The sequence below is a fragment of the Pogoniulus pusillus genome, chromosome 15 (assembly GCF_015220805.1).
Source record: "Pogoniulus pusillus isolate bPogPus1 chromosome 15, bPogPus1.pri, whole genome shotgun sequence".
In the NCBI taxonomy this organism is placed as follows: Eukaryota; Metazoa; Chordata; class Aves; order Piciformes; family Lybiidae; genus Pogoniulus; species Pogoniulus pusillus.
The window spans coordinates 8,670,138-8,740,160 of NC_087278.1; the positions used below are offsets into that span (position 1 = coordinate 8,670,138).

General features: G+C 50.1%; 2 protein-coding genes across 3 annotated transcripts; both read right to left on the reverse strand.

Annotated features, from left to right (window-relative positions):
- Positions 1 to 4,213: 4,213 nt before the first annotated feature.
- MGAT3 (beta-1,4-mannosyl-glycoprotein 4-beta-N-acetylglucosaminyltransferase) lies at positions 4,214 to 27,393 on the reverse strand. 2 transcript variants are annotated; one of them, XM_064155226.1, is made up of 2 exons: positions 27,161 to 27,393; positions 4,214 to 10,639 (listed from the first exon to the last, which is right to left on the reverse strand). In XM_064155226.1, the coding sequence occupies exon 2, from the start codon at positions 10,636 to 10,638 to the stop codon at positions 9,130 to 9,132; it is 1,509 nt and encodes a 502-aa protein (XP_064011296.1). In that variant the 5' UTR covers position 10,639; positions 27,161 to 27,393; the 3' UTR covers positions 4,214 to 9,129. The 2 variants fall into 2 exon arrangements, with proteins under 2 accessions (XP_064011296.1, XP_064011295.1); XM_064155225.1 differs by lacking the exon at positions 27,161 to 27,393 and adding an exon at positions 11,713 to 12,569.
- A 23,651-nt stretch (positions 27,394 to 51,044) lies between these two features.
- On the reverse strand, positions 51,045 to 60,203 carry TAB1 (TGF-beta activated kinase 1 (MAP3K7) binding protein 1). Its single transcript, XM_064155227.1, has 11 exons — positions 60,101 to 60,203; positions 59,116 to 59,252; positions 58,801 to 58,954; positions 58,089 to 58,175; positions 57,090 to 57,228; positions 56,516 to 56,629; positions 54,061 to 54,172; positions 53,808 to 53,952; positions 53,199 to 53,421; positions 52,759 to 52,915; positions 51,045 to 51,733 (listed from the first exon to the last, which is right to left on the reverse strand). Exons 1-11 carry the CDS (start codon positions 60,131 to 60,133, stop codon positions 51,526 to 51,528), a joined length of 1,509 nt encoding a protein of 502 aa, XP_064011297.1. The 5' UTR covers positions 60,134 to 60,203; the 3' UTR covers positions 51,045 to 51,525.
- Positions 60,204 to 70,023: the final 9,820 nt, after the last annotated feature.

Consider the following 70,023-nt stretch of genomic DNA (forward strand, 5'->3'; position numbering starts at 1 on the left):
TTTTCTTTAATTCAGGATCCTGGAGAAGTCATTTTAGATCTTTACTCAGCATGGCTTAGTTGCTCTTCTTCTCAGTACTCCTTATTTTTAGAAAGGTGATGTGTGGTTCCTGAATTAAACCATTACTGGGCTGGACTTCAGCCAAGAGGATCCATGCTTCAAGCTCTAAGGCACAGGAAGCATAACAGCAAAACAATTGGGTTTTATTTTGTGTTTTATTTGGCAGGGTGAGGAGAGATATGGCCTTGAAAGATTTGTGTTCTTACATAGCTATAATGTCTTTCAAAAGGTGGTGAGGGCTATTTTCCTATCACTGTGCTTGAAACAAACCAAAACAAAATAAAACAAGAAACACTGGAAATGTCAATTTTTCCTTAGTTCCAAGTAGAAGTTTGTGTTTGGGATAGTTGATGATGCTTACAGGATCATCCTGAATGCAGACGAAGGTGCCAGTCTCCTTCTGCTGGTGCCCCATGACAGAAGAAGGAGCAGTGCGTACAAGCTAAAACACAGGAGGCTCCACCTCAACACGAGGAGCCACTTCTTTATGGTGGGGGTGGTAGAGAATTGGAACAGTGTGCCCAGAGAGGTTGGAGAGGCTCCTCTGGAGACTTCAAAACCCACCTGGATGCATTCCTGTTCTGCCTGCCCTAGGTGATCCTGCTTTGGCAGGGGGCTTAGATTCAATATCTGAAGATCCCTTCCAACCCCAAACAAAGCAGCCAGGAAGAAAGGAGCCTGGGGGTACTGGTAGATAGTAGGCTGAAGATGAGCCAGCAGTGTGCCCAGGTGGCCAAGAGAGCCAATGGCATCCTGGCCTGCATCAAGAACAGTGTGGCCAGTAGGACAAGGGAGGTTATTCTGCCCCTGTCCTGAACACTGGTCAGGCCACACCTTGAGTACTGTGTCCAGTTCTGGGCTCCTCAATTCAGGAGAGATGTTGAGGTGCTGGAATGTGTCCAGAGAAGGGCAACAAAGCTGGTGAGGGGCCTGGGACACAAACCCTGTGAGGAGAGGCTGAGGGAGCTGGGGTTGTTTAGCCTAGAGAAGAGGAGGCTTAGGGGTGACCTCATTGCTGTCTACAACTACCTGAAGGGACATTGTAGCCAGGTAGAGGTTGGCCTCTTCTCCTAGGCAACCACCAATAGAACAAGGGGACACAGTCTCCAGTTGTGCCGGGGAAAGTATAGGCTGGATGTTAGGAGGAAGTTCTTCACAGAGAGAGTGATTGGCATTGGAATGGGCTGCCCAGGGAGGTGGTGGAGGCACTGTCCCTGGAGGTGCTGAAGAAAAGACTGCATGAGGCACTTAGTGCCATAGTCTAGTTGACTGGATAGGGCTGGGGGATAGGTTGGCCTGGATGATCTTGGAGGTCTCTTCCAACCTGGTTGATTCTATGAGTCTGTGAGCCCAAAATGGACTGATCTCTTACTCTGCTTCTGCTGTGCCTATCCCTGCTGACCCCACAAAGGCAAAGCCTGTAGCAGCCTGGCCCCAAGCCAGACTCCTCTCCCAAGCATCAGTAGGTTATATCCTAGCTCCTGTCAGCCTCTCTCACTTCAGTGACCTTTCTCTGTATGGGAATGTTGTGCATGGCTTCCTCCAACGCTGTTTTGCAGCAACACAGCAAAGTCCTGCAAAGCTCGCTTGACACAGCTGGGGCAGGACTGTGCTTGTGAGCCACGGAAACACGTGCGGCTGCCAGGAGCAGGACCATGCCTCCCTTCTGCCGCGGCTGCAGCCAGCTCCTCTCCGTCTCGGCGCTCTGGAAAGGAGGGCACCCAATGCCTGCAGCGCAGGGCAGCCAATGCCTGCAGCTCAGGGCACCCAGCGCCTGCAGCTCAGGGCACCCAATGCCTGCAGCTCAGGGCACCCAATGCCTGCAGCGCAGGGCACCCCAATGCCTGCAGCGCAGGGCAGCCAATGCCTGCAGCGCAGGGCAGCCAATGCCTGCAGCTCAGGGCACCCAGCGCCTGCAGCTCAGGGCACCCAATGCCTGCAGCTCAGGACACCCAATGCCTGCAGCGCAGGGCACCCCAATGCCTGCAGCGCAGGGCACCCAATGCCTGCAGCTCAGGACACCCAGCGCCTGCAGCTCAGGGCACCCAATGCCTGCAGCTCAGGGCACCCAATGCCTGCAGCTCAGGGCACCCAATGCCTGCAGCTCAGGGCACTCAATGCCTGCAGCTCAGGACACCCAATGCCTGCAGCTCAGGGCACCCAATGCCTGCAGCGCAGGGCACGTGGGCGTGGAGCCGTTGCTGGTGATGCTCTCCGGAGCTGAGGTGACTTTGTCCCCGGCTGCTGCTCGGCCTGCCTGCCAGCCAGCTGAACCGCTAAAGCAGCAGGGGGTTTGAAAAGATAATACACAATCGGACTAATAGTTACAAATGAACTGTCCCTGCTAGCCGGCGTGCGGAGCGGTGCCCTCCCGCAGGGAGCAAGTGTATCCAAGCAACAAAAACAAACAGCCAGCAAGCCAGGCTCTTGGTAGCCCCTGCCCAGCTTTTTAAAAGGTGCTGGGAGTTTATACTGAAGCTGCTTTGTTTCCAAGCGCCCTGCCTGTGGAAACAGCACATCCGTCCCCTGAGCGGCAAACCTACTACAGGAATTAACCAGAGCCAGAGCCTTCATGAGCCAAAGGGTCTGCCACAACCTTGGTGTTGCTTGCTGTCCATGACAACTGCTGGGCACCCCTGACATACAGTGAGAGCTTGGGAGGGACAGGTAGGTCATGCCAGAGCCCCTCCATGGTACATATCCCCATGGATGCTGAAGGGAATGCAAAATTGCACAGAACACAGGATTTGCTTGGTGCCAGTTGACTTGCACGCTTCTGGTTAAATATGCCACTTAGGGCTCTGTATCCATACCCAGGATGCATGCTGCATGTACCAAGATCTCTTCTGATGTCCCTCAGGACCCTCTGAGAGATGGTATTTAAGCCACACACCCCCTATGCTCTGCTGACCATCAGCACTGCTCCTGCAACCGAAGGTCTCCACCACAGCCTGGTTTGTGAAAGAGTCAAGCTCATAGAGGCACTTCAAGCTCCCACAGCTGAAGGTTGTGCTTTCCAGGGCAGAAAAGCCTGGGTTCTGGCAGTGCCTTGTTTTCAAACCTCACAAGAACCTGAAGAGATGCCATTTGCATGACTTAATTTAAATGTCAGTTAAAGGTTTCGTATTTGAGGCAGGGAAAAAATAAGATGGGAGAACCTTTGACCCAGTCAACTCTCATTTCTTACACTGTCTTGCTGAGCTGCCACTGGCACTAAGCTTATATACTTCTCTTTCCCACTTGAAAAATTGCAATTTCAGACATTCTGCCAATCAATCTTTTTTTAGATTATCCCATTTGGGGCACAAAAAAGACAGCAATTGCTAAGAACACTACAAATTCCTAATGGCAAATCTGAATTGTTAATGCTGAGTGGCATGTTTATTCCAGACCCTTGGCTCCAGAGACGGAAGCAGTGGGAAGGCATTAGCAATGGACAACACAAGTCTCTAGTTGGGTAGGAAGTCTTCCAAAAGGGGAGAACTGAAAACATCAGACTGATGCGGAAGAGATAATAAAGAAAATAACCTAGAAGTTGCTACCTTTAAACAGGACCAGGAATGAAGGTGAAGCACTTCAAAAAGTGAAAGAGCTGGAAGTGGCAGAGGAGCTTTTTAGAAGGCTTTTGCCAAGGGCACTGCTAACCTCAGATGCTTAGGAGGATTCAGAGCAGGACAGGGCTTTGATACAGCCACATTTTTATTGGGTCTTAAAATAAAGCTAGATCAAGGAGGTCATATTCTCTTGTGCACCATGCCAGAAGTCATCCACCAGAGACATTTCTGTAGTGGACAGGTTTAATTTGGGGCTCCAGGGTTTCCATGGCTTCACTTGCAAAGGAGAGAAGATGGTGACAAGCAGCAATGCTGGTTCTCACACCTACCAGCTCTTCTGAGAGCAGGTTGGTAGCCATCACTCCCCACTCCTGTGCCTTTATGTGCTTATACTTGCCTCACACACAGAAGGTTAGGTCTGACCTGGGCCTACACAAAGAGGAATCATTCCTGAAAGCAGCTGGGCTCCATCTCCCTCCTCAAGAACAGCATTCTGCCAAGGAGGAGAAGCAACTTCCCTCGCTCTGTTTTTCCGGTGGCTCCTGGGGCAGGCGCTCAGAAATCAAAGCTGACACACACACAGACACAACACAGCCTGCTTTCCTTTCAGACTTTGCAATTGTTTTTATTTTTAATCTCCTCCTTTTAAGCATCCCTTTAAGGGTGAAATGAAATCCAACCATTTACAGAGAAAATGATTTCAGAATGTACATTTGATTTACCCTTACAAAAAGTTCATTATTACTTGCTGTTTATAAATTACAGAGTGGAAAGGAGCTTTACAGACACTTCTTTTTTCTTCTTCTTTTTTTTTTTTTTGGCAAGTCCACTCATTCTTTTGCCAAAGCAGGGTGTTCCACAGCCACCCCAGGGGCAATGCAACCAGTAGGTCCAGGTGGACACCAGGTTCAGAAGTGCTGTCTGAACCACCTCCGGGATGATACTGCATCGTCATCCACACAGGAAGGGGGAAAAAAACAGTGGTTTAAATTCTTCATCTGAGTAATTCAGATCCCTCTTTAATCTGTTATCTGTAGTCCCCAAAGCTTTAAATGTCAGTGTATTGCATTAGAAGCATCCCTCTTTTCTTGGGGCTGGATCCAAGCCCCTCCTGCCACCCCCTTACCTCCAGCTCCTCCTCTTTTACTATAAGGAGCAGCAAGTTTGTCCAACGTCTCAGAAATCAGAAGAGATGTTTTTTTGCAGGGGTGGGAAGAACACAACAATGGAGGGATTTGGAACCTGTTCTCCCTTTTGCTTCCCTCCTTTCTCACCAAGGTTTGAGGTCAGTGAAACCAGGAGGAGCCATCCCTTGCCTTTTCACTACCAGTGTTCACTAATTAGACCAGGAGTGACCCTGGACATGTCTTCACAGTGCAGAGGCATAGCAGCCACAGAGATTGCTGGCAGGAGCTGGGAGACAAGGACAGTGCCTAGAGGACATTTGGGAGTCAAAAAGACACTACCATCCCACAAGGATACATCAAAAGGTGGGTGGAGGGCAACAAATACCCATTCTGCTCTGGTACTCTCCCTCCATCCTAAGTTGTACCTTACCTTGCCTGCCCCTGACACAGAAAGCAAGCTAGCCTGAGCTGCACACAGCAAGTGCCTCAGCAGGACACAAGCTTAGGAGGAAGAAACAGTGAGAGCAGGCTTGCACAAGTCCATATCCTTCATACCAACCACACAGGCACAAAACTACTTCATCTCTTCTGTCCATTATTTGGGTTCAGACTTGTCCCCATTTCCTTCAGAGGGGCAAAGACAGCCAACCTGCCCTGTTCCCACTGCTTTATTGAAGTCATCTACTGCAGGTCCACCAAAGACCATGCCTTCCCTTTACTTAGGGTGAAGGAGAAAGATGAGTTGCTCAGTGTAAAGCCATGCATGGACACACAATCCCTTTTTTAGGTGGGAAGCACAAGAAAAGGCAAGAACAGAGACAAAGAGAAGAACAAAGTTTGGGGATGCCACATACTGCTTCATCTACTACCTGGCTCTCCTCTGTACTGTTTCATTTGAAGGTGGAAACATTCTGAGGAAGAAAAAGAAGAGCTGAAGAGGGCTGTAGGGAAAGACTGGTGATGCTTTCTCTCCCTCCACTGGACAGCTCCCAGGAAGGTAGTATGTGGCTTCACAGCTAGAGACTGCAAGAACCAAGAGGCATCAGGCCCTGGTGGTTTCATCCCAGTTCCAGCCAGGGGCAGGATATGTTTCTTCAGTCCTTCCCTTCTCAAACATCAGGACCTGGTGCAGCCAAGATCAAGGTTCCTCAACTCTCACCTCAGACTTCAGCATTGAGAAATGAGGATCTGATACAAAACTGCCTCTTCCTTTGCCTGTCACCACGCTACACCTTCACAGACTTTTAAGGGGCTGGACAGAGGGAAATCCATCAGCTTGGGAAATCACTGTGCAAAGGTCAGCTTGCTAGTCCCCATCACCTCCAGGGACAAGCAGGAAGATTTTGAACACCAGGCACTCTGGCTCCCCAAGGATAATAAACACAGGGTTAGCCAGACAAATCAGACAGAAACATTGAGTGGTTTGGCCTTAAATCAGAAAATGTTTAAGTGATTCTTGAGAAAGAAAGCAAATACGTTTCATCTGTAGTCTCTGCTTCCCACCACAACAGAAGTCTGTCTGTTTTAAATTTGGTTTCCCAAGAAAGAGAAAGTTAAGGAAAAAGGCAGGGCCAGAGTCCTGCAGAACAGCCCCAGCGCTGAGAGACCTTTTCCTCCTGCATAAGGAGACAGAAAGGAGAGGCAATGAGGAAGAAGAGGTAGAGAATGATGGAACAAATAATGGAGGAGAAAGGAGACAAGGCAATGGGTTTTACTTCAGGAATAGGAGATCCAGATATCACAGCTGCTGGCTTATCTGAAACAACCAAAGGGACAAAGGCCACACCTCAGTGAAGAAAATGTGACTTGCAGCACACTAAAAATCCCTAAGGACTTGCAGGCATGGGAAGGGCTGGTAGCAGAGGAGAGGCTGATCTCACTGTGGAAGATAAGGAGGTGCAGCCCCAGCACGCAAGCACTCAACCCCTGCTTCACAGGGCTCTGGTGCTGCTAAAGCACCCACACAAAGACTGACTTGTATTTCTCTCCTGTCTCCAGCAAAACCTGGTGCTGGGGCTGTCTGTTATCACTAAGGTAAGGCAAAGCCAAAGGTCTGAGAGCAGATATCAGGCTCCCTTCCAAAAGCAAAAATGAGAAATGCTTTCTTCTTCCACACTCCTCTGCTACTGAATCCCCTAAGCTAGCAAACCTGCTCTCCTCCAACTGCCCCTGGGGAAAGCATGTTCTTGTGCTACTGCTCTCATCTGGCTCAACTCAGGCTCCTCTTTTCTTGGTCAGGTGCTCATTTCTCTAAAATCTCTCCTCACCCAAGACCTTCACACAGCTCTTTGGCACAAGGGCCAACTCCCTCCCTTGTTGCTGCACCAACAAGTCCAGGCTTAGAAGAGCCACAGCTCCCCTTTGGGAAGGGAGATTCTGCCTACCAAAGCTTTATCCTTGCACCTGTTTCCCAAGTGAGCTTTTCTACCTGTGGGGAAGAAACAGCAGAAGTGAGAACAGTGATTAAAAAAAAACAAAACCAACAAAAAAGATCCTTCAGTTCTTCTAAGCAGGCATTACAGCATGAGATGTGGAAGGGGCTAAGATGAAATTCATCTTAGTTTGATCAGAAAAGCAATGTTAATCTTGATGTTTTTTCATTTCTCTAGAGAGGGGAACAGGAGGGAAAAGAGAGATACAGAGATAGGAATGAGGCAGAAGGATGGAAATGGAGTAAGTTAACATCAGTGGAAGTTCTTCTGCCCTGGCACAGATGGTTTTTCCACTGCAAGGCTAACAGCAAGTTCATTATGTTTTCCACCCTCTGCCCACTGCAGCCCAAACTCTGGGGACCCCATCAAGCAACCTACTAAGGAAGAGTAGTAAGGATGGAGACATGGATCTGCCTCATCTGTGAGCTGAATCAATCTAATACAATGGCTACTCATCACTAGCAGACTCTGAGCAGATACTGGCACAGAAATGCTGCAGCTGGAGTCCAAAATATCCTCTCCTCTGCATGGTCTTGTCTGTAAGGCCCAGGCTGCACATGCTCTCTGGATTGCATGATGGCCCCAGAACAGTCTCTTAACCTCAAGAAATCTGTCCCTGGCCCATTTGTCTACAAGCTCCATTACGCCCTAAGAGCAATAGAGATGAATCCTGTGCCTTGATGGACTTTGTTTCCCCACAATACCCATTGCTGAGTCAGAGCCTTGCCCATCTCCTTTCCCTTTTGCCTCATAGCCAGAGGGAATAGCCAGCACATGAAAGCAGCAACCCTGCAACACCCACAGACTGCAGGGTTGCAGTGTCAGCCAGAGGCACACAACAGTCCTGTGAATTCCCTGTGAATTCCCTCCTATGATTTCCCAAAAAAAGTCATCCATGCTGAGGCAGAGATTGCAGCTTCTGGATCCCACCATTTGGGATTGGGAAAACACACGCTCCCAATCCCAACTACATCCCCTTCCCCCCCCAGTACTGGCAACAAATGCCCACGTGCATACCAAAACCATGCATGTTAGCACTCATGCACATAGGAAACCATGCACTTGTAAACATACACTCCCACCATCTGATTAAGTCCCCTGCAGCTTGTCCCAGCCCCAAAAGAAGCATGTACTGCAGGGAAGATGCTTCAGCTTCTGTGGGCCAAGGCAGTGCAGTGTTGTGGGGGCAGGGGTGAAAAAAGGAGTTAAAAAAAAAATCATATATATATATAAATAAATTAACTTTTTCCTCTGCTTCCAATTTGTCTGCTCCAGGATTGGTTGAGCATCAGGGCAAGATACATCCCAGGACAGATGCATTAAGCCTGCAGGAGGAGGGCCGAATCCTGGGGAGAGCATCTTGGAAGCAAAAGGATTTCCTTTGCCCAAAGTATTCTTTGAATATAGAGGTATTAAAAAAAAAGCAGCATACTGAGATGCTTTTGCACATTCACTCATCCAAAAACTGCCTGTGACACACATCTGCACATGTGACCACTCGCATCACTTTGTGCCTGCTGACTCACACACTCACTGAATAGCCCAGGCTCACATCTGTGCTTGCTCTGATCCACAAAGGACACCGTGGACAGGAGCAGCTGCCTTCTCTCTCCCTGGGACCCTCCCAGCCTCCTGCAGAGGAAAATCTGCCAGCTGGCTGCAGAGATTCTCTCCAGCAGCAGGAGGGGTCTGGGAGATGCAGGGAAGCGTGTATGCTACTGCTGGAGTAGGTACCCAACATCTCTCCTCTTCCTGCCCTTCACATGACTGAGGAATGTGTGTCCCCAGGGTAACCATGGGACAGAGGGAAGAAGAGAAGGAAAGGAGGGAGGGCAGAGACCCCAGAGGAATGGCACACCCCACCCAGAAATTAAACTAAAGAAGAGAACAGATGAAAACACTCAGCTCTTTCCCTTTGTTGAGAAGTTCCAGTTTCCTACACAAACCACAGCGGCCTCACCCAGTGCCCTCTGCTTTTTGGTAGGGGTTCTCCAACAAGTAGCGGAACCTCTGGTAGTTCTTGAGCAGGTACTTGGGAGCGTACATCTGCTCCTTGGGGTCAGCAGGGGGATACTCCTGCGTAGTGCCATCAAACCAGCCACCAGTCCGGATCAGCTCCCGGATGTAATTGAGGTCTCGTTTATCCTCATAGTCACCCCAGCGGGGGAAGTCTCCATTCTGGGCTGAAACCAGTTTGAAGTAGATCCCCTCTGGGGTGAAACACCAGGAGCAGTGCCAGCCAGCAAAGTGGAGGGGGCTGCCCAGTGACCACTGCACCAAGATGTGTCCTGTGCTGTTCTCGTACTGCCGAAAGCCAGGCATGGTGTAGTACTCGCGGCGCCGCAGACGGATCCCGTCGGTAGCGTAGACGGCCTGGAGCATCCCCATGGTGCAACCCGAGACCACCTCCAAGGTGCCTGGTTGCTTCCAGAAGAAGCCATAGAGCGACTTGCGCATGTGAAAGGCGAAGGGCTCTGTCCAACCATCGTAGAGCTTGAGGAAGAGCACACCGTCACGGGCCGGGATCTCATCAGCATCATCAATGATGAAGACGTCATCCGGGCGCAGGTTGCGGAGGCGAGAGACGCCATCCCGGGTGAGAAAGGTGCGCAGATAGTCGTCAGCAATCCAGCCATCCTGGCGGCCCCCAGGGGGGAAGTGGTCCAGGAAGACGTAGAGCAACTTGTGGCGGATGTAGTCGTAGGAGCCGTTGAGGAGCATCTCGCGGAACTTGAGGGGCCGCGGCTCTCCATAGGCAGTGAAGTTTGACTCGCACACCACAAAGGCGTCCACCACATCTCCCAGCTCATGGAAGCGGACATCCAGCAGGTCAAACTCGTGGTTGACATTGATAGCATTGATGACCCGCCGGGGGATCTCCCTTGGCACAAGGCGGTCCTTGGTGGGCAGGTTGGAGTACTGGACCACGGTGGGGACCCCACAGCTGGGGCCGTGCCAGCCCGGCAAGCACACACACTCCACCCACTTGCGCCGCTTGGTACCGCTGGCACTCAGTGGCTTGCGAGCCGGCCGCCCGGAGGCTGCACCATCTGCTCGTTCCTCTGGCCGCCCTCCCACGGGTGGCTTCTCCAACACCTTGGTACCTGGTTTAAAGCAAACGCCGCCAGCTTTGGTACGGACAAAATACTCTGTGGTGTCTTCTGGCAGCACAAACTCGACTTTGTGTAGCTCTTCGCTGGCTCTGCTGGGAGGCAGGGGCTGGAGCAAGGGGGAGTGGGAGTAAAGGGGTGTGCGGAGGAACTCTGCACCCCCTGGCTCAGGGCTGACCTGAGGTGTGACAGGGACATTGTTCCAGAAGAAGCTGGAGACGAGGTTGGGACTAAGTGAAGCCAGCTCCCGGGGGAAGGTGACATAGGAAAGGGCCTTGAGGAAGTGCAAGAAGGAGATGAGGCAGAGACCAGCCATGCAGAGAGTCAGAAAGAGCTTATGGCGTCTCATCTTCATCCTGTGGAAAAGCCAGGAAAAGGAAAGTCACATTTAGCAGTTACTGAGAAGTAAAGAGTTTACCACTGGTAGAAAGAAAGGTTGGGATAGCAGAAAGCTGGTCCAAATTTAGCATGCATCCTTCGAGAACTGAATCCAAGAACTACTCCACTCCCTGCCATCTTCAGTGGGTCTTTTGGCTAAGCTGCGTTACACCAAGCTGAACCTCCTCTACAGCAGTCAGTCTTATAAACTCAAAGACAGTAAGAGTACTGTTAACAGGGTGAAATGGTGGGAAATCCAGAGCGGGACTTCGTGAGCTGGTGAACTCACTGCACTTGGCTAATTTGCCCCATTTATTGATGGAAATAAAGCAAACAGAAGGCTCCTCAGGTCCTGCAGCACCAAAAGGTTGGGGGAAGATGGAGAGAGCAGAAAGCAGGATAGACAAACCAGAATAGGGGGTACATAGTTGAAACATGACTGGTGTAAGACAGACTGTTTTAGATGATCAAGGTCATTAGCCAGGCAAACGCTTACTCTTTTGTTTGCTCCATGCACACACCTTAAACTCCACCTTTGTTACAAGGAAATGTCCCAAGTTCACACCAGGATTCAAAAGAGAAGGAAACACAGGCCAAATTATTCTGTCACTTTTACTCTTCTCCGGTTCTCCTCTAAGTCCCCTCTATCTCCAAATGCTGGCCCTAGATAGCCATATTCTCTGAATCAGGTGCTGAGGGGTTTTTGCATCTGGATCCCAGTGGCTATCACAGTTGCCTGGTGATGTCTGCTGGTAGCGCTCTGCAATCGTGACTGCTTCAGGTCAGACCAGCAAGAGGCAAGCGGTGTGGACCCCTTCACCTCCTCCCTCCAAACCACATCAGCTTCCTACATCATCTTCCCTCCTTCAGCCCAGGCAGAGAACACAGAGCTGCTGTCAAGTGAAGAAGCGATTGAAGACTATAATCCAGAAAAAGGACACCAAGCCCAACCAAAACAAACAAAAAACCCCAAACAAACAAACAAAGACTAAAAGAAAAGACAAAAAAAGTCCAAACTAACCAAACCAACCCCAAACAAACCTAAGCTCACCTAGTGCTTTGCTGAGAAGGACAAAAGGTGCTCATCTTGTGCTGTCTAGGGAAGGGAAGGTTGGAGCAAAGCTGAGCAGGGGAACAAGGTCGCCTAAAAGTCCTTTGCAACGCAGATTGTTTTCTTCTCCCTTGAGCATGAAACCCTCCACGAAACAGCAGGCAAAGAGATAGAGCTCTGCTGCGAGGTCCCCACACGCAACACGCGCAATCCGCAATGCACCTCCTTGTGGTGGCTTTCTGCCCTGATGCCCTCCCCCTTCTAGGGCCAAAGTTCCTTAGAGGAATCACATACCCTATGCTATGACTTGTAAAACCTTCACCCAGTGTGCAGTGGTGCTGGTGACCTTTACAGGAAGCAGTCTCCCCTCCTGGGGGGCACAGTGGAGCTGCCCCAAGTCACTGGACTCATACTGGGGCTGTCCCACTCCTCCACCAACTTGTCTCAGTGTGAGAGCAGAGGGAAGAAGCACCCAAGTCAGTCCCACTGCTTCAGAGGACATTAAGTAAAATACAGCAAAGCAGGTTTACTGATTAACTTGGAGAGAATCTAATCCTAAAGTGAAAAGCCATAAAGCAGTTAGACAGATGGCAACTGCCCAAAGGAAAACGTATCTGGTGCTCTACAGATGGCTCTGACAGACTTTGATAGAGAGGTTGTCCGTGATTACACCTTACAGCTCAGCAACAAGCATTTCTGGATGCCTTGCTGTAATCTTTTTAGTGATAACCACCATCCTCTGATGCCAACCTCCGTGCTTAGGTGGCAGGGTGAGAAGTGCTACAGCAAATTTTGAAATGGGGAACTGAGAGCTTGAAGTTGGTGGAAAAGTTACAGCAAATAAATAATAATAATAATAATAATAATAAGATAGCTGGAGCCCATTTGTTAATGTTTAATATGGGTGTATATACTTTGACACAGGGCACACTCCTGGCTTTGTGCATGCCCAGGAGGCTGTCTTGTCAGACAAGCTGGGAAGGAGGAATTGTGGCTCTCCTCAGATGCCATAGCCAGGTCCTCACCTCCAACACCTACCTGCTGCAACTTGCAGCCTGACCTCATAACCGTAATCATGGCCCTTCTGGTGGGAGACCATCATTGTGGTTGTTCAGCCATGAAGGGGTTGGATGTTGTCCTGTTCAGAGGCATAAAGGACAATCTTGGAGCTTGCTGTCAATCTTTCCTCGAGGGGGAAAAAGAAGGGGCTGCAAAACCCCCCAAGTGTGTCTTTTTGTGTCCAGGGTATTAGTTTTTCCTTTTTCCTAAGGCTCCTTTAAGGTCTTGCTAAAGGAGCAAGATCACTTGCAAGGTAGAGGAGTATCCAGTGCCTTTTCCTTGCACATCACCAGTTTTTGCTCTCTTGAAGTACAAAGAACAAGAGGGCACAAGGAAGCTGAAAATACTAAGTTAGCAGCAACTGGCTGTCAGGAGGAAATGTCCCTTGTGGGTAAATGAGTACAGCTTTCTCCAGCCAGGTGTCTTGTACTTTCTCCAAGGCATTACTTCCAGACATCAGGGTCTTCTCCAAATGCTGAAGCCTGGGCAAGATGAACTGCTGGCTTGCTGCAGCAAGGCAATCCCAATGGCTGTCAGGCAATGCTGATTTCACTCCAGTTCCTACAGGGCATGCAAATGCAGAGCAGCCACTTTCCTCTGAACCTGCCCAGGACAGAGGGCCAGTGCTCATGGAATCACACAAAGCACATCTCCCTGTTCTTCCCAGATGGCTGTGATGCTCTGCATGTCATGGTAAATTCCCAAACAAAAGGTCCCAACTCTTGCCATACAAACTGCTTCACTTTCTGGGGTGGGGTGTGTCAGCATAGCAGGACGCATGCTTTTAGCAGCTAGAGCTTATTTTCCTTGATATTTGCATACATCAATATCGGTCAGGCTCTGCAGCTCTTCACCCACTGGCAAAACTCAGCCCGTGCACAGCTGCGTTGCCTCCCTGTTATTGCAGTGTGTGCCGGGGAGAGCTGGGCTGCTGTGCACAGCCCGCCCCTGCAGCTCTGCCAAAGCAAGCAGGCCCTGCACTACCCTCTGCTGTTCCACTGCTGACATGTCCCAGGAGGCAATTTTTGATGCTCAGTTGCCTTTGTTAGGGAACGGGAACATGAAACCATTTCCTATCCTCTTCAAAAAGCAGGCAAAGCAAAGCAAGTTGTGTTGCCTTCAGAACCTCTTCCCTGGGAACCACCTCCGTTCTCACATGCCAGGGACTCCTCTGCCGGGAAGCAGAGAGCACTCACACACTCTTGGGTGGGCTGAGATGCTGAAAACCATCACATATCTGCCTTCCCATGTCCTCCGAGCAGAACTGCAGTGCAAGATGGATCTGAGTGGTAGCTAATTGGAGACAAAGGCCAGCAGGGGAGGAAGATGTTATTACCCACTCTTCTGATCCAGAAGGTTTACATGTGATGGAAATGAGAAAGGAGGTACCAGTCAGGGAGACATCTCAGCTTGTCATAAAAGATCCCAGCTGCTGCATCACAAATCGGCCCTCAGTTATCAGGAACACAGAAAACAGCAAGAGAAGATATTTCCCTTTTGACAATTTTGAATGAGGAGAAGGGAAAAAATCCAACAAAACTCAACTTGATCTCAGGGAGAGTGAGAGTTGCTGTCAGGTTAAAAACAGCAGCAAGAAAAGCTTTAATGTCAAAGCAGAAGAAAAGCCAAGAGTGTGGACAGTCAGCTCCATTAAGACAAAGCTCTTTAGGGAACATGCAGTTATAAACCACTTCACCAACATTCAGTCTCAGCAAGACATGCTGAAAGCTTCTTTTTGTGAGGAATCCCTTTGATATTTCCTTGCTTGAAGTTATGTCTCTGCCATGCAGGGGAAGGGCTTTCAGAGAAGGTGGAAATCCAGGAGTGGCACACATGAGGCACCTGTTGCCATTTTACTTGTGTTTTTGTCAAGTGACCAGCTGATTTACACCACCCTGAAGTCATATCTTTGTTTTCCTAAGAGCCAGAGAGAAAGATATGCACCACCAAGAGCTGGCAGTTCACCAGTCCTCATGTTCTCTTCTGGAGAACACTGGCAAGAGGCCATGCAGCAGGCTGCTGGATGCATGGTACCCCACACTCCATCTTGTTAGGGCACAGGACTCACAGCTCCCTAGACCTCTTCCATGGTTACAGGGGGAAAGCTGCAATGGAGAGTAGAACTTTCTGGGTTTGCCTTATACAGAGATGCTCATCTCCTCTTCCTAACTTTATCCTGTAACACCCACACAGTAACATATTTTCCCATCACTCAAACACTTCAACACAAAGCAACAATTCAAATTAGAATAATTTTCACACAGCAGGTTAAAATCCACATGGCTTTCATCTTCCACTCCACAGGGAGGACCAAACTTTCTCTGCTCCAGCCAGAGACAAAGAAAGAGTCTTTGCACTTCTAAAGTATGAGGGCTACCTGCCAGAGGAATCACAGCCATCAGGGTCACAGCACCTCAACTCACTCCAGAAAATCTGAAGTTACTTCTGTCCTGCAAACATCCTCAGAAGTAAAGAGAAAGTGAAAATCTGTTCTTTGTCCACAACTGAAACGTGACTGGCTCAGGGGCAGCAGGACTGTGTTTCGTTTAAGGACAGGAGGAGAAGCTTCTGCTACAAAGCTGGCCAGCAGGGAAAGCAGAGAGAAGTGAAATTACCAGAAGACAGTTATGGCTCAGCACTTCTCTGCCATGAAGGATGCTGTGGTGTTCTCGGGGACTGCAAGCTAGAAGGACATCAGCAGGAAGTTCTGGCAGAGGCACATTACGAGGTGGTTTGAACACAACCAGGGTGGTATCGGCTTCCATTCAAGTTTCAAGGGCAGAAAACAGTATTCTTCTGTGACCTTCACTGAGAGCTGCTGCCCACAGTGCCAATGCAAAACATGATATGCATTTCCCTTGCAGCTTCAAGGCAAGTGACCACCAGGTGACACTGACCTGCACAGTTGCTCTTCAAGAAAGGTCATGCCAAGGGAGAGCCAGGCTCTGCCCTGAGAGCATTCCCTCCAACAGGGAGGTAAGCAGAGATATAATGTGAGCACTCCCAACAGGGTACCACCATGATGCCCATGTGTTTTTCAGAGCTGCTGACCACACACCATTAATGGGTGTCATGAAGCAGGAAGAAAATTTGATGTAGGATCAAAAAAAAAACACACACAAAAGAAAGGACAGATAAAGAGTGCAACTGCAAGAGGCTAAGGTGAGGCTGGGCAGGGAAGGGAGAGAGCACAGCTTAAAAACACAGCCCTTCCCCTTCCCAGTGAAGGCAGAAGCATGATGTACATGTCAGCCACAACCCTCCAGATTGTGTGCAAAGCTTTACTGGGCCCCAGAGGTCAAAAAAACACCCTCCAGGATGTTTCCTATGTGCTCTGTAAGAAACCAGAGTACTCCATGCCAATAACTATGATCTACTGCACACAGAAGCTAAGATGGATGCGATGCAATGCCTCCAGCTTTAAGTACTGTGGCTGCAGACTTCTGGTTCCTGGAAGCACAGTACCTTTTGACTCCATACTCCCCTTGGGCTTTCACTGCTTCAGCTGTTTTCAGTTGTCTCCTCCTGCTCTTTGGTGGACTAAGCCATGGTTATTTTAGATGCCACATCTCCAGCCACGGAGAGATAGCTGTACAGTCTGGGGCGAAGGAGCTCTTAACCCTCTGTGCAGAGCACACGGGATCAGAAAATAAAATGGTCTTTGTTGGCAGGATTTGGGCTCAAGACTCATCTCCCAGAAGTTAGCAGCATAGACCAGCATCTGAACACCTTCAGAGTCCATTATAAAACCCCTTCACTCAGAACAGATTGTTCTTACTGTAACTACCATAATACTAATAGCAGCATAATTATGTAATTCTCCAGCCCCCAGTTTAAAAGATCTGCTCAGAGAAGTCTAGAAAACTCTACTGAAATCCAGTAATGGCCTATGAGGCACCAATCTCATTTTACCCAAGAAGTGCTTGGACGTCATAAGGGTACAGTACTGCATGCTAAAGAAAGATTCCCGTGGAGGTGAGAATCCAGCCTGAAGTTATCAAATATTCTCAGTATCCTTTCGCTGCACTGGGCTGCCTTGTAGCTAATGTCCTCTCTCCAGCTAAGGCAAATCTCACCCTGGGAATTTGCATGGCTCCAGAGATGCCTCAAGCAAGCTCTGATCCTTCAGATGCTCTCAGAAACCAATTTTAATTTCTAAGCAGCAGTAGCCTCAGTACTCTTCCCACTAAAGGAGAAGCAAAACATCTGCTTACACAAAAAATACTGTGATGGTCCTGGAGGTTGCATCACCACTTGCCTCCAAAATCAGGAGTGTGTGGACATCAGAGGGTGAGCTAAGACATTGCTCATTGCACTCTGCAGTACACAGAAAGGATGCAAGGCTTTTCTCCCAGCCCAACACAGTACTGCTGCTGCTCACTGCTCCAAGTGCCAGTGGTTACAGCAGGGCAACATGGAGTTGGTGGTTCCTTTGCTTCTTGACTTTAGTGTCTTAAAAGGGAAGAAGTGCTCCATCATGAGACAAGGAATAAGAAAAAGGGACAAAACTACAAAGAAAGCATCTTACGTCCTCAGACAGGCTATGGAGTCAAAGAAGTACATAAAAACTCCCTCTGGTCTAAGTGTCTTGCAGAGAGGGACAGAACAAAACCACTTTCCCCAAGGATAAAAGAAAATCATGCTTTCAGAGACCTCAAGTGAGGCATGTAGTAACACAGGCTGTTGTTTAATAGGTTCTCTCCCCTCACTCACCACCTTCACAGCTCACCACCCCTCAGTTGTCAGTCGTATGAATTCAAGTTGTCAGTTGTATGAAAGTCTGCTTTGTAAAGCCAAATCAGCAGAAGATCTAACAGAGTTAAAAATAAGCCTCAAGAGAAGTGCCAGGCATGGAAACCAGCAGCTGACCAGCAGTTCACTTTTCACCAAAACTGTGCTATCTCATAGATACATCCTCAGACACATTAGAGGACTTAAAAAAGTGCTGTTCATCTAACCAGAACTCCAACGAGGCTCCCTAACTCCTCCCAACAGCATTAGGGAAGGAGCATATCACAAGGAGGGACTCAGAAAAAGCAGGAGGAAGTAAGTGCTTTCAAAGCAGCTCCTGGGAGGCAATCGATGCATGCCAAGCAAGCGGAGCACAGGGCACAGATCTTGAGAAGAGCACCAAGATGAGCAGTCAAGATTACCCTCAGGTCCATGGGTGAAGAGCACATGGCAGGCACATGCCAGCCTGTGCACAAACTGCATGCAATGGAAAGCATGAAGGTTCCTGGGGGCTGTGTAACAGCCCAAGCAACTTGTAGATGCAGGCTGAAGAGCCTAGAGGCAGGTAAAGTGGGTGCCCTGTAGGCTCAGAGAGGCAGTTAAAGAAGGAAGAAGGCAAGAAGAGCTTGGTACCATGGTGATGGGTAGAGTGCACAGACCCACGCAGGCAGGCAGAAACCACGTTGCCTCCAGCTATTTTTGAAGCGGGTGGCAGTTGTTTGTGCATCCCCAGGATAAAAGCTCTCCAAGATGGATCGAGGAGGGGAGTAATTAAACCCCAGGAAGACAATAAATAAAGAGAGGCCACAGAAGAGCAGCATCATCCTAGCGGCCATGGAGGAGAGCTGGCTCTTCATCCCCACCCTCCTTCCTCCCCCATCCATCACCAACCACTTGGGGTTTGGCAATGTGCTCACTTTCCCACAGTAGCCGATCTATTACTGCTTGGAAGAGCGTTCCCAGCCTCTTCCTTCCCCTCCTCCCAGGCCACAGGGGTCCCACTTGGCAGCCCCCAAATCCCCCTCTTTTCTGAATGCCTGGTGACCAGCCAATCCTGTGCAGAGAGCATTAACCCCTCTTCACCAGGAGCAGCCAGAGAAACCCGACTCCGTGCTGAGAGCCTTCTCAAGGGGGTCTCTCTCCCTCCTCCTCTCCTCACCACCCCCAGCATCCCCCTCCTTATTCTCTCACCTTTCCCCTTTTATTTCTCAAAAACTAACTCCAGTGCTGTGTAGCCTTCCCAGGAAGATGCAATGCTACAAACTCATGGGAATTTTTCTTGGGCCAAGAACAGACCCTTATTTATTTGTCTCTTCTTCCTTTGTTCTTCATTTCCTCTTTCAAGGCTTAGGCAAGACTTCCACAGTGCCGCCTGGATCCCCTGCTGCCACTTCACTTTGTTATTATTTTTGGAAAGAAAGTGCTTGATAGGAAGAGAACTCTTCAATGCCTTGCCCCAAGGCAGAAGTAAATCAGCTCAGACTCTCACCTCTGGGGTGGACAAAGGGCACAGGCTCAAGGGCTCTGAGGAACACCTCAGGCTCCAGCACAGAGACCTCCTGCTTCCGATTGCAGCATCACAGCCCCTCAGATTAAATCCACACAAATCAAATCTTCAGTAACAGCTCTGTGCTGGTAAGAGGCATATGGCACCACGGAAAGGGGCAGTTTCCCAGAATGAAATCAAAAGCCTCCTAATGCACTTAGCTCTGGGTCACATAAATCTCTCTTCTGCCTCCCACAGACGGCTGGATCTTGTTTACAGGCATTGCAGCAGGCCTGGGTCTCAACAGTATGTTTATTTCTGTGCAAACATTCCCTTTCACTAAAGCAAAGCAGCACCCTGGTCTCCAGATTAAACCAAAAGGAAAGGACTGGGAGCAGGTCTTTGGGGAAGCAGGGAGGGAGCTAGCCTTCACCAGTGAAATCAGATGCCATTCTGGACATCACATAGGTTTGGGGGCCATTTGTCTTCATGTTCCTCCCCTAGACTGCCTTATTTCTGGAGAGAGGAGAGAAGAAATTTTGACTTTAAGCAGCTGCTGAGATCCCTGATGAGGTAAGGCTATTCCATCAAAGCATAGGGTTTCGTTTCAGGCCAAAGATCCCACAACCAGGCCAGGGCCAGATGGGACAGCATATCTGGTGACTGCCCAGCCAACTCTTCCCCAAATGCAAGAGTCACAAATTGACACTGTGTGTGCAGGGAAAAAAAAACAGGGAAGCTGAATATTTCTGCTCTAGAGTAGAGAGAGCAGACTACTGCTACAACCACTTGATTACAGACCAAGTTCCTTTCCCTCTCCACCCTTACCCCTTCCTCTCTCCTTTCAGCTCTTTAGCAACACAAAGATTTATACCAAGCCATTTCTGAGAAGTCAGCTGCCACAGCCAGGTCAGAAAGGAAGGAGAGAAAGATGACAAGCACACCATGAAAACTGGTGGTGAACAAGAAGGATGTACAATGCAGAGGAGGGAGGAGCCACAGTCATGCCGAAGTCACCAGGATGAGCAGGGCAGGAGTGGATCAGCTCATCTGCATGGAACAGCAACCTGCCATAGCAAGGCAGAGGGCCAAAGGGCATTAAGGTCTTCCACAGCTGAGGTGGGAGCTCAGTCCACCCAGCATCTTCACAATATTCCTCTGCTGCAAAAGCCTGTGAAAAACTGCCCCAATCTCCCTCTGCCCTCAGGTGGTTGCTCTTCAGGGTTTAATCACTGAGAAATGATGGGAATTTCAGCTGCACAGTTTGCTGCTCAACCACCTGATCTTTCAAGTTTTCAGGACCTGATGATCTCTTGTAAAGTCCAATGGACCATGTCATGCTAAAGCTAAAAAACACTTTGGCAGGACAAGATGGGCCTTCAAAAGAAAAAAATGCTTGAGGCATCTGAACGTTTCAGAGAGCAGTCCTGATGATCCCTGCCCCAGATTCAGCACACAGCTCTGTAATTGAGTCAGAGACCAAATCCAAGCACGAGCTTTGCTGTCTCCAGCTTGACACCATCTCTTTACTGCAAAGACAAGGCTCCAAACTCAGGAGCTGCTTGCAGTCTAAAGCCATGGAGAGATGCTGTGCAGCACCACACACCTGAGTGATGCAGAGAACAGAACTGGATTTTCAGGGCACAGAAGATATGAGAACAAACATGGGCAGAAGGGAAACCCACAGTACTTTCTCATCACTAAGTGATAGACTCTGGATGCCTGACAAACTCCCCTTCCCTCCCCCCAGCACTCACGGAAAGCGAGAAGACTGTTCCAGAGCACAACTGCACTATAAATAATTCAAGACACTACTAAATTATGCAGAAGCAATCCCATCGTCACCCTGGCCAAGCTGAATGCAGGTGTGGTCGTACTTTGCTCCAAAAGTTGCTGCTAGATCAGGATTTTGAGGCCACAGAGGCTCTGTGCCAATAGCACACATCGAAGAGCAAAACAGCTACTTGCTATCAGTCAGGCTTGCACCAAAGTGCAGCATGATAAGAGGTATCTGGGGACACAGGGCTGATGGGGAAACAGCAACTCCTTCAACCCACCTCTTCTCCAGAGACCTCACATGGCCTCAGGTGAAAAAGCAGGAAATCATGTCCCCTTCAAGCGAGGCTGCTTGGTACATCTTGCCTCCATCGATCGTGGTTAGCAGGCAAAAGCTGCAGCTGGACAGCACTGGCACAACAAGGTGAGGAGGGGAGGAGAGCTGGGGCAGGTAGGAAGGAGAAAAAGGAACTGAAAACACTCCACAGGCAGTAAAGAAGGAACAGGTTTGCTAGCACAAATAATGTACAGGGAAGGCTGAGCCAAAAATCAGGGAGGACTGCTGTCTGATTTTCTGTCCCACTCCTTTGATTCTGAGAGATATTGCTCCCCTGAATACCAGGGCCACATGGGCTCTCCTCAGCAACGGGGTCATTAAACAGCAGCATGCAGCTCACACTGATCACTTCAGGCACCATTCTCCCCATTTACCCTGCCCTTTGCTCTGCCTCAGGGCCAAGCCTCATGCTACAAGCTCCACAAAACCAGACTTCCTCATACAGGGCAAGCACCATCAGCTCTCAACCCCTACACAGGCAAAGCCTTCTTCCAAAGCCCTACCTTGCCTGTCTCCTGCCACCTCCAAGATCTGTCAGCGACCAACATGTTCAGTCTGCACAAGCCTCTGTCCTCCTCTCTTTCCCTGCTAACCAAATAGAAACATTTGTGCTAGAGGAAGGAAAGCACTAGCGTAGCCTTCTCTCCAGCCTCAGCACAACCAGCTTAAAATCTCAGGGCTCCAGCTTACCTTCCCCTTCTTTCATAAAGGGCTCAGCATCTAGGAGCCAGACACCCTTTTATGTCTCTCTGCTGTGCTGTCTCTCTTGCCTTCTGTTCAGTTTCAGTATCTGCACGCAGAAACAGAGGATCCTAGCGCAGATAAAGTCAGCGTAGCAGATACCTGTGTTTAGATCACAGGTTTCACAGTTGCTGGAGCCGTTATGCAGCAGCTCTAATTTGCATTAGTCTTTTGCTATGCTTCGGATCTGCTTGCTGCAGCTTTAGTCTCATGCAAGACAACATGCAGCAATATCTTGAGATAAGAATTACCCTTAAACAGATGACAGAGTTTGATTCTGCTTCCTCTGTAGGAGCCACATCCCTGGAAGTTTTGAAGGCTGGATATGGCTCTGAGCAACCTGATCTAGTGAGATGTGTCTTTGCCCATGAGAAGGGGATTGGAACTAGATGATCCTTGAGGTCCCTTCCAGCCCTGACAATTCTGAGATTCTGCTCACTACCCCTGGACCAACCTGTAAGGATTTACACATTGAGAGGAAGACAGCACACACAGAGCAAGGCAGCAGGAAGCTGGGACTGTAGATTAGGTGGCAGATCAAGAAAGAGGGGATATCTCTGGTGAACAGGGCAGCAAGATCCCAGCAGTGACTAGAAAGTTATCAGTAACCCTTGGCTCAGCATGTGCACTCGGCCATTCTTTGCCACCAGTAGTCTCAGAAATCACAAATCAAGTGTGGGAAGTGCTACTTTTCTGCTGAATCCTGGTGTGTGTCACTGGGAGCATCACAGCCTTGCCACGTACCTCATTTTCCCTGGGTGGGAAAAAGAGATGCTTTTCTACTCCAGGAAAGACTTCCCTACTCAAAGGAAGCTTAATGGGTTGTTCCAAGGCTCTTTGGGGAAAAAAAAAATCATAAAATGCAAGACAATTCTCAAAAGCAGCTGCCTTCACTACTTCTCTCCCTCCAGACTGTCACATCTACTTGTCCTGCTGCTTGCAGCTTGTACAGGCTGAGGAAGGCTGCTGGCAGAGCTCAATTTGGTCATATCATACAGCCATGGCTGGTTCCTTGAAAATAAAGCCTATTGAGACATAGGCCTGGGCAGTCCTCTAGCTGAGGAAACAGGGAATGCTGACTGAGCTCATCAAGCTGCCTAATCAGCCAGGGGGAGGTTCTCAGTATGCATGGCCAAAGCCCCCAGAGTGAGCAGCTCAGGTAACTTTTGAGATCCTAAAGCAGAAAATAATCACTTCCTAAATCATGAATCAAGAACAAGCCCTTGCCTTTTGCGGGGCAGCCAGTTCCCTTCTTCCTTCAGCCTGTTAGATGAAAGCTCAGAGTGCAGTGCTGTACTCCCTTGTACCCATCACCTCCACCAGGAAAGCTTCTGAGCACAAAAATGCACCCGCCCTGTTCAGAGGTTTGAAGAACAATTAGGTACCTGTTGTGCTTCAGGAGGAGCTTGAGGGAAGTAGAGAGTTTGCACTGCAGGGAGCTCAAATAATTCAGAAAATGAAGGTAAAGAAATCATGTTTCTGCCTTTCTGAGAGCTGCAGTCAGAGTCCATTACACAGGGATGTAGGCACAGAGTGCTCTTGTGTGCTCTAGACTGCTGCTCCAGCATCTTTTCCTGCCTCCTCTATAAGGAGGAACTCAGCAGCTGTGTGATTGCAACTCTGCCCTGGTCCTGGCAGCCTGCACAGCACTGCTGCTGGGGCACAGTCCTGACCTGCACAGCCCAGTCTTAGCAAGACACTCAGCCAGTTCTATCAAAGCACCCCAAACCTGACATGAAGCTGCCCTGACCCCAGGCTTTCCCCTTCCATATGGCGCTGCCAAAGCTCCTCAAGGCTAGCCTGCAGCACTGACCTGACAGCACAGTCCCCATGGGCACTGCAGATACGTCACCACTTTCCCAAGATCACACAGGATGAAGAACAGCAGGCATTCCTCAGACATGCCTCCACGGCCCTTTGTATCGCACTGCTCCATGTGCCTATCTTCCCCAGATTCCAGGTCCCACTGCTATATTTCGCTGTAGTGCCACAAGATGCCATCCTGTCATCAGGCCTGAATTTTTTTGCAGAACTGATAAAGATAGTAGGGAAAAGCAGGTGGAGACAAGTAGCCACACTCCTCTACCAGCAGGGCTGATAACATGAACCAGCCCTTACACTGACCTAAATACGTGAAGACATCTCTTGTGCCAGTCAGTGCCCCTTCTGCCTTCTTCTCTGCCAGAGTTACTGTCAGCTGTACCAGTCTTTGTTAGCACCACCTCCTCCAGCCACATCCCACTGATTGGGTCACAGATTCCAACAATGTACAAAGGCCTCATTTTAGAGCAACTAACCCCACCTAAAACTTAATCACCCTTCAGAAATGAATGCTGGCCCAGCTTGCCCCGTGGTGACCTGACCGTCACCAAATTCAATTCCCGTTTCCTTCCTCTGCCTTTATGATCCAACGTGTCCATATAAGATGTCAATTTGTGTTAGTCGATGTGCCTTAAAGATGCTATTCAAGACAGAAGTTCAGGCACAGAAAACAGAAAACTCAGCTATGAACCCTGCCATAAGACTTGTTGACAGGTCAGAACAAGGAAGGGACAGAGAAAGAAACTTGCTTGTCCTAAGCTGTCCTTTGTTTGTTGAACATGCACAATAACATCTACGTGCACTTGCACTGTGCAGAACAACTGCTGTACCCGTGACTTCTTATTCACACCACATTTGTGGGCTTAAACTCTACAGAAGTGCTTGTGTTCCGTGGTAAGTGCAAGCAGCAGGACCTATGAGCATTGCTATGTGCACCCAGCAAACATCCACCTACGTCTGTCACACAAGCATCCCTTCAAGGCATGCAATAAGCACGTTACACCAATCTGGCAAGCCACAAAGTCACACCGTACCTAACCAGTTGTGTGTGGGAGCAGGGGAAAGGTAAACACGAGGTGTATGGGAAACACACGAGCACAGAAACCTCATGGGTTTGCCCCCCCACGCAAAAGGAGAGGGGAGTGCATCTGTGCTTGCTGCAGTGCGCCTGGCCTAAGCTGAGCAGACTCTGTGACCCTCCAGACCTGCTATCTCTATCTTGTGTTTGGAACAAGTACCCTTGTGAGCACCCCCTGACGCTAACCCCCTTGCAAATACATGCTATTTTCCACCTCCTCGTCCTGACCTCTTCGCCAAGGCAGCCCCTGTGAGCCGCACAAGCAACTCTTTCTAATCACATCAGCACTTGCAGGGAGGGAGGCAGGTAGCAGGTCAGCCCTTAAACCCAACTTGGAAACGGTCCCTCACATTCTGGGCACCACTAGTGGAGACAAGCCTCAGAAGCACCTCAGATCACAGGTGCATCAACACAGAAGGCAGCAGCTGGGCCCCTTCGTTAGGAATGGGGCAAGAAAAATTCACTCCTAAGGATGTAATTGCCATATTCAGGGCACTAATAAACAAGCTGTGCAGGTATAACAGAGTCCCTGCATGGAGAGAACATGACACCTTGCAGCAGATTTCTTACCACTACTGCAAAATCACCTGAGGGTGCAGAGGAGCTATAAATCTTCGAGAGACTTTTATGACATGCAGTGGCAGTCACAGCTTCACTCTTCTGCAGTCCACAATGGTTTTCATTCAAAGCTTGCTTTCTAATGCTGCAGGGAGGCTGGAGGCTCCCCAGGAGTAGCTCAAAGGACTGCTCTTCTCCCAGCCCAGTTTTCAGGACATGTTCCCAGTACTACTACTGAAGTTTAAAAGCCAGCACAGGTACTGCAGCTGTGTTTAAGGGGACTTTGGAAACGAGAGGTGTGCTAAAGGATGGAGAGCCCACTGCTTTTCCCACACATCCAAGATGGCTCTCCCCCACATGAGGGACGAGTAGTGACAGGTCCTGATTGCCTTCATCTCTCTTCAGAGCAGCTGTCAACAACCAGGCTTCAGCAACAGGGACATGCAAACGTTTCCTAAATCAGGCTCCAGCAGGGCTCAAACACCACTTCTGCATGAAGAATCTACAGATCATACGAGCCACCCTTTGGGGAGGGGGGCTGAAAAAGTCCTGCTGACTCATACCCTGCTGAGGTAGGGGAAGACAGGGGCAAGAGTAGGCAGGAATTTGAGATTGTTTGCACAGGGCTGAGGGGTCCTGGTGACTCGAGTCATATTTGTTAGCAGTGCTGCCACTGTGTGTTTTCACGGGGTTGAACTTCCCACTCAAGGGGAGGGATTTGGAGTTGACTGGAGGGCCATTCTCTGGGAGAGGAGCTGCTCGGCACCCACACTGTGTGCTAGAAACAGGGCAGGCTCTCTCCTGACCCAAGCTCTGCCCTAGGGTGGAATGAAGAAGTGTGAGACACCAGCTTCAGCTCTGGAAAACAAGCAGGGCTCCCGAGTGACTCAGTCAAGGTTCACAGAAACGCAGCCTATGGAAGTCCCCAGAGGAAAAAGACTGGCTGAGGCACTGAGAGAAGCCTCTCTCCATCCTGCTCTGTGCTCTCTCCCGTGCTGAGCTGAGAAAAGTCTAGGGCTGCAGCAGATGCCGCGCTCCCCATCACCCTTGTCATGATTACCTAGAGAGCAAAATTCACACAAGGGCAGTGCTACTTTAGCTTATGCCACTCCATGCAGGACAAACACCAATTTCCAGCCCACAAACAATCCTCCTCCAGCCCTGCACTAGTCAGAATCACTTGGATGCCCACATCCTTTGGCAGTCAGCCGCCAACGGGGGGATTGTAGCAATCTGACATGGAGCAGGGGGACGTTTGATGATGATCATACACATATTTGTATGTATGTTTTCCCTCCCACGCACACACTCCTGTTACTCCTTCTCGCTTGCTGCAGGCTTGGCACACATCCCCAGCCTGTGCCCTCCTCGCAAGCCGAGCATGGGCAGCAGATGGGCCTTCGCTGCAGTGCCCCGGTCGGAGGGTGCCTCCATCCTCGGCGAGCCCGCATCTACGGGCAGGGGGCTGGCACCATCGCCTCCCTCCTCCCCACCGCCGATGCTCCCTAGCAGGGGATGCCGGTTTTTTGGGGGGGGGGGGGGAAGAAGGATGGGGACGTGAGGGGGAAGAGAATAAAAAATAACACTAATATAAATAAATAAATAATGAGCGGGAAGGTGGAGGCTCGGCAGGGAAAGCCTCTCCAGCGGTGCCCGCGGGGGATGACGCCGCACCCCGAGGCCGAGGCACAACTTGCAGGTGGAGGCTACGGTGGGTGGGGGGACGGAACGAGGAGAGTCCCACCGCCGCTCCCCGCAGCTCCCGCCGCCCCGAGGCTGCTCGACCGGGAGGCGAGAGCGGCTGTGCGGTGCCCCTCGCCACCCCCAGCCCCACTGCCCGCCCGCTCACTGGCTCACTCACCCCCAGCCGGCGCAGTGTCGGTGCCCGCCGGGCCCCCGGCGGGGCGAGGCTGCCGCTCGCCCCCGGCCCGCCTGCCGCCCCCCGGCATGGCTTGGCGCCGGCAGCGGCAAGGCGAGGCGAGCCCGCAGCCCCCCGCCGCCTTTCTCCTCCTTCACCGCGGAGCGGCCCGGCACCTCCTCCCGGGAAAGGGAAAGGATGGGATGAGATGAGATGCGATGCAGAGCAAAGCCGAGCCCCGCCGGCAGCGGCGGGCAGGGCTGCAGCAGCCCCTTTTGTGCCGCCCTCCTCTTCTGTCTCCTCCCCCGGCGCGCCCGCCCGCCCCCCGGGCCGCCGCCGCGGGCCGCCGCCGCCCGCCCCCCCAGGGCACAGCACGGCCGCCCCGCAGCCTCCCTTCACAAAGGAGCTCCTTGTGCAGGCGGCCCGGCGGGCCCGAGAGCGGGGCCGGCGGTCCGTGGCCAGGCCGAGGGTGCTTTATTGAGCCGGCTGCGGTAGCAAGCGCCGGGCCAGGCAGACCCCTCCAAGGATGTTACGCGGTCAGGGCAGAGGCGCGGGGCCGCTCCGCAGCCCTACGGCAGAGCCGGGCGCCGGCGGCGGCGGGGAGCATCCCTCCCCGTGCCCCGGGGGGCGAGGGAGGGCATGAGCGTTCGCTGCTCGGCGGCAGGGAGGGGAGGCGAGGTGGAGATGGATGTGCGAGCTGCCTTGCCCAGCGACATCCACAAAGTTTTGCTGCGGTGCCAGAAATAGAGCCTGCGTCTGCTGACTCTCCATCCCGCGCCCCAACCGCAAAATCTGCCTTTTTTGTTGTTGCTGTTGTTTTTTAACTCAACTTTTCCCGACCTTCTTCCTCATCGAGTCCATTTTTGGAAAGGAAAACAAAGCCAAGCCAAAACGACACCACCCCCACCCCCCCGAACGTCTCTGCTGTGAACATGCTGAAATGCGAGTGTGGGACCTCACCCCTTGAAGCCAAGAGCTAGCTAACGGGAGGTCAAAAGGAAGCAGAACTAGAGTACACCCTTCCTTGTGATTTGATGGGAATTTGGAACTCATTAAAAACAAAGCTTCGGTGCCAACATCCTTCCAACCTGCCATTTATCAGATGGGCAAGCTGGGCAGCTTGCTGGGGGGAAGTGGGGAAGCTGCTCTGTTAAATCTGCCACCACCTGCTCTGCTAAGTGGTGCTTGCAGCAACCCATTGGGGATGCACAAGAGTCTGCCCTACGGACTGATCTTTTTCCTGTTGTCCTCATCTTATCTAGCCAGCATCAGAGAGGGATTCCTTGGGAAAGGGCTGTCCTAATTTTGAGTTTTAAGGCCAAGATTGAAATTGTGTCGGAACTCAGGCAAAGAGAGAGCATGAGTGAAGGAGGATTACTCCCCACTTCAAACCCAGCTAGAAGGGTAACTAAAGACAACCAGGAGTCAGCTGGATTCAGAAGTGCCTCAAGAGTATTGCAGAACTACTGATGGAAAGGCATGAAGATGGAGGAGGAAGACAACAATACAGCAAGTGAAGTTCTCACCATATGAGGAAGATCGTTTTGTGGCAGAACTCAATACTGTACTAGCACAAGTGCTTGAGAACACCAAAAGATGCTTCATGACAGCCATAGCATGTCAGTGGGAAATTGCTGGCAAGACAACAACGTCCCCATCTCTCTGGGTGTGGAATGAAGTCACTAAGCCACAAAGCAATTCCCACCAGGACAGTCATGGGTCCTTCACAGATCAGTGGGCTTGAAGGAAGACCTCAGGTCCCACATCCCAAAGGGGAGTCTGGCATCTGTGATTCAACTTTCATTGGGTCCATGACTGACTTTTTTTCCTTCCCTTTTTCTTTTTTTTTTCTTTTTTCTTTTTTTCTTTTTCATTTTTTCCTTTTTTCTTTTTCCTTTTTTTCTGTGTTATTTTTTCTTGGTTTTTTTTTTTCTTTTTTCTTTCTTATGAGGACTGGCAAGTGATGGCATTAGCCTTGCTTGTGTGGGTGATTTCAGCTCTGCAAGTATAAAACCTATTAGGCATGGGCAGCAGTCACCGATTGGTTTCCCCCAGCCAGCAAACACCCATCACAGAAGGGCTGGTTGGTGTTAATGGGAAGAAAACATTGCTATTTTGGAACTCCTTTGCTCACTAAACATTATCCCTATGCTTCATGTATTATCCCTGAAGTGGCTTGGACACAGCCAACACTTTTACCTGTTAATATGATAAAACTAAAGGCTTGTGGCCTCACCCAGAGACTGCAAATGTTCAGGAACATCAGACCATAAATCCAGAGGCAGAACAACATCCTTGCACATGCAGAGGCAGCTGCAATACCACAGCTTCCCTGTCCTGTGACAGTGTTTGTCATGCTGAGTACTCCTAACTAGAGGCACAGGCTCCCATATCTTCTCTGGGGGTGTTTGCCCCTCTGTTATGCTCTGTTAAGATTGGAGTGGGTTGGATTTTTGTTTTGCCTGTAAGTTTTCGTCTGAGCAAAGACAAAATTTTGCTCTCCTTCCCCAGGCTAACCGCAGTGCAGACCGCTGCAGAAGGATGTTTCAGTGTGTGTTAGTATGTTGCCAGGTGCGAGAGCATGCTAGCACGTCTCCCCCCCGCACAGCCCTATCTATACCTCCTCCCATGTGGGACCTTCTTTCCACAGCTGGGTGGTTCTGGCTTTGTGGGCACACACAGCAGAAGTTGCTTTGGGGTTTTTTTTTGTTTTCAGTGGTATAATGTGCTTTGATGTCATCATCCTGAGGTGCAGATGTAGTATCCAAGCACTTCATAATTTCTCATTTACTTAGCCATCGTTCCCTCTCCAAAAAGAAAAAACCCCAAAGCTTTGGCTCTGTTTTATGTAAAAGGAACAGAGGGTTAGAAAAATTATGTGATTTGCCAGAGGCCAAACAAGGAAGCTGTGGTAGGAGAGAAATTTGACTGGATCTGGAATTAGCACCCTAAGCATCGCTGTCTGTGTAGTGTATTCTCTCTGTTTTCCATACTTCAGTCTGAGACATGCTGGACAAGCTCCCTTGGGATAAGGAGTCATTTTTAGCCTGATTCCTTACAGAAATAAAGCTCTTGCAATCACATTGTCTATCTGCCTGTCTATCAGCCGCCCACAATGCAGTTTGAAGCCACTGGCCAATTTCAACCAAATATGACAGCAAGAAAGGGGATCTTACAGCAAAGTAATTTGGATGAGTTCCATGATGAGCAGAAATAGGGGAGGGAAGAGAGGGAGAAAGCAAAGCATGCCCTTGTGTGCCTGCCATGGGGCAGCTGGACACTACTCCTGACAGGGCATGTGGTGCTTTCTGCCCTTCTCCATGGAGGGAGGGATAGAGCTCAGGGCAGGAGATGCAGGACTGGGCAGCAAGGTGCTCAGCACACTGCACGGGTGCCCTGGATGTGCAGCGCCCCAAGGCACCCAAGTGGCAGCGACTGTTCACCCCACTGCTGGTGGAGCAATTTCTGCTCTCGGTGTTCCCTAACCCCTGCTGGCTGCTCCTCCAGGAAGCAGCTGATTAACATATGGCAATGAGTTAACCTTAAATGGTCTAAAAATCCAAACCTCTGCATGCAAATGAATTCTAATGTAAGAAGAGAGATAAAACACCACTCAGCCACGACTGAGCCCTTGGCTCAGTTTGTTTGCTAACCAAGTCACTTCTGTGCTTGCAACGGAAGCCAAGGTGAGCTCTGTGGTGATGTGCTCTGCCCTGTGCTGAGCTGCACCTCCCCACTCCATGCTACTGCCTTGCAAGGTGCAAGTCTTTGAAGCAAAACATTGTCCTGTGGGGATTTTGTAGGTTTTGGTGGCCAGGATATGTGACGTGGCCCTCTTTTGTTCTCTTGGGCAGCACCAGGAGTGGCATGGACAATAGCCTCCATGCATGTGCTGGTCTTTACCTCTCCTAGTGGAACTGTGACCTGCCAGCCAAAGGCACTTCTCCATCCCTTCTGGGTGAACTTGGCTGACACACAGGCAGCTGTGCCTATGGGTTTGCTCCTGAGGAAAGAGTTAATTCCAAGAGTCCCCTTCCAAAGAGGAACTATAAATGCTTCCCACTCGGTCACTACTAGGCCATATATTTTTTCCACTGTGTGGCTCTTGTTGATAAGTGATTATTGTGCTCTCTGTATGTAAGTCATTTGACATTTGGTTAACTCCTTCACACTGAGTTTCAGAGCCGAGTTCTCATCAGAGAGCTGAACTTTCACTGCAGCCCTTTCCCCAGCACACTAAGAGACTGCCTCTTTTACCCCGCTTTGGGATTCCATAAACAAAGTCCTCTTTTGAGCCAACTAGTCTTGAAATCTGATGCCCTTGTTCCTTTTGCACTGCTGGTGGCAGGGAGGAAAACAACGAAGTGACTTTTCAATTGTCGGTCACAAGGCAAGCGGCGTAAGACAATGATATTTATCTCTGTCTTGAGTGCTCTGAGGCCTAAGAGCTGAAAAGAAATCACACTCACTGGCAATCACCATTTCCAGCAGTCAGGAAGATGAACAAGTGTTGGTACAAATGCTTAGAGGCTGCCCCTAATAACAGCATCTGCCCAGAAAAGATGTCTTGTGTGGAACCGAAACACACAACTGCCCTTAAACTTGCACTGGTGTTAAGTAAAACTTTGCCAGGTAAGGATTGTTTGCTCTCATGTAGGGGGTTTTGGCACCCCTGCTCCTTGGATTATTTGCTGAAATATATCTGGTGGTTTTTTTTTCTGTTTGCAATCTTAAAGGCAAAGTGATCAAGTTTCATCCTCATTCTCTACTACAGAGCAGTTCTGGGCAGCATGAAAAATCCAATCCTTCTGCAGCTGTGAGGGCAAATGAGGGTGGCAGCTGCAGCACAGTTGCCCTTGGTGGTAGTCATAGAGTTGAGGATGTCTGCTGCTGCCAGTGTCCTGCTGGTCTGAGTCACAGCACTTGTTAATGCCATGCCTCTTGAGCCTGCAAACTCTTTAGCATATTTTGCTGTATGGTTTTAGACCACCTGATGTATCAGAGCTTCTATCACTTTCCTCTAAGAACAACTGAAATAGAAATAATAGCAGGGCAGTGGTGGTGGCTTGCTGGAAGAAAGGTGAAGAAAAAGTTGAGCAAAACTTTGACCTGGCAGTAACTGGATATGTTTCTGCATATAACTGATAAAGCTCCACCATGCAGGCAGTAAAAAAGTAGCAGAAGTGGCTTCAGAGGAGTTTCTGCAACAAGGCAGAAAAGGATTCTAACAGCAATCACATGCATGCAGTGGAGGGCCCCAAACCCTGGTGTCACCAAACGCTCTTATTGCAAACCACCTGTTTTGAGTGTGACAGCAAATCCCTTCGTGCAGTAGAAGTGCTGCCTGGTTGGGACCTTCCTAATGTCTTTTCCCCAGGTGCAACAGCAAAGAGAAAAGGAGAGCATTGCCTGCCTTTGTTTCTCTAGCTCTTTTCACCGCTGGAGCTCAGGTTACCCTACACCGTCTAGATTGCAGGGGCGTCAGTGCCTGCCAGGCCTCCCAGAGATGGACATGCAAGCCAACAAGTCGTCGCCATTCAGCCTGGGAAACTAAATAAGCCAGTGTACAGAACTGTCAAAAACAAAGGAAAAGGAGAAGTCAGGAGGAGTGCATCTCTGCAAGTGATGGGACAGCAGGGGGTGGAAGGACTTTGGGAAGATGCTGGATGCACAGCAGCCCTCCGTTGGGGATGCACAGAGCTGTTGCTGTGATCACAGAGCAGCAGGTGTCCCCTTGGAGGGAGGAAGTTTGCTCCTTTCTTCCAAAGGCTGGGTTTTACTCTTCACACTTAAAATTTGGTCTTGCAAATGTAATTATCAAAACAGGGAGGAGAAGACAGCCTGGAGAAAAGTGAACTTGCTTCCCTCTTCTCCTTCCACATCTCCACTGCACTTCTTCCCACTTAACCAGGGTCAGGTTAAACCAACCCTCATGCCTGTTGGTCAAACTGACTCACCTGCCTGATCCCCTGAGCTCGCTGCTTCCCCATCTTGTGTGCCACTGGCATGTCACCTTGCAGTCCTGGCCTGCTGAGAGCTCCCAATGGGGGACTGAGAAGTACCTCAGGGAAGGCAGAGGCAGCACAATGTAGCAAAGGGAGATTTCTCATTTGCCAGTTAGGTATAGTTTCCAAATCCCCTAAAATGGAGCCATGCCCACACATCAGAGAAGGAAGCCCTGTTTCCACAGGGATGCTAAGTGGGAAGACAAGACCAGCATATGCTTTCCCCAGCCCTGCTGGCCTCAATCCTCAGCCTAAGGCCCCTTCCAGACTTGAGTTTCAGCATCTCCATATCACATTACTCAATGTCTCCAGGCAGATCACTCCTTCCCATCAGTGCCCCAGTCAATAACTACAGCCAAAACAAGGATACACTGAGAAACACCTTCTTTCAAAGGCCCATCCAACTCAGCAACAGTTGTGTGCTTTCACATACTGAGATGTGGCTTAGAGGCATGGGAGGAAAGGAAAACAGCATGCAGGTGTTTTGTCTGGTGGCCACAGACTAGAGGAGTTTCATTTTGTTGTTTCCATCTGCTCTATTTGAATCTTCACCTCCATCAGCTTCTGCAGTGACCCTCGGTGCTGCTGATGCTGGCCTCTTCCAGCTTGGCCATTTAGCCACAAAGCCATCCAGCAAGCAAAGTGCTCTCCCTGCTTGCAGGCGCATGTGGAGAGTCACTGAGGCAAGAGTGGGTGAGAAAGAGGTGAAGGGATGGATGGCAGCAGTGCCAGCAACCACAGGAAGCTTGGTGTGGCTACAGTGAAAGAGCACTTAACTCTTTGGGGTGTGGTATAAGGCCTTAGGGTGCCCAGCAGCAGTACAGAGAGCCAGAGGCATTTACTCTGGAGCACCCAGGAAGAGATTCTGGGCATTTTCTGCAGGAGTTGGGGTTGTTTGCCAGGACCAGGTGGGCTCTCCTCAGCTGCTGGGTTATTTTTGGCTGCCTGTTGCATAAGGATGACACCAACACCTGTGAGTTGTGACTTTTCTTCCACAAGTCAGAGGAGAAGAACCCACATTAAAGCACAGTCATCCCTGTCCACTTGCTCCTGGGATGGTGTTTTCCAGAGCTTGCTTTGAAATGTTCCCCATGGTGTGGTTTCCACCACAACTGCCTGTAACCATGTCCATACCTCAGCAGTCTCAAGTGAGGTGCCAGTCCAGCTACTCCTGCTTTCCTCTTAGACCTTGATGCTGATCTGAGGCTCCCTCAATCCAGCACCTTTTTCAACATCTTTTCTTGTCTCATTGGGAGGCTTTAACTGACCCAGCCAAGCAGAGACATGTTCAGTGGATTTGGGAGGGATGAGGGTAGGATCAGGAGCAGCGTAGCCCACTGTAAGCACAGCTGCATACAAGGAGAAGCTGGTTCACATGGTGGCTGGCCTCCTCTGGGAGCACAGCAGCCACTTCAGCCCCTGCTTTCCCTTGTCCAACCTGTGACACAGGCAGAGGGGCGGCAGGATTTGCAGCCAAATGAGTTAAAATGCTGCTGAGAGAATGTGCTTCGGCTGGGGATGGATCGATTTCCCTGGCCCCTGTGACTGATACAAGCATGTCCAGCCTGGGAATTGTAAAGAAAACAGGCCTGAAACCAATTTCTTCACAACCAGTGCCAGCTGCATGCACTGATAAGGCCTTTGATAACATTGCAGAGAGGAGGTATCGATGTTGGACAGGGCTGTCTCAAAGGTAAGTCTCCTTCACTGCTGGCAGAGGGGAGCTGGAGGCAGGTACCAGCAAATGCTTGCAGCGTCTGAAAAATCCCTTCCAAGTAGTAAGCAGCCAGGGCAGCCCTGAGCCGTATGGCTGGGCTGGGGCAGTGGTCAGGACAAGGAGGGAGACTTCAGCCTGCCCCACACCATGCTGGTGAGCTGTTTGCCTCATCCTTGATTGCACCTGGGTCATACTGACTCATGGCTCCTCCACCAGAGGAGAAGGTAGAGACATGGAGCAGAAGAACATCTCAGGAGGACAACAACTGCCTGTCCCTTCAAAGGTAACCCCAAAGAGGAGGCTGTCATCTATGTGTGACAACCAGCAACTATGACAGGTGCATCATTTGCTTTCTCCTCGTGTGTCTGTGCTGTCAGCCCCTCGTTTTATTGACCTTTTCTGAAGTACCCATGAGATACAGAGGCTTATCTAAGCACCCCAGAGAGAAGCATTCAGACCATCTTGGGAGGGGTGATGAGCACAGGCAGTAAGGCTAAAGGGATCACTGTCAGCAGTGTTGACCTGACCCCACAGCCTCTCATTTGGCAAAATTTGGCTCCAGTGGTTTAACTGTGATGCTCACCCTGACTGCAATGACTGAACCACACGGCTGGGGCATGAACCAGATCAGCACTCCCATGCTCATTAATCTAACTCAACCATTAAACTCTCCTCCGGGTGATAGCTCATTGCAAGGCTACTGTGGTCGTGCTGCAGTGAGCTGCTTGCTCTGCACAGTCTGACACTTGCAGAGACCCATGGTCCGTGCCTGCACAGGAGCTCTGCACCCCCACCCACTTTACTGGGGAGCTGCAAGTGGGCACAGAGCCCTCGATGGCTCATCTTACAAGCCAGAACAGATTCCCAGTAGCCCAGAAGTGGAAAAAAAAACTAGGGAAACACCCTGAAAGCAAATCGATTCCTGGAACAGAAATGACACCTAAAGGCCTGATCACATCTGAGCTGCCTGCAGCTCAGCGGGGTTAAAAGCTAATGGAGCCTGACTAGCTGTCACCACCAACCTCCCCACCAGCAGGCTTGGCCTCCTCCTAGGCGCTTTCAAAATTACTGGCTCAGCCTCTCTGTAACCCATTCTGCTCAAGTGACTCAGTTCACTGTGGCTGTCTCACTGGCCAGCCTTTGCTCACCCTGCACTTGCACTGCTGCAGGCAAGGCTTTCCATGGGGCAGGTGGCCAGCAGCAACACTGTCCCAGCCAAGGGAGAAGGCAGAAGTGGTGGCTTTTTGTCAGGGCATAGTTTTCAGCAGCTCTGGTTCTGCAGGTCAGTTAGGGTCGCAGAGGATGCTTAGGTAGGTGTGTGTGCTCCAGAGTGCTACACAGGGTTACTACTGTTTTACTCCCCCCTCCCTAGATGCAACCCCAGAATTAAATGCCGTGTTTGTGGGCAGTTCCACGGAAGCAACGCCTAAGAGAGTGCTGCATGTTCCACCTCGGACTAGTTCCCGTGGGAGGGACATCTGGCTGGGAGGTGGGGGTCGAGACAGCGAAAAGCGCTCGCTGCAGCTGCTGGCCCCCTGGGTGTGATGTGCACCGGCACTGCTGGGCTGCCACAGGGCCGGCAGTGCACCGAGCCACTTCCCAAGCCTCAGGTCTGGCGGCGTTTGCAGGGGCCTGTGCTCCCGCGGTGGTGTCCCTGCCCCCCGGGGGGAGAGCGTTCGGGCTGGAGGAGAGCGCTGTGGCAGCACCACAGAGGCACGCAGAGGGGGAGCGGGACCGGTGCCCTGCCCGGGTGCTGGAGCAGAAACGGGGGGGGCCGCTCCCCTCTCCGGATGTAGCACCATGTAACTTTAGCTCTGGGCCATTCCTATTTGTCTTTGCTTCTTGCATGTTGTGAATAGATATTAGCTCAAGCTCAATGGGCTCCATGCAGGTCTTGGAACCAGACGATTCAAGCTGGGATTTGTTCCATATCTCGGGTTTCACATGTTTTCTTTAGCTGCATTTTAATTGTGGGGGTTTTCCTTTTTGTTTGGTGAGATGTTCCACTCAGGTGCCCTTCATTTATAGCTGGGAATGTCCCAGGTGAGCCCCGTTCCTGGGTGATGGGAGGGTGCTGAGGAAGTGCCCTACAACATAAGGGGTTAGGTTTTTATCACAGCCCTTCATCTGGCAAGCCATTGAGAATGTGCCCACAGAAAACGTCTGGCTCTAGTCTGCAAAGCAACATACACTGGCAGCAGAGCCCTAGAGAGAGGAGTGTAACATGGTTAGACAAAGCCTGCCCTGGGTTAGGCTCACCTTTATTTCCATCTTGAACCAACAAACCTCACCTCTGAATGCAGCTGAGCTCAGGGCTTGCTGGCAGCAGGAAACTAAATTCTCCCTGCTTTCCGAGCTGCTGGGGGGGGAATTGGTTTGTAGTTGATACTGTTGTTGTGTTTGGGTTGGTTTTGGTTCTTAGTTTTGGTTTGTCCTTTCCAAGGGTCAGTCCTGACAGGCTGCAGGAACCCACAGGCTGTTTTGTACGTCCTGACTCATAAGAGGCCAGGAGGAGGGTGATGGCCAAAACTGGGGTGATCAGGTCCTATGTGGACCTGTCGAACTTTACACAACTAATTCCCATTTCCTGCTGCTTCCTGTCCTGTCAGCCACTTGTTCCCACCAGCTGCAGTGCTTTTGTTAGGGTCACGGGGCAAGAAAGAGGCTGATGGGTGCCTTCATGAGGGGGTCCTGTATTTGGAGGACCCACTCCTCCAAACCAGTGCCTTTTCCATCTGCAGGTTGGTGTTAGGAGTTCTCCTGCCCAGTGAGGAGTCTTATGCTTGGGAGACAAGGATGTTCGGGGGACCTTCCTTTGGATGTTGTCCTATGCCGGGGCCAAAACTGCTCCATCCCTGCTTGGCAGAGATGGGAAAGGCTGTTATGTAAATTGTGCACCCCCATTGCAGAGAGACAGCAACATGTTTGGGTTTTCCAGCCACAGCTCTGTGTCACTGCACAGGGTCTACATTCTAGAACCTGCTAGCAACTTGTCCAGGCACATTAAGGTGTAACTGGCACTGTAAGACCTTTAGGAGAGACTAGTTTGACAGGCCACTCCAGCCTTTTGCTAACTTCCCCTCCCAAATTCATTTGGGGTAACTTGCCACAGGCTGCCCCATCTCACAGGAGCCCCAGAGCTGCATTTCCCTGATGTTCTTATGCACTGTTGGCCAAAAGCCAAACCACTCAGTGAATTATTGCTCTCCTTGCAGTTGAGCTATTTTAGAACCATCTGAAGTGGTGTCAGATATAGAATCATACATGTCCAGGGAAGTAAAGGATGGTCCCATCCCCATGGGTTGCTCCAGAGCCACCCATGCGATGTCGTCCCTTTGGGAAGTCATGGCTGGAGTAGAGAGTGATGCATTTCTGGTGTCTGGGGGGTGTGCGGTCCCCTGCCCCACCTACCCTCACTGATGTGCCTGTTGCATGGAAGAAAACGCTCCTGAGGAAGGTGCTGAGTGAGGCAGGCACTTCAGCCCCCCAGGCCTGCGATGCCCTTGTCAGCCCGCTGGGTCCCGGCTGATGGATAGCTGCAGGCAGGAAATTCGAGCCGCGTCTCGATGCCAATTCAAATAACTAAACGAGCCGGAGTGCTTTGCCTGGCAGAATGGCATCTCCTTCAGCCGCTCAAGCATCAAATACCTCCGGGATTCTTTGTGTCTCCATTTGCAGAGCTGTTTCCCTTCGCGGTGCTCTTTAGTTTTCTTTTTGCTTATTTAAACCTGTTTTTCCTGTAGTGAACAATCCTTGCAGGTGAAAGGAGGCAAGTTTCAGATGCTTAGACCTTCCCATCAGATTTAAGAGAGATCAACCAACTCTATTTTACAAACGTCTTCCTCATCCCCTGCTTCCCCAGTTGCAACTGGTGGAGATGCAGAGGTGCATCCCCCAGGGTTGCTGGAGGTTTGTTGCTCGCAGCCAAGGCTGAGCAGATGTGCTGGTGCCAAGAGGAAGTGCTCACCCACCTGGGGCCAAGCAGCAGCTGTGGGAAATACTGCCAGCCAGGACTGCAACCCCATCCCCAGCTCCTCAGATGTGTCCCAGGAACTGAGGAGTAGGAGGAACATGCATGCCTCCAAAGGTCATAGAATAGTAGTATGGAGAGAGTTGAAAGGGATCTTAAAGATCATTCAATTCCAACTCTGCCACACCATGTGCAGGGACACATCCTGCTAGACCAGGTTGCTCAAAACCTTGTCCAGCCTGGCCTTGAACACCTCCAAGGAGGGGGCATCCACAACCTCCCTGAGCAACCTGTTCCAGTGTCTCACCACCTTCACTGCACATACCATCAACACTGTGAATGTTGCCAAAAAAACACCACGGATGCCTCAAGGGCAGAACAAGTTCAGGCCTGGTGAAGCTGCATTTAGCATCAGTGGGATGAGGGAAACCAGCAACCTGGGGAGGGGACAGTGTCCCTGGCTGTGTACTCTCTGCTCTGCCCCTTTTGCTTCAGCTTCAGGCCATGCAGGTTGCAAAGAACTGCCTGGAAAAGATAGCCAAGGCCCTTCAGAGGCTGGAGGAGCAGAAGACAAATGGAAAGGAGCTGGCATTATTTTCTTTTTGTTTTAAGCCAGACACAGGACTCTTAAGGGATCTGATTCACGGTGTTTGAACACCTGGGAGTGACACACAGCAGAACCTTCTTCAGAAGCACAAGAATTTCCATGCACATAATCAAAAACAAATGTCTTCCTAGCCAGTCTCTGATCAAGCCCTTATGGATCAGTGAATAAATATAAAGGCTTAGTTAAATCAGCAGGATTCCTATTGTTGGTGGTGGTGGTTTTATGGCTACCTCATTCCACCCACATACCCCCTTACATAGATCATCCTTCCTTTGCCTTCAGGTGTCTATAAGGTGCAGTGGCCAGGTGTGTTCTGCAGGTATTTTGGAATGAGTGATGATGCTTCAGGGCAGGACATGCACATGCACAGAGGCTCAGGGGGGTGAGAAGCAGCTCTCCAAACGCAGTCTCCCTTTGCTGGAGCTCACATCCTTGCATGCTCACAGCGCTGCTCCCGTAAGGCGCTAGTGCCCTTTTGCACCAGCGTAGGGGGAACGTGCCAAGCAGAGGTTCTGTGCTGGCAGCCTTTCTGAGGGCATCTGGTCCTTCTCTAGCAGCAGCCACCCTGCTCAAATTTTGCACATCAACCAGACCATAAATAAATGGCTTGCCTTCATGTTTTAGACACATTCAGTAAACACAGTGTAAACTCTGCTGCATCCCTTCAGCTCCTCCATCTTCCTGTCAGTTCCACACAAGCCCCAGCTGCCTTCCCTGTGCTGCAGATAATGGAAAACTGACTCTGTCCCTGTTGCAAATCCTCCCCAGGACATGCAGGTCAATGCCATGGGGAGGATACAGTCCCTACAGTGCCCATCTCCCCTGGTCTTTCTCATTTCCAGCCAGCTCATGTGCTCAGCATAGCTGGAGCGAGGGGGAGTGAAAACATCTCTCTGACATGTCTTGATTAGCAAATGGTGGCCCTTGCTCCCTTGTAGGAATGCCATTGCTGCTGGAGTGATGAACTAGAGGTGTTTGGGGATTTGAGAGGAGAGCAAGGAAGCTGGGGTTGGGCAAGATATTGCTGTAAGTGCCTGTGAACAGACACATCCTGTGCACATGAGCTGAGTTTAGGAGAGCAAGGAACCTTGTTCTTGGCTCTGCAGCAACAGGGGTGACACCGGTGGGATGGTCCACACCTCTTTCCTCACATCTGTTAGAAGGGGACTGATTCCATTTTATAATCCTCAACCTGCCAATCCCATACAAGCACACCACAGCCCTCCCAAGATGACAGCTTTCAGGCAAGCATCAGTTTTCAGAGGCAGTTGATGGCAAGGAGCTCTGGGCAGCTTGGCCATCACCATGAGTGGCCCGAAACAGAGCAAGAAGCACAGGCAGTCACTTTGGCCTTCCTCTGCTTTCTGTGCCTGGGCTACTCCTCTCTGTCCTTGTCTCTTCAGCCCTTTCCTACCCTCAGGGTTGCAAAGTCCAGTTATACCCACATCACCATCCTTCCATCCCCCACACTGGCTTCCCTCCTATTTCTCCAGTCCTCAGAGAATTAGCTGCACCTAGCTTGTGTTTCCCAGGCCCTCTTGCACCTCCCCAGCCTGCCATCCACAATGCAACCCACACGATGGGAATGGCTCCAAAATCTAACACCACAGGCAGCTTGGTTGCCTGAGAGTCCATTTGCCAAGCCCAGCTGAGGAACTGATTTGGTTGAAAAAAAAAATCCCTCCTTCTTTCCCCTTTTTCCCCCCCCTGGGTTATTTTTAAATCCATCTCAGCTCCTCGACCTGGTTTCCCCTGGTTCCTCCGAAGAGCCGAAGGGCAGCCTGGGGGTAGGCAGGAGGATGGAGATGCTGCAGAGTTCAACTCACTGACAGTAAAGCTACAAGATCAATGGTCCAAGGTGAGTTCAAACACCAAACTCCAGAGCTGTTTCCTTCCCTTCTTCTTTGCAGGCTAGAAGCAGCCCCTTCCTGCAGAAGGACTGATGCCCAGGGAACTTGCTTGGAGCAGAGACTGCTTCCCCTCCGCTGCTGCTGCAGCCCTTTGAAATGTGTTTGCATACCAGAGAGGAAGAAAAAAGTCAGAATGTTGTGGCTGTTTGGCTACTAATCCTTCTGATTTGAAAATGTCTTGGTTCTAATTTAAATTCCCAGAGACTCAAACACATTTGATAGAACCAATAACAATTTTTTAGAGTGGCCTTCGCTCTTCCCCTTTCTTTCCCAAAAGAAAGGAATTAGACGTAGAGAGAGGAAAGGTAAGCACACCCAAATGAACAATCTCACTCTGACTGGGAAGTTAAAAAAGAAGCAAAGTTCAGCAATAAGTGAAAAAGGAATCTGAGGTAGGGAAGTTACAAAGGTATAGGGAAGGGAAAACAAAGTGTGTAAATACAACCAGATTTTGATGGCAGTGGGTTTGTCTGCCTCGTGGGTGATAGCCACACGGTGAGAATCAGGACCAGAATGGTGATGCTGGTAAGCAGGGAGGCAGGGAGCACAGAGAGAGGGAGCACAGGAAGCCTCCCTGCTTTTATAGACCTTTAGACAGGGAGGGCTCAAGACCGCCTAGGGTCAGGTTCAAGGTTACTCCCCCTGGAGGATTAGCCCTGTACAGAAAACAATTCTGTGACTTGGGTTTTTGGTTGTGCTAGTAGAAATGAGCAGTGGGACTGAACCAGGCGTGGAGTGCTGTGCTGTGCTGTGCTGGGCTCGGCTGTGCTGGAGTTCGCTCTCTAACACATCAGTGTTCTGGCTGCCGGTGAGCAGCGCTCCCGCAGCAGCAAGGCTGTGCTTGCCCAACATTCCTCCTCACCCAACTGAGGGATGGGCAAGGTCTTGGGAGGGGACACAGCTGACCCGAGGTGACCAAAGAGGTATTCCGTGCCACATGACATCAGCTCAGGTAGGAATGGCAAGGGAAAGAAGGAAGTGGGGGGAACACTCCTTGATGGGGTTTGTCCTGCAGAGAAAGCACCATGCATATGGAAGCTCTGCTTCCTGGGAAGCAGCCAGACACTGTCTGCTGATTTGTGCTTCCCTGCACAGCCTTTGTTTTCACTTCTGCAGTATTAAACTGCTTTTGTCTTGACCCGTGGGCCTCTCGTTATATTTTCCCTCTCCCCTGTCTGCCTGAGAAGGAAGTGATAGAGCAGTTTTGATGGGCACCTGGTCCCTCGCCAGGGCAAGCCCAGCACAGGTGATCAGCTGATCAGGCTTTCTCAGCAGCGATTGTCCAGCACGATGTGTCCTACCAAACCCTCCTGGTTTCAGTGCCTATTTCCCCAGTGTTTTGGTGGGTCAGCCCCACCAAGTCTCCATGTCATTGCTCACTTTTGTGCTACTCCCAGCTGCGGGCATAGCCGAGGTGATCTGCTTAGTGTGGTTTAGTGACCGTGCCTTCTATTGAGGCCATCAGACCCCGTCCTTGCTGCCTCGGGGAGTTTCTGCAGTGATACTGTTGTAGCTTGAGCCTCTCAGAGCTACTTTCCAGCGTGAGGACTTCTCCAGCCCCAGAGAAGTAGGGAGCCTGGAGCAGCTCCCTTTGCCATCCTCCTCTGGACTCCGTAGTGAAGATGCCAAGCGTTGACTAGACATTTACTTTGCTGGCACTTCCTTAGGCCTCCGTGCCCTAAATAGCACTCAGCAGTAGTTTATCATTGCAGCCCAGGTCCTCCAGGCAGCACACTTTCCTATGCCTGTATTTATAGCCATGCCAATTTTCTTCTTGCTTTTTTTTCCCCTCAGAAATATTATCTGCTGAAATTTCCTATCGAAGTTGCCATGCTCCTGTGATTCAGTAGACATCAGCAACCTCTCAAACTCAGTTTTTCACAATGCATTCCTCTCTCCTCCCTTGATCTCTGCTAGCTTTGGCAGCTCTGCTTATGGAAAATACTCTCCTGTCTCTGCCTGGCATGAAGTTGGCTTTTCCAGTGCGTGCAGAGCTTGCCTCACATGCCTCTGTGAAAGACATCACATCTCCTCCATGTGCCATATCTTGGTTTGTGTCACAGGATATTGGCTGCCCTGAGAACCGCCAGATGGGCATGTGTTCAGCCAAGAGGCTGGAACCAGGCTCTTCTTGGTGATGCCCAATGACAGGGCAAGGGGCAATGGGTGGAAGTTGAGGCATAAGAAGTTCCATGGAAACATGAGGAAGAATTTGTTCACTGTGAAGGTGACAGAACACTGGAGCAGGCTGCCCATGGAAGTTGTGGAGTCTCCCTCTCTGGAGATGTTTGAGACCTGCCTGCATACATTCCAGTGTGATCCGGTATAGGTAATCCTGCTCTGCAGGGGGGTAGGATTGGATGACCTTTTGAGGTCCCTTCCAGCCCCTAACCTTCTGTGATTCTGTGAGTGGGAGAGGCTGCAGCAGAAGGCTCGGTGCAGCAGTGTGCCTCCCAGCCCCCCTGCATGGGGGGTCCTGCTGAGTAGCATCCCTCCCTTGCCTGCAGTGGGTTTGGCAATCAGCCCATGGAGCCATCTCTTTCTCCAGGAATCGCAGCCCCGCTCCAATGCCCCTGGTTGAGAAACTGGCTTAATTAGAGGAGAGCAAAATGCTTCTCCTGCTTGGAGAGCTGCAGGTCCCCAGCTTACTTAAAGCTGCACAGAAGACCATTAGCACAACTTGTCTCCCCAGAACTACGCCTTTGCTCGCACGCTTGGCAGGCAGCCACCAGATGAAGCCAGGTGGTCTGGAGGTGCCAAGCATAACAATTAACAGCCACTTTGTGGTGGGACTGGCAATGACAGCTACAAATCACGGGCACACTCAGCTGCCCACCTTGCTTCCAGGCACAACAAAGTCCTCTTGCACCCCTCCAAGGGGCACTGCCAGGGGTCAGGTTGATGACAGTGAGCATCCTTTGGTGCCAAATGGCCGTGGGACTTCAGTGTCTTGCTGAAAATGAATTTCTCCTGGTGAAGGGCACCAGCTGGGGAGCATCTCTACCAAATCACAGAATATTGCACTTTATTTCTGCCACGGTGGTGTATCTGTTCGGGGGTTTTCATGCTGACTCAGATTGCAGTTCTGCAAACACAGAGTAACTTTATCCAGGTGAACAGTGCTGTGGAGCTGGGGAGAGATGCTGCCACATTCCTCGCTTGCAGCAGCAAGCACAAGCTGCTTTATTAGGTCTTAATTACTTCCTTGCTATCCAAAATTCTTAAATTTGCCACTACAGGCAGATAGAAATAAAAATGTCCCACTTTTGTAGCCGAGATATTTGCAGCCATGAATAATACACTCACACGCTCATTTAGTAATGGATACACTTCTCCTCTAATTTCTTTTCCCCTCCAGACATTTGCAAAAGCTCTTTTCATTCCCATCACACCTTTAGCAAGCAGCAAGACATTCTGCATTTTGTTGCTCTTATCTCTTCTCTGAAAGCTTTTATTGACTGCATGTTGGTTTTGTCTCTTCACCTTTTCCATTTCCCATCCAGCCTTTTTTTCCCCCTCCCCTGTTGTTGTTTCAAGCCTTCAGATCTCTGAGAAGTCCCTTGTGAAGTTATTCTAGATATTTCTCACTCTCAGCTGAGAGCTCCTGGAAGAGCTAATGACAGGAGCAATAAGGAAAGGCAGAGTTGGCTCCAGAAGATGTTGAGATTAAGGGGGAGTTCAGTAAATTATTGAACTACCTGGATGAAGAATTCATATCCAAAAGCTATTTTCACCTTGGTGCCTGGCTCTCATTTGCATTTAAGAGCTGTAAGTGTTTCAGGGATGAGGTCTGAAGCTGCCTCTCTGCATATTTCCTGCTTCAAACAGGGAAGAGCCTCTTCCTTTTTTGTACAGCACATGGTGGCTTTTAAACAATGCTGTGGGGCAGAGGAGGGCCAACTGGGGCCAGCCTCCCTGCTGAACCGATGGGCAACACCTGGTGAGCCTGTGCAGAGATGAGTTTTCCTTTCTGTCCCTACACCTGTGCCAGGGCAGGCATTCAGAGCAAACCTTGAACCAAGGCTAAACAGAGCAGGACCTGGTCAGTTCACACTGCTTTGCCTAAGACTAGAGGTAGGGGTAGCCCTTTCCTGACAGGGGTGGCTGGTGCCCCTTATACGTGGATTGCACAGCAGATCCGGGGTGGAGATTTGGTCAAGCTAAGGCACCGGGACTCTCCCTCATAGAGTCACCAGATGCAGGACGGTGATGTGAAGCCATCCTTCCCCTGGTTGCAGGAGAGGAAACCCTTCCCAACTGCTTCAAAGGTGAGGAATGCACTTTTTTTGGGGGGGGTTTGGTCTGTCTCACTGGGTGGGTTTGCAGCCAGGACAGCATTCAAGTAGCTCAGGCACCATGGAGAACAGGAGGGAGCCCACAGCACACAGGCAAAGGAGAATGGCTACCTCGTTTGCTTCCACTGCCAGTTGCCTTTGGCTGGAGCAAGGGACTTTCCGAATCACTGCTCTATGAAACCACGAACAGCTCAGCTTTGATCCCTCGACTTTGAAAGGAGTCTTGAATTTTCCCAAAGCAACCAACTCTCATCAGAGGTTGGAGGCAGCAGCGTTTGCCCAATTTCACTTTGTTTGGGAGCTCTGTGCTGCATGTTTGGAAATGCCCAACTACCTCTAGGAACCTCAGTTTTGGATGTCTGGACTTGGCTCCTTTGGAAACTCCAGTGGCTTCCCGAGATGTTTTAGTGGCTTATTGGCTGCCTTAGTGCCACAGTAACCAGAAGGGCTTTGTGCAGAAACATTTCTGTAGCTCCCAAGTGGAGAGGTGGAGGGCTGTCTGCCTTTCCAGAGCCTCCAGCTCTCTAAATCATACCTTTCCTTGCTACCAGTCCTTTGGATATCAAAGCAGCTGGTTTGCTGAGGACCTTGATGCACAGAAAAGGGCTGCTGTTCCTCCCCACCATCACTTGGTTTATGTAAGGCAGAAAAAAAGCTCTTTGCCCAGCTCACGCAAAGCCAGCAGAAGAAATGCAGAGTTTCTGGGTCACACTGTTCTTGAGAGAGGAGGCAGAAAGAGAAAACAGGTTAGGAGACTCTCAAAACACCTAACAGAGAGAGGGCCAAGCCCCAGCATTGCACAGCCAAGAAGATAAGCATCCTCTTACGTGCCTTGGAAACATCCCATCTGACCTGCCTCCCTCTGAGGGAAGGGCTCAAAGGGCTCTAGCAGTTTGCAGTCCAGCAAGCCCATGGTTAAACTGCTTGTCTGGGGGAGTGGAGAGAGGAAGATTCACCTCCAAGCAAGAAGCTGTAACACTGCATCCATCCTATCCACCCTGGCTCTCCAGAGCATTCCCAGGCTTTTTCTTTCCATGCTCCACTGAAGTCTAATCCTGCATGCAGAAAATTCCTCATGCTTTCTGCTCTTACTCCTCCAGGGCATCTGTTTTCTCTTCCATTCTGTCTGGCTGTTCAACAGCCTGAACTCTGTTACTCTAATCCCTCCATCTTCAGTGATGTTCCCAGCTCCACATAATAAATATTAGCAGCTTACACGCATCTTGGGGTTCTTATGCAAGGACTCCAAATAGCTTTATGGTTCCTATGCACATGTGGCTCACTTTATTCGCCAGCAAAAACACAGCCAGCAGTGAGGCAGCAGTTGTTTAGCAACCTACAGCGACAACGTACAATAGTTAAGACAGGAAGCGAAGATAAATATCATCTCGATTTGAAACTCCCAGGAGGGGCTTGGGGTTGGCAGAATATAAGTATTCATTCTGAATTTTAGCCAGAATACTCCAAAGAGCATTCCTACACTCACAGGAAGAGCTATAGGGTTTAAAATACCTAACCCATCCCCGGTGGTTTATTTACAAGTCACGTTAAGAGCACTGATGCTTTAGGGTGCCAGCGACGCTCTTAGCCAGAGAAAGGCAACTCACTTGAGTAAGCAGCCCTGCAGGATTACTCTAAAGGCCTTCCTCAGGATTTCTGGGGAAGAGTAGCACCAGATTACTACATACAAGCAATGATCAGTGACCAAATTAGAAAATAAGAGTTTGTTTTGGGCAGCTGTGGTTATCTCTGCCGATTGTAGCCTTTTTTCCAGTGGTGCCACAAACCCTTCTACTAGCACCTGGTGCTCTCAAAGCCTCCCTGTGGTTTCTTTTCAGCCAAGGGAGCAGACTCTGCTCAAGGATGCTGCATTTTCCTTCCATGGTCCAGGGAGCATGGGTTGCACCAACTGGCACCCTTTCACTGTGTGCCTTGTTCCTATTGGAAGGTCCAGGTGTGCCAAAAGCAACCAAGCCTGAAGAGGAGGCTGGAAACAAACCAGCCTCTGTTAGTTTCAGCTGACGCCAAGGCTGCCGAGGAAAACTCAAGCCCTGCGTGGCTCGCTCCCAGACCATGTACTGGAGCTGAGTGCTGCCAGCCATGGCCCTGCCTGGCTATCCTTCTGCTGTTTAAAGATTTGGTTATAAGTGGATGTGCTGCTTAGCTGATGGAGAGCTGAAAATAAAAGAACTCCCCGGTGATCCTTCGGCAGCAGAGATGGTGAGGACCTCAGCTTCAAGTGGCATCAAAGAGCCCCTCTTGGCTGCAGAGCCCCATACTCCAGGGCAGACTAAGAGTTCCCAGGTCTGCCAAGAGGTCATGCTGAGATGAACAGGACCCTGTCAGGCAGTTTTTGGAAACCACCTTTTCCCAGCACTGCAGAGGGCCCCGTGCTTGTCCTAGGACAGTGAGATGTACGGGGACAGGGAGAGCAGGTGGTGCTGAGAGCTGCCAGCAAGGGTATCTCACCAACACCCTGCCAAGTCCCTTCCACCAATGCTGAGTGCTCCACTCTGGGCTGCTGAAAAGGTTTCTCAGGGGAGAAGCAGCAAGGAGGGACAGAAAATTAGGAATGAGGGGGACAATGGAACATCTCCTGTCTTCCACCCAGGCACCTTCACCTGGTAATGTAATGGTGGCTTGGGAAGGAGCAAAACTGCAAGCCAAGAAAAGGGGTTTGGGGGTGGCTCAGGACAGAGGCAGAGCAACACAAAGCCCATCTCTGTGTTGAAACCATACCAAACATGGCCTTCTCTTTCCATCAGCTCTTTCTGGAGGTCACCAAAGGCAGTGAGAAGTCTACAAAGCCCTTTTCAGTCTTTGCTGGGTTTTCTCCATACCACTTGCAGGTAGCAAGGTACATATGGCTTCAGTCCTCCCTAAGAGCAGCCAATGTCTTCACATCACCCTTGGCACACTTCTTCAGCTCAGCTGCCCACACATGAGCACTGGGAACAGACCCTCTCCCAGCCTGTCTCACCAGCCACAGCCTGAGCACCTTTAACAACACTCGTCCAGCAGCTGTGGCTTAGGGACATGCTGAGCATCCCACTGCTCTCATTCCAGACATGGGGCTTCTCGTGTCTACCTTTGCCTTGCAGGGGATAGCTGCTGAAAAATAAGATCAGCTGCCTTTACAGCAGACTTATTCTGCATATTCAGATCATGATTTGCCAGCTCTCCATCAGCTTTGTGGTGCATAGCTGTGCTGTTTTTCTCTCTTCCTGCTTAGGACTTCATGTTTCCAGTGGTTTTGAATTTCACTACACTGCAAAAAGGCCCCTGCTCCTGTTTCCCCAGATCCCTCTGGTTCTGTTCTCTTCCATCCACTCCATTTTGAAGGGGCAGGGGAGAGGAGATTTTTCCATTGTTGTTGCAGCCTGCATCTTCCCATCACTCCCTAAGGACACTGTGAAAACCCAACAGTCATTCACAAGCCTCCTTCCCCTGTAGATGATGTTCAGTTTGGCTTTTTAACCTGGACTCTTAAGCCATGGCTTAAGTAGCATGGAGAGAAAATCTCATTTTCCTCATCTCTCTTCCAGTGGCTGTAGAGACACAGCTTAGTGTGAGCCACTTTATTTTTCTGTACTTCATAAACTGGCAATTATGTCAACAGATAAGCTAGGCTTGTGTGATCTGCTTTTCATGAGTGCATTTGGCAATTCTGAAACTTTTTGTCTGGAGAATCCACATGCTGGAATAGTTCCCACTGGAACTGTTCTTGGTAGAAGTTAGCAAATACCATAGATATATGGGAGGGAGAATAAGCAAGAAAGACTTTGTTTACACAGCTATTGAAACCTGTGCCAGGTTAGGAAATGCAGAATAGGACAAAAACCTCTTCAACTCCATTTTAGTCTGCACCAAGATCACACGATCCTGTCAAATAGCCACACAACAGCCTGGAGGAAAGGATTGGATCCCCAAGCCAAACATTCCAGAGTGGTCCTGGACTACAAGGCCAGACTGGACTCAGTATTTGAACTCCCTCCTCCTCCTCTCAAGGCAGAGGACATCAGTGAGGGTCCGTCAGCCCCTGCATTGTTCAGCCTTAGGGACAAGGTACCAAACCTCACAGGCTCCTTTTCCTTCCACTTCCCTGGCAGGGTTGGAAGGGTAGCAAGAGTAGGTGCTTGTGCCGACAGGTTGAGCGCACCCAGCCTTCCTGGGAACTACGGGAGGGCAGGGAAACATGAGCTTCTGGAAGCAACAGAGAGCCCCACTCAATTCACGTGAAACCCCTCAGGGCAAAGCTGCCAGTGGGACACAAGAGGGCAAGGGCCGAGAGCCACGCACCTACGTGCAAGGGATTCCTGTTGTGCCTTCCAAGGGAACGGGCATTTCTCACACTCTGATCCTGCCCACGTCTTTCTCAGTGAATTCAGATCTTGCCTCAGGGCACTCGATGCTGTTTGATTTATCCAAAGGGATAAACCCCCCTCTGTTCCTTTCTAAGCCGGCACACCAGAAGTGCCTTTAACCAGCACACACCGAGCCTTGGTTACACACCGACCTTCACGGTAGCATCTTCTACTCCATCCTGATCCCTTCCCAACCCCCTTTTCCTTCACAAGATCACCAGCTTGAAAGCAAAAATATCCTGAAAGGAGCCCATGCTGGTTCGCTTGCTTGCCCTTTCTTCTGTCATCTCCCGGTGCCTTATCGCAACTCCTCAGGGAGGCACCAGGCAGTGAGGCACAGAGGTCACCCCCAAGGCCTCCCCGTGTTTGCTGGGGAAAGGCTGCTCCTTCTCCGGGGAGTCAGTGAGGGAGGCTGAAGAAGGCTGGGGCGGGGAGGGAAGGGGCTCGCTTGCCGCCTGCCGTCAGAAACCTGAACTGAAAGAAGGCTGCCATGATCCTGACACCTCTGCCAGCTAGTCCGGGCTGGCCCTGACGCGCAGCCAGCGGAACGCCCCCGTTCTCGTTGCCCATCTCTCTGCTCCGACTCAGGGATGCACATCTGCGTCTTCCAGGCAGCTGTACCACGGCATAGCTCTGGCTCCGGCTCTATCTAGATGACTTCCTGCTGTGCACGACCAGAAGTCTGTGCAGGAAAACCGTGTTACAAACCTCACCAGCCCTCTGCAACTTTCCAGATGGCCAAGGAAACAATGTACATTCAGCCTAGAGAAACCAATCATCTGAATCTACAGCTTAACTCCAAACGATAACCCAATGCCAAAGCTCAGCAAATAAATAAGCATGGGACAGAGGACTCACACTTTTAAGTCACCCACAAGGGCTTGGGCCACTTCTACAACAGAAGCTTGCCTGCTGTAAGGTGCAACCCCCTGTTCTGGAGGAGCAGAGGGCTTCACCAAAGAGCTGTCACACCCACACATGACATTGTTAAGAGAGTAAGCTACAGAGGTGCCAATGAGTGTAGCTATAAGTTATTTATTCTGCAAAATAGAGGTATCTTCTATAGAGTTGAACACTGGAATCACAGCATTATGAACCGAGTTGTGGAAACATTGTGACAGCACACACACACGCAGGCACACACGTACACCCACACACGCGCACACAGCCTTCCTGCAGGGCCCTACTCTTGTGTTATCCCGAGGAGCCCTCTCTCTGCATCTTTACTTGCAAAATCCTGCAGCAAGGGTTGCCTTCAAGACCCCTTCCCCTATAAACAGGGCTTCAAAGAGAACCAGGATGGGCAGGATTGGGTGCACAGCCCAAGCAACTCGCGTGTAGAGTGCACTGCACACGCTCTCCAGCCCAGAGTTCAGCCTATCCTGGAGAGCAGTCAGCTCTTGGCAGGACACAGCCTTCGGTGGCGTGCCCTGATTCTTGCCTCTGTCTTTGCTCACGCAGACGAGCACACAGGGTGGCTGGAGGAGGTGGATGTCCATGTTAGGACACAGTCAGTGCTCCCTGCTCGCCATGGTCCATGTTCCAAAGGCGGTAAAACTCTGCAAAATCCACGTAGGGCTCCACGCGCCCATCTTCATCCGGCTGGAGAGAGTGGCTGGGTCGGGAGCGGAAAAGACCCCCGTCTGAACTCGAGCTGCTGCTCTGCGTGTGGGTGTTAGTCGACTGGAGCGTCACAGTTGGGCTTTGGCTGCAGACAGGAAGAGAGAAAGAAACGACAAACACCTTCAGTTTTCCCCATCTGACGCTTTGGACAAGAGCAGCCCCTGAACAAGTGCCAGCTTCTTCAAAGCCCAGCCTGTCCTTGGCAAACAGGTAAAACGTTACAGACTCCTGCTCTGGCAGAGCACGAGTGTGGGGAAGTGCTTCAAACTGATGGAGGCAAAAGCTATCTGAGTCACACTTAACTAGAAAGGCTTAAGTACAACCAGGCATCTGAAGAACAGAGGAAAGGAAGCATGAAAAAAAAAAAAACTAAATATATATAAAAATTTAAAAAATAAAGTCAAAGGCAGCCACTGTGCTGGCCTCCCCATACAGTGTGAGCTTTACAGGAAGAGCATGGCAGCCAGGAAAACTATTCTTGTGTGACCTGTGTTGCAGCCAAAGCAGCTTCAGTGTCTCAGCCTCATTGTTTCTGGAGCTACCAGCACACTATAATCAAAAAGCTTCTTCACTTTACAGCGTGTACACACACTACCCTCTGCCAAAGGCTGAACCTAAACTAGAGCCACTAATATCATCCTGCAAAGTGGACCCAAAAAGGGTCCAGTTCTAACCTTTTTCTACCCTAGGCTCTGCCCCACAAACAAGCCAACTTGTGCAGCACAGCATCTCCAGCCCCTCTTCCTTATCGAAATGAATGGGCACCCACACTCCTTTCATGCACAGCACCCAACACACCTGGCACACAAGATCCAAAGAGAAGAGCTGCTTGCTGCCAGAGTGCCCTCTGCAAACAGCAGCAGATGCTGCTCCCAAGGCATGTTCCAAGTGCTGGCTTCAGAGCTGCTCGCTTTACTCATTCCCACTCCTCACAGAATCACTTTCAGCTAACACCTTACACTGGCTGTCAGCACTGCAGTCAGGAGGGCCACGCTCCAGATAAGGGAATGACTGAAAGGTAGCTGACAGATGTCGCTTTGCTTTTCAACCAGTTTACACAGTGTGAGGTGCAGGAAAAAACTGTGGGTAGCAAGAAACCAGAACTTTTACTTAGTGAGGGTGGGGGTGGCTTCATCCAGAGTTGAGCTGCTGTGGGCACCATTGACCATCTGGCCTTGGGAAGGCATGACAAGAGACAGCGTGACGCTCGTCTTGCTTGTGCTTTGGGAGCTGGAATACGGCACAGAGACTGGGTAGACACGGCCTCCTGGGAAGGGTGAAAACAAGAGTTGCAACATGCAGGTGAGACATGAGTGACTGGGGGTGCACAGGGCCAAAGAACTCAAGAATTCATATTAAACTTTCTTTCTCAGACGCTGTCCTGCATTCTGTTAAATTGTCACAGACTCTATGCCTCAGAAGCCAATAGTCCCCTTAACAAGATTCCTTCTGCACCAATTATCTCCTATCCCAATGTTAGGTCAGAGCTGGATCGATCAAGAGATCTTATCTTCCACCCTCCACTTCGTTTAACTCTTCCCCCAACATACCTTGTGTTGGTGTCAGCGTGGGCTGGCTCATCTCACCCAGGGGGTAGCCAAAATTCCTCACCAGCAAGGTCATATCTTCATGCCGGGGACAGAACTTGGATCGTTCCCCACCACTGGCAAAAGTGTCACAGTGGATGCGCTTAACCCGATCCACTACTGCTTGTGCCACAGCATCCAGTGACGTCTGCTTGGCAAACTCTGTGGCAATCATGGCTGCAATTTCCTGAGCAGAGAAGTAAAAAATGAAACATTTAAAAAAAGAGGGGAAGGATGTTTAGGAGATTTTAAAGGAAACCTCTTTCTGCCATCTGATCCAAGAGTTTTTACAACAGCTCCTCAGACTGTGATGCTTGCCAGTCTCACCTGCTGGTATCTGCCCTTGTGCCTCAGATCATCCCACGCCCTTTAATGGGCTACTCCTAAGGGACAGGCAGCTGCCTAGAGGAACTGGCTTGGCAAAGTAGCTCCCATATTACTACAGACTGGAATGGGCGACACAGGCATTCAAACCTGGCCAGCGTCCACAGGACAGATGAGGAGGAAGGTCTGTGTGACACCATCGGAGTCAGTTAACAGCCAAAAGAACGTTTCCCACGTGAACAGGCTCACCTGGTTGGCTTGTCCAGGCCCATGAGCTGCCTCCAGTGCTTTGTAGAGTCCCTCAGACATCAGTACCAAGAAGCCAGTCACACCATCCAGCGAGTGCCCTCCGTGGATTTCAGGCTCTGCTATGATGGGCTTAGATTTAGCAGCACTGGAGAGAGATGGTGTCATTTACTATTTCATGGTGACACAGTAGGTGAAAACAGAGAGGTCACAAAGAAAAACAGGGCCTGAAACCACAGAGGGGAGTTTTTCTGACCTGAGCAATTCAATATCAGTGTAGCCGTATTTGACTTTGTAATCTCCAATGCGCCGAGTGCTTTCCTGCCCACGGATAGTTCCCACTTGTTTTATTTTCCCTGCATCCAAGCCTGCCAGATTGGAAAACAAAAAAGTTTAACTGACTCTGCGAAACTTGCAGAACATTCTCCAGTTACACCTGCAGGTGTAGATTGCATTCTTGTAACCTGGTTACAGGAATGAGAAAAGAAAAATCCACAGCTAAAGAGAACAGTAAGATAAAACAAGATGCCAAAGAACTACCAGGAGCCCAACAGGGAAAAAAGGAAAAGCAGTTTGCTGTGTTCCAAGGGACACCTTTTAATTAGTTGTGATCTGGGAAGGAGAGAGAAGGAAAGCACTGCACTGAGTCCCACAGGCATACTTTGAATGCAATGGTTGGCCCCAAGACAAAGCCCACATCCTGGTCCAGAGCCATTGGTGGCAGCTGGCCACAGGCACACAGGTATTCATTTGAAAGGCAAGGGAACACCTGCCCCTGTCAGCACTGTGTGGTGGAAGGAGAAGGCAGGAAGGAGGAAAAGGATGGATATGTGAAGGATTCTGATTTTAGTTCCGCCTTGCTCCTAAACACCACATGAGAAAACACTTGATTCCAGAGGGAGGAAAAAAGAACTCTCTACAAGAGGCTCTGGATTTTTTCCAAGTGCTCAAACTCACGTAGGCTACTCCTGAAATAAGGACAGTGACCAAACAGCTATTTCTTTGAATAAATTTAAGGGGATATACCTCTAGTAGGGGCTAAGAAGGAACAAATCTTATCTTGAATAAGGTTGTAACAGGGAACATCTGAGTTGGCCTCTCTTTGAGGCTGGACTCAGAGCAGATGAGCCACTTAGCTGGCAGCTCCCCTTTCCTGGTTGTACCTGCAGCTAACAGGCAGAAAATGTTATTTTGAGATTTGATGCAGGGATGACTATCCTCAACACAAGGTGAAGGCAGGGGTCCAACTGAAACTCTCCCCCTAAGTCAAACCATGACTCCCTGCACAGATGGCCCTACACCTACCCCAGCAGTAAGACACAACTCTGCCATCTGCTACAGACCAAAGCTGACTCATCAACACGGCCTGGCTCATTTGCCAGCTCCTGGCAGGGGGATACATGCTATTGACAGACACAAACACAGGAGGCTCACAGCATGCCAGAGGGGCTATGTCTACACCACAGCAACTATCCAGGAGCACTGAGCAAGCTGCAGTGTGCTGGCTGAAGAGCCACAAAGGTGTAAGACCCCTTTGTCCCTTTTCCCTGGAGGGATGTGACACAGACACCACTGTGACAAATGCTATCCTCACTGCCTCTTACCGCCCTACAATGACCTTCTCTGGGCTCCCAATACAGCCTGAGCCTGTGCATACTGGCTTGTTCCACAGGCTCCCCCTTTCTTCTGGTATTGCCAGGAGGAGAGCCGCTGCTGCATCAAATTAAGGTTGACATTTCTAGCAGATCCCTCTTCTGCTGTTGACTGCAGCTAAATTCTGCAGTTCTGGCCACAGAAAGGCAGCAAAAGGATCTGTTTCCCTGGATTCTCTTATTCAGTCTTCTGCTTCATAGCATATACCTCTACTGCAGAAGTATGAGTAAAAGAAGAAACAGAAGAGAAATAGAATAAAACAAGATTCAGCAACAGAAAATTACCACCTCAACAGCCTTACTAGAGAAGAGTCTATTTACCAAGTGAACCTAATGAAGAATGCCAATTTAGATCTACCTAAACAAAGGCAGAGTGTCTAAGTATCTCAGAGAATTCAGTAATCACACAAGTGGTCTGGGCTAGTTCCAGACCAAAGAAGAAAACATGTCAGACACTGTGAGGAAAAAAGAGAAATTGCCTGAAGCAAAATGTCAGCATTAAGAGTTCAGTAGTCACTGATGTGAGAGCAGTAGATGCCAGTGCTGGGCCTGGCTCTGTCTGAAGCATAGCTGCTTTTTTTTGCAGCAGCTTGTACAAAGGCACATTGAAACACACCATCCCAAAGGTGTGGCATCACACACAACTCAACCCAGCACAACTCGTTGTTTGCCTCCAAAGGAGCAATGACAAAGTGTCCATCCTGCTTCTTACCCTCTGGCTGCATGCTTCCACTTCCACCTTCCTATTGACTCCAGCAATCACACAGCTGGAGGGCAAATCAATGTCAGTTTGGCAGCCAGACACAAAACCAGCACTCTAAAACTTGGGGGGAGGGGGGAGATAAGGTAGTTTTTCTGCTGGTTCAGTGAGCTGATCTTACTCAGCTCTGTAGCCTCTCAATGGCAGAAGAAGGCAGCACTGAGTTTGTCATGTGAAACCACAGTAAGCTTCTTTCTTGTAGTCATTTATTGTTTCCAGTGGCTCGAGTCGTTCCTGGTGCCCCAGATGAATGGAGGCATGAGATGTTCTCAGATAAGAACATGAAACCCAACACTCACCCAGCTGGGAGAAGCGGAAGAGTTCATCCTCATTCTCTGTCGTATGGTCCACGTTGAGCTGAGTCACCTGCAGCCCATCCACTGTGGACTTACATAACAGTGCCCGATTGGTACCTGCAGTGGGAGCAGCGAGATGAGGCACCAGATAGCTCTGCCATTAGCTCTGCCATTAAGAGGGAACACATATCCAAATGGAAAAGGAACAGGACAGGGAAATAAAGACAGAAAAGAAGAGAAAGGCTCAGGTACTGTCTCATCATGATCTCCAAAAAGTAGCCTTGCTAGCACCATAGCAGACCTGCTAGGCAGCTCTTCACCCAAGCCTGAGCTGGTACCTCACAAGAAAGCTCTCAGTGAAGTCACACTACTGCCTCTTAGCCCATTTTGCCCTCTGTCCTTTGGTCATACATCAGTCAACATATGCATAAAGAGCCAGGCTGATTTCCTCCCAATTATCATTCCTTGGCCACGGACTAAAGAAACTGCTCCCCACGTTCTCATTTCTTTCACTTCCTAAAACGGCAGCTAGAACTCAGAAACACCCAGGCTGAGTTGCTGACAAAAACCAACTCACCCACATTGGCGATGTAGAGCTTGTTGTTAAGAACAACAGCCACGATAGCCATGGCTCCTCCAGAGATCTCCTGCTCTACAACCTTCAATCTCTCCACAATCTTCTGGTACTGAGGAGGCAGCTGGTGATGAGGGACACCCTGGAACCCAAAATGAGAAGGAAAATTAAACACACAATTCACAACACAGAAACCACATCTGGAATAAAAATTCCATAGGAAGGAGACTCATGTCTTAGCCTCATGCCAAGACTGTGCAAGACACACAGTTACTTCTTCAAACCTAACAAATGGCACGGCTCTGATAAGGTTCTGGAGAGGACAGTTCAGTTCACCTGACTAACAGAATCTGCATCTGACCAGATGCGATGCAAACGTGAGACTCTGCCTCTCAGCAGCATCATATGGCTTTGTCCTGGAAGAGCCACACACAGAGGATGAACTTCCCTCCATGATACATTCGGTTCCTTCCCAAGATCACACAAGATCACAGAATGTTAGGGGTTGGATGGGACCTTGAAAAATCACTGAGTACAACCCCATTGCCAGAGCAGGACCACCAAGGGCAGGACACATTCACACAGGAATGTGTCCAGGTGGGTTTTGAATGTCCACAGAGAAGAAGGCTCCACAACCTCTCTGGGCAACCAGCTCCAGTCTTTTGTCACCCTTACAGTGAAAAAGGTTTTATGTTCATATGGAACCTCCTGTGCTCCAGCTTGCACCCACTGACCCTTGTCCTATCACTGGACATCACTGAGAAGAGCCTGGCTTCATCCAAAAGCAACGATGGATCTAAGTAGAGCCGGTATGAACCCTGGGAACTCTGGGAAATGGACCCAGACATTCATTTCACTTCACACAATTCCCAGAAGAGAACCACAGATAAGTAAATGTCAACTACAGCCTCCCTTGAACCAAGCTGACTAAGATGTCCAAACCTCATCTGGCAATCTGGAATGTGGGACCTCCAGCGATCCCTGTTCATAGGGCTACATTACCTCTGGTAGCTGGGACTGCAGGCTGGCCTTCTCTGCCAAGGCATCATCAATGGATTCCAGAAAACTTCTTTCTACCACATCAAAAGCCTAAAAAAAAACAGACCATAAAGAGAAACAAAGCTTTTATCCACTGCCTACAGTCCTTTGAGGCTACCCACCCCTACCTCCCCCATAAGAATGGCTCATAAAAGTGGGTGTTCACTGTACACACAAGACATTCAAGGATCACTACATCACACAAACACAGTTATCTCAGCACAATGAGTTAACAGCTTGCAAAAACAACCTGCAAAAACTCAAACTAGGAGATAAAAACATACAAATGACATTCACAGCCACATCAGAAACCTATCTGATTTTGTGTCTTGATTGTAACAACCTGTCACTCCAGAAAGAGAAGTCACAAATCCATCTCCCCACACATTAAATTCCCCCTTGCACTCACTGTCACCTCCTTAATAGGCTGACTTGTTTCTACACGCCCAGTGAAGACTAGCTGCAGCCTCCTGGAGAGATCTCAGCTCTATGCTGACAGAGCTAGGGGGACAAATGAGGACGAGATGGTAGAGAAACAAAGCTGCTTAGGATGAGCGCAATTGCACCCATTGGCAGATGTTTCCAACCCCCACAGAAATCAGATGCTGCTCCCCTGGTGGCAAAGAGCAGATGGGCAGTGTGAAAAGTAGGAGCCATTCCTAGCCAGTTTCTTTACCTGCAGCAGAACTCGACGCACATCAGCATCACTGTGATCTGCATGTAGCTGCCCCAACAGTAATTCTGCAGAGAGCCTCTGACCAACAAAGTTGGTGACTCGGTTGCCATCATAGCCATTGAAGACACCATAGAGGTAGCAGTTGTTCTCACTCCTGTCAAAGACGATACAGAAGCCTGTGACACTCAGACAGATGTAACAGGTTCCTCCAGACACCTCCTGTATGCATGGGCCCCACCCTCTTCTGACTCCTGTGTGACAAACTATGACTTTAACATGTCTGCAGAAATCTGTGTCCAGGTGCAACGCACTGACCTGAATTTTAACCAGTTATCTTCCAAGGGGTGACCCTCTGTCCCCTTGCCATCTGCACTGTAGGAACGGTTTGGAGCTGAGCCCACCCCAGAGAGGTGACAGGAGGGTAAGTCATCTGTCCAGCTGGGCTGCTGTTCCTGGGAGACAGAAAAAGGAATGAGAGGATATAAACGCCAAGTAACCTGAAGTGCAGATCCTGGTGCAAAGCACGTTAGGAATCCCTTAGGAGTCTATTTGCACCCTCTCCTCAACCCTTCTCCGTTGGCTACAGAGTAACACATCATCCCAGAAAATAACTTCATATTCCCTGCTGCAAAACAGTATCACCTATTATTTAGTTCCTCTACCTCTGAAGCTGAGCTCTGGCTGCACCTCTGGCTCTTGCTAAAGAGAACTGCAACGTGAGAGTTTCACTCTCGACACGGCACTAGCCGAGCTATGCGGTTGGTGAATCAGACTCTAAGTCATCGGTGGCACAGGGGTACAGGGAGGGCACTGGCTCCCCACTGGAGTACGCTCACTGAGGACAAGGAGTCTGGGGCCGGGCTGTAGCCTGCAACTAAAGGGACAGCCCTCGGGCCCCCACGCCCCTGTGCACGCCGCCAGCTCACACACACGGCCTGCAAAGGCCAGCTGCCGCTCACACGGCAGAGCCCAGCAGCCCGCAGCACAGGCACGGCCCCCCCAGCCACCTGCCCACGCCGCCATGTCCCACGGTGCTGCAGAGCGCCAGGCGAGCCCGGGGTGGGGAGCGGGGAGCACGCAGTTACCAGCCCCGCAAGCTGGGACCGCCTGTCCTCAAGCGGCCCGGGGGGCGGGAGGGCAGCAACCCACCTCCCCGCCGAGGGAGGGCAGCTCCCCGCCCTCGCCAAGCCGCCCCTCCCCACACAGCCACTGCGCGGGGCGGGCGAAGAGGAGGCCCAGGCACCCCCTCGCACCCACCTGGGGGGTGCGTGTGCCCGGAGGGGGAGAAGGTGCCACTCACACTCTGCAGCAGACTCCTCCTCTGCGCCGCCATCTTGCAGCAGGAACAGCCTCCTGGCCCCCGCCGCCCGCCCCTCTCCTCCAGAGCAGCCGAGTTCGCCAGCTAGAGCGGTCGCTGCGCGGGACCCGCCTCCCCAGCGCGGCGCGGAGCGGCGCGGCGGCTCCGCCCACCAGCGGGGTGACCACGCCCCTCTCCCGGACCTGCCCAATGGGGCCGGGGCGGCGGAGGGCGCTCGGGCGCAGGCGCCCCCCGTGGGTGCCGCTCTCCTCCGCCTGCCGCACAGAGGCAGTGCCGGTCGGGGCGGCTCTCCTGCCCGCCGCCCGCTTCTTACAGCGCTAAAGAGGCGCTGGTGTGCTGCCTCTGAGAGCGTTTGCGAACGTGCTTTGAGCGGCGCTGTGGCGCCTTGTTGGGGCTCCCAGAATGATACCCTGGAGCAGAGTGCGCCGCTTGGCTGCGGCTCCTTTAGTACCTGGAGTGGTGCCCCAGTGTGGTGCTTGCCAGCACGGCTGGAGGAGCGAGCATGGAGCCCGCCTGCCTGAGGGGAGAAGAGTGAAGTGTTTTTACGTCTCTCTGGCGTTGCCTCTTCTTGTCTCTGGGGAATGGCGGCATCTCCTTCAGGGCCACAAAATCCACGAGGACAGGCTGAGACTTGGGGTTGTTCAGCCTGGAGAAGGCTCCATCAGCCTTCTGGTACTTAAAAGCTTGCAGTGAGGGACTCTTTTTGTTGTGTTTTTGTTGTTTTTTTTTCAGGGAGTGAAGTGATAGGATAAGGGGTACCATCTTTAAGCTGATAGAGGAACATTAGATTAAAAGGAGAAATTCTATACTGTGAGGGTCGTGAAACACTGGAACAGGTTGCCCAGAGATATTGTGGGTGCATCATCCCTGAAAGTATTCAAGACCAGGTTGAGTGAGACTTTGAGAAACCTAACTGAGAAGGCTCATAGCAGGGGGACTGGGACTAGATGACCTTTAAGATCCCTTGCAAACCCTACTATTTCCTGATTCTATGATTTCTCACCTTGAGGTGTTTAGTTTTGTGAGAAAGAAGCATATTTGGCCATCACTGCAAGCATGTGTGGAGAAGGAAGGAAGAGGGGCAGGGTTGTGAGGATCCTGTGAAATGGGGTCTGATACTGAAATGCTTTTCTTAGCGCTGCATCATGCTCTGTGCAACCTCTGGGGAAGACCAAGCCCAGACCAGCTCTCAGCTGCTGCACTGCTGCTCTGCAGACATTACAAGAGGCATCCATTTGTCTCAGCTTGGTGTCCATCTCCTGCCAAGGCATTTCACAACCCTTTTCCCTTCTCTTTTGCAAACCATAACAAGGCGACAGTGGGGCTATGCCCTCAGGTCAGCAATGTGAAGGTGCCTAAGAATGGCTGACAGGCGATTCGCAATGCCTGCTGCAGTTTGGAGCAGTCCTTGGTAGTCTTGAGTCAAGTACAACAGTAAAATCAGTAAAATGTATCTGTGTCTGAACAATATAGATAAAATCAGAGATCAGTGATTTTGCTCCTTGCGTTCCTTTCTAGGCTGAGGTAAGCTGTTCCAGGAGGGACAGTTTCTGTTGAATCAACTTAACTGGTGTGGGAAGGAAGACACAAGAATCATTCCCCACCATCTCCTTAACCTCATGTCAGCAGAAGGACCCTCCAGCTTCTGTTAGTGTCATACATTGGAGTGAGTGATGGTGACAGCAGGTGACTTGGGTTTGAGCACAGTTCCCTGTATGAACTGAAGCTGAAGAGGCTCCAGTATAAGCTACAGGCAGTTTCAGTCACATGTAGCAGTGCATTTGTGGTCAGGGTGGGACTGTTAATAGTCTTGATTTCAAGCAGTGTCTTAATACTCTTTTAATGGTGTCTTTGTGGCAAATAGATTAGATTTGGATGCACTTCAGAAGTAATTGCAAGTCAGTTAACCTCATTCTATGGAATGATGATTTTTGGTGCAGGGAATCCTGACAGAGGATTCCAGCTTCTTTTCCAGTAAATGCTTTGTTTATTGTTTTGTTACAACTCTTTCTTCCCCATATACAAAGTTTACACATCCTTCCTCTTCATGCAGGGCTCACAAATAGCCTTTAAAGTGGACTTATGTAGGCAGACAGAATTACTTTTTTAACAAGTTACATTAGCCCAAGATAGAAGAAAATGCTCTATTTAGAGCCTCAGTCTGCAAATAATTTTCTGCTTTTTTAGCTCTGTATAAGCTTGGTCTTAACTGATGCCATTTGTAGTAGTCTGTGGGTAAAGCTGTGAGTGGGTACAAATAATTGTGAGAATAGGTCTCGAGTCTGCATTGAAATTAAAAGTAGAATGGACAGATTTAGTGCTGATAAAGATTTGCTTTCTTACCAGCATCAAGACTTCCTAATGCTGCAGAAATGTGTGTAGAACAGCACTGTCCATTTCACTGAACAGCAACAGACGAGTTCCTCTGCTTTAGAACACGATGTCACTTTTTCAGCATTGCAGCAGAAGCTTATGCTTATTTAATGACATTCAGGGTTGCAGTCATGCACCTTGATGAGCACGGGCAGACTGTCCTTGCTGAGAGCACCACTAAAATCAGCAAGGCTTTGGCTGTGTTCAGACTACCAGCATGTACCACGCTGCAGGACTGGGAATTTAGGAGTAATTTCTACCTTTTCTATACATAAGTGAGTCCCGAGACTAGCAAGAGCAAAGTCTGTGTGTGGGGTATGATAGGGCAGAATGTGATCTTAATGACAGAGCAAAACAACCCTCCTAAAGATAAGAGATAGAAAAGATGCCACTTTCCTTGTCTGTACAATGGCTGATCAGCTTTTGCAGATAAAAATGTGCCCTGTTCCTTATTTAAATGCCTGGCTTCTGCTCACAGTCACTAATCTTTGTCATCCTGGTTTGTTGTTTGTTTGGGTTTTTTTTTCCTTGCCTGTTTAAGCTGGAACACAGATCTGGTGCAAAACATTTCTTGGTGAAAATATGCAAGAGATTCTGTCTGGATATTCCTGTCATTCCATCACTGAGCTTCTGCCCTAACCTTGAGTGAGGCAACAAACTACTTGGCCTGCAAAAAGTGAATAGAATGTACCAAATGAAACCATTTGCAGTGCTAAATGTGTGTGGATTTGTCCAGCATTTCACAGCCCTCCAAAGGAAAATGCTACTAGAGCTGGTGTGCTGCTTCATAGCTATCTGCTCAGAGACCAGGAGCTTTATGCAGCACCTGCAAGATGAAATACTGCACCAACAGTTTTTGTTGGCTGCATTGATCAAGCTTATTTTAGCCTTTGTTTTACTTAATGCTTCTTACCTTCTGTAAATCCTCTCAGAAATTACCATCCTGTATTCTCATGCAGCCAAAATCTCCCCGAGAATACAAGATATCAGTCACTGAGCTTCATCACCCATGCACCACTAAATGGATTGTACAATTCAGTGACTACCAGATCCGCAGCTCCTTCTCATCATGTTAAGCTCACACATTTATCATTCCTCCTCCTTCCTCTCTCTCCCTCCCTCCCTCTTTTTCTCCCTCCCTCCCTCTCTCTCTCTCCCTCCCTCCCTCTCTTTCTCTCCCGCCCTCCCTCTCTTTTTATAATTATTCTTTCTTATGGCTCCTCTGTCCCCATTGCTGGGGATTATACACAATGTATTTCTGGTGCCAAGCTGTATTACTGGCTCCCTGTTTTCCCTAGTGTTTTCTCTGTGGAAGAAGAAAGAAGCATAGCCACTGCTGGATTGAACGTGCTGTGGGGAGCAGGGACCATGAAGCAGTGCTCTTGTGGTTGCTCAAAAGCATATAAAATGGGAGGCAAATACAGGCTCGTTGGCAGAAGCCATCACATCATTTAGTTTCTCTCTACCCATCACGTGAGATGCGAGATTTTTTTTTTCTGCCTTGTTTTGATGATAATGGAGCTTGGGGCTAAAAAGGAAACTCATGGTTTTTGGCAAGGCTTGCAGGGGGACGATATGGAGAACAAGAAGGGTCTCTGTGACAGAGCCAGCTTGCCATACTTCTCTGCTTCCATGGCAGACTGTGACAGAAAAGGATGGTGGAGGGGGTGACATTGCAAAGTTTTGCACAGCTCCACCCTGATGTCTCCCAAGCTACCTCTACTGACTCCAGCCTGATGCTTCCCACAGGCACAGATGCCATAATGCTCCTCACTCATCTGCAGGTCACTATTTCCAGGCAGGTTGGAACAGCAGAGAAACAGAGGTGAAACAATACAGAGAGCAAGGACTAAGGAAGGAGAGCTGTAAACAGTAACTTCCTTCACCCAGCACTCTCCAGAGAGTTGGAGACCCAAAGTGGACCCAGAGGAAGAAGGAAGAGTGAGAGAGGGCTGATCTCTAAGAGAGAGCTAAATATCACTGCAAAACAGAGTTTGTACAGAGCTTTAGGCCAGCTGGGTTTTTCAGAGGATTGTATCAGTTGTGCCAAAACATGTTTTTATTGAGTGCCTTGATACAGTAAACATAGCCTCATCTCCTCGAGTCCTGGGATTATGTGACCTTCTTCTGAAAAACCCCACAACTTTATAATAGAATCATGTTTCTAGAGGTCATGGCTGTGGGAAGACGCTTCAAAACATGATTCATAAGAGCTTGAAATACCAGAAAGCATTATTAGAGAGATTTCAAATTATTAGAAGACTCAAGGAAACTAGTCATGTTGGAGCTTTATGCATTTGGGAGCAAAACTAGAAGTGGGTAGATTCAGATTGGGTGTTAGGAAGAACTTCTTCACCATGAGGGTGGTAAGACACTGGAACAGGTTGTCCAGGGAGGTGGCAGAAGCCCCATCCCTGGAGGTTGTTAAGGCCAGGCTGGATGGGGCTCTGAGCAACCTGATCTAGCGTGAGGTGTCCTTACCCATGGCAGGGGGTTTGGAATTAGATGATGCTTGAGGTCCCTTCCAGCCCTGATGATTCTACGATCTTAAATGCTTGCTTTTGGCAACATCTTGTCTCATCAGTTTTTAACTCCACCTGTCATGAACACAGACATTTGTCTCTCTGTGGGCATGGTATTTTCACAACACTTCCACCCCAAAAGCTGTACTGTAGGAAGGGTCTTTGTACAAACAGATTAATCAAGCAGATGAGTCTGCCAACACTTCTGCATGTCATCTGATGTGAAGTTACAGCGTGTTAGTGCTCAGTTGTGTCCCCAAGAGGGCAGGCAGTTTGGAGGACTGAACAGAGCCTGTTTGTCATTGTGTGCTTCTGCTTACTGTCCTCACACTGCACAAGTGTCAGGAAATGTCACACTCAGGTGGTCCAGTCAAAGCCAGAAATCTAGCTCAAGTGGCCACACGGGCTCATTGAAAAAGGACAGGAAGGAAGCTTTACCTAAGCTGCAGCACCAGGTGGGATTTTGACTTTCATTGCAGACCCCATTGAAATGAGAACCCTTGCAGTGGCAGGATATCAGTGACTGACACCCACTCTTGGCAGCACCCTGAGACCTCTTGTTTCCCAGGATCTGATTATTGTTTTGATGATGTGTATCATGCTGGGCACCTGAGCAATAGTCACACACAGATGAAGGGAAGACACATCAAAGGAATAAACATCTGATGCCCCAGGTGTGGAAATACAGCTGTTTCTTTTCCTAGAGGTCTGTGTCTTATATTCTTGTGTATCTCCCATCCTCACCTCTATAGCTACATCCCTTTCACAATCAGACACCACTTCTAACGTGGCATGTCAAGTTCTTCTCATTTCTCTGCAGAGCTGGAGGTGAGTAGGTTCAGAATGGATGTGTGGAGGAAGTTCTTCACCATGAGAGTGGTGAGACCTTGGAATGGGTTGCCCAGAGAGGTGGTTGAGGCCCTGTCCCTGGAGGTGTTTAAGGCCAGGCTGGATGAGGCTGTGGCCAGGCTGATCTAGGGTAGGGTGTCCCTGCCCATGGCAGGGGAGTTGGAACTAGATGATCCTTGTGGTCTCTTCCAACCCTGACTGATTGATTCTATGATTCTCTGGGATGTATTCGAAGGGTTGTGGCCAGTAGGTCGAGAGAGGTTCTCCTGCCCCTCTACTCTGCTCTGGTGAGGCCACATCTGGAGTACTACGTCCAGCTCTGGGCCCCTCCCTAGTTCAAAAGGTACATAGAAATACTTGAGAATCCAGTACAGAACCACAAAGATGATTAAGGGAATAGAACATCTCTCTTATGAGGAGAGACTGAAGGAGATGGGGCTCTGCAGCTTGGAGGAGACTTGATAGGTGACTTCATCAACGTTGATAAATAAAGGGTGAGTGCCAGGAGGCTGGAGCCAGGTTCTGTTTGGTGATGCCCAATGACAGGACAAGGGGCAGTGGGTGGAAGCTGAGACATAGTAAGTTTCATTTAAACATGAGGAGGCATTTTTTCATTGGGAGGGTGACAGAACAGGCTGCCCAAGCGGGTTGTGGAGTCTCCCTCTCTGGAGATACTCAAAACCTGCCTGGACACGTTCCTGTGTGATCTGCTACAGGTGATCTTTCTCTGGCAGGTGGGGTGGACTGGATGATCTATCAAGGTCCTTTCCAGCCCCTGACATTCTGTGATGTTTTCCTACTATCACTTGGTAGAACCCACTTGACAGTGTGTGTGGTTTCAAACTTAGGCCACGCAACACAAGCCCCCATTCGCTTCCCCTAAAACACCTCTCCACGAGGGCAGTTCTTGAGGTCTCCCCTCCGTGCAATCCACTGATTGTCACTGAGCTTGCCAGCCAGCTGTGCTCTCATGGCAAATGAAGCTAAAAAAGCCATCCCTCCCCAAAGAAGAAAATCCAGGCCAGTTTTTGGTTTGGGGGTTGGTTTGTTGTTTTTTTTTTCCATATAGTTTGGTTATTTTGAATGTCATAACTTTATTGAGACACCAGTAGTTACCACCTTCACTTTGTTAATCACAAATATATAGGACATTGTAAACACAGGTGCCGAGGTGGCTGGGTTCGCTGCAGTCAGATTTTGGAAGGGACAGGGGGCAGGAGTGGAGGGGGAGGAGGGGTGAAGGGACACTCGAGCTTAGACAAGAGCACTCAGGGGATCCTGTATGCAGCAGGCCATCCGTGAGTCATCCTACATAGGTATATATGTATAGCTTTATATTATACACCTCTTGAAATACATATATATATAATATATATACTATACACAGGCGGTAATGCGGCAGGGGGAAGGGGCAGGGCAGCCCAGGTGGTGTTACAGGTGCCACACAGGCAGCAGGGAGTTGTCTGAATGGATGGTTTTGGGCTTGCTGCAGGAGGTGGCCTCGCTGGGCTCCTTGCCTTGTACCTGCTCTGGGGCCCGACGCTGAGACTCCTGTGAAAGCCACCCCACAGCGCTGACTTCCCAGGTCCTCCCAAGTGCTTGCGACAAAGATGCCTCCTCCCCTGAGGGAATTGCCAGGAATAATGTGGAAGGGAAGGATGTGTGATGAGGTGATGAATGGTGTGGCAGTGACAAGGGTGAGCCAGGGATGGGGACACATCAGGAGACTGAAGCCACAAGTAGAACTGGGGCAAGGTTTCATCAGCCCTTTGCCCTTCCCTGCCCCTACTTCACAAACAGTCCCTTACTTGGGGGCTTCATAAGATAAGGACACACCAAGGGGCCGCTGCTCCCAGCAGGGGATACGTAATCCTCTGTAATCCAGACAAATGGCAGAGGGGGGAGAGAGCTGCCTTATCTTATCATTTTGCTTATACGGCCTTCCCTCTGATCTCCTAATCCCTAGAGGGGCTGATCTCACCCATGGTTAGGATCTAAAAGGGACATGTTCCAGCCAGCTGCTCGGCTCTTGCCGCCTATGACCACCAGAAACAGGCAACACCTTATCAGAAGCGCCTAAAATAAGATAACCAGCCCTCTGAGTAAGTCCATATCACTCATCAGCTGCAGAAACAGCAAAATGACACTGGGAATTGCATTTTAAAGAGCTACATGCAAACAAGTAGAGCCTCATCCCCAGGCCTGTCACCACCAACCCTCCACTTCAAAGCCTAAAAGCATGTCAGCCCAAAAAGAATGTCTCCTGCCATGAGCAAAAGCAAGAAGATGCCCAAGTACCTACTCTGGTAGTGCCCCCTGCCATACCCCAGTGCAGCTCTGAGAGAGAGGCTCATTCCTACATTGAGCCCACTGGAGCCCATCCACTGGGTAGATGAGACAAGCAAGCCAGAGGGGACAAAAATTCATGCTTATCATTCAGCCCCAAATGGTGTTTAGCTATCCATGTAACTCGGGTAAAAGAGACATGTAAGATGCTCCACTGCTGCAGTTCAAAACACAGACCCAGGCAGACTACCCACATATGGTGGTCTCTCATGCCTGCACCAAGGAGAGGGGACAGGTGATGTGCAGCTCCTACCATAAAATTGAACACATTTTCGTGTTGAGGGCTGGTTATTTATAGCCTACTCCTCCTCTTGGTCCCTCACCATACACCCAAAATGAAAGCATGAAGGATGACACAGATGAGTCTGGATGAGTACTGGTGTTTCTCCTCCTCTGCCTTGGCATTCATTCTTATGTCTTCCCCAGCAGGAGACCTGGACTGGAGAGAGCTCCCCCCACAACCACGGTCATAATCAACATTTCTCAATAAAGTAATCCCCTCCCAAGCCTAAATATTAGGCTGAACCCACAAAAAAAAGAAGCCTGAGGAGCTTCCCTCCAAAAAATACCTCTCCTATTTACAGTATTGCTTTCAATCACAGCCACAGGGTAAGGGATGTGTGCCTGGTCCCACCAGAGATTAGCCACCAGCAAGCTGCAGCAAGCCATGGGGAGGACAACCCATGGGATAGCCACTGACAGCATAAATCTGCTGGTAGGAGCAGGTCAAAATGGTGCCTATATATAGCAGGGAATAACTGCCCCACTTCCCTCATGGCCTCCAGCTTTACAGTTTCTAGCCCTTCTCCATCATTGTGGGGCAGCTGGAGAGGAGTCGAACGAGGAGGACTGGTACCCTCGGTGTCCACCAGATGAGATGTCTAAACAAGCACAGGCCAGACCCCCATCCTTCTGACTCCTACGGGTGCTGGACGCTCAGGGAGAGTACCTATGGATTTTGGATCTGCATGGAGCAGGGTGGCTGCCTGCCTGAGGGCTTAAGGTCCTCACTGCTGCAAGGTGTACCCTGCTTCTTGTGCTCTCAGAGATGCCTGTGCTAGGGAGAATTGTCCAGTGGCTATTGCTGAATCATTTCCCCTTAGGGACTGTCTTCACACATAGACATTGCTTCTATCCTGGAATAAAGAGCGCATTTCCAGAGCTGTGGCAAGCAAATTCAGGAGGCGTGTGAAATGATGTCTGGATGAGCTCCATCTAAGAGTCACTGCTGCCACCTAGGTGAGGCTTTAACGGCAGCCAGGGGCTGAGACGCTGCGGAAGACGCACTAAGGTATCATCTGTCGCAACTACACTAACATCAGTTTGCAGAGAGCTCAGTCTGGCCTCAACCAGTTCTCTACACATAAAGACCTCCTCTCGTCTGAGCAGGTGACAAAGCGCAGCCACACAGGGCAGGATCCTTCCCTGCTTGGTTGCACCCCTGTACAAGAGCCAGAGGAATGGTGGCTGCTCCAGCAGCAGCATTTCTTTCCAGGAGGATTCCTGCTCCATTCCTGTGTGCTACATAGATGGTGTCAGCAGCAGACATTGCACTGTGGTAGCAGAGGAATGGAGGAGTTCAGGAGGACCCGAGGAGTGAAGCTGGCTTTCTTCTCCTGCCCAAGGTGAAATGGCAAAGCTCTCTTCTCCACCTTGGCCCAGCCCAGCCGGGCATGAGGCCTGTCAGGGCCATCTAGGAGCCCACCTCCTTCATCCTTCCCCCCATAGGCACAGTTCCTGGGGGCCAGGGACTGGCCATGGCTCCTTTCTTGCCTCACCAAACACTGGTCTGAGAAGAGCGGTGAGCAGGACATG

Coding starts and splice junctions, on each gene's coding strand:
- MGAT3 (XM_064155225.1), bottom strand. CDS start 11,747: ATGAGCACCTTTTGTCCTTCTCAGCAAAGCACTAG. Junction 10,640..11,712: donor CCTTCTCAGCAAAGCACTAG/GTGAGCTTAGGT, acceptor GCTTTTCCACAG/GATGAAGATGAGACGCCATA.
- TAB1 (XM_064155227.1), bottom strand. CDS start 60,133: ATGGCGGCGCAGAGGAGGAGTCTGCTGCAGAGT. Junction 58,955..59,115: donor GATAACTGGTTAAAATTCAG/GTCAGTGCGTTG, acceptor CGTCTTTGACAG/GAGTGAGAACAACTGCTACC. Junction 58,176..58,800: donor TGCGTCGAGTTCTGCTGCAG/GTAAAGAAACTG, acceptor GTTTTTTTTTAG/GCTTTTGATGTGGTAGAAAG.